Source organism: Triturus cristatus, chromosome 4_2 (assembly GCF_964204655.1).
Source record: "Triturus cristatus chromosome 4_2, aTriCri1.1, whole genome shotgun sequence".
Classification (NCBI taxonomy): Eukaryota; Metazoa; Chordata; class Amphibia; order Caudata; family Salamandridae; genus Triturus; species Triturus cristatus.
The window spans coordinates 984,154,639-984,226,727 of record NC_140586.1 but is presented as its reverse complement, the minus strand read 5'-3'; the positions used below and the strand labels follow the sequence as shown (position 1 = coordinate 984,226,727).

The window sequence follows — 72,089 nt, the reverse complement described above, 5'->3', positions numbered from 1 at the left end:
GTCAGTCTGGACTCGGAAGTGGGTGCCGAAAAGGTAGGGCCGGAGCTTTTTGAGAGCCCATACCACGGCAAAGGCCTCCCGCTCGATGGTGCTCCACCTCTGTTCTCGGGGCAGCAGTCGGCGGCTGATGAAGGCCACAGGTCTATCGAGGCCCTCGGTGTCCATCTGGGAGAGGACCGCCCCAACCCCGTACTTCGAGGCATCTGTCTGAACCACGAATTCCTTGCCGTAGTCAGGGGCCTGTAGTACAGGGGCAGCGCACATTGCCGCCTTGAGGTTTTCAAAAGCGGTCTGACAGCGGGGTGTCCAGTGCACCGTCTTGGGCTGCTTTTTGGAAGTGAGCTCCGTGAGGGGGCCCACAATACTGCCATAGTCTTTGATAAATCGCCGGTAGTAGCCTGTGAGGCCTAAGAAGGCCCGGACAGCTGTTTGGGTGGCGGGGGGCTCCCACGCCTGGATGGCATCGACCTTCAACTGGAGGGGCGCCACCTGGCCACTCCCCACCTGATGGCCCAGATAGGTCACTGATCCTTGACCGATCTGGCACTTGCTGGCCTTAATCGTTAGCCCGGCCCTTTGGAGAGCGGCCAGGACTTCTCTGAGGTGTCCTAGGTGCGCGGCCCAGTGGTTGCTGAAGACTGCAATGTCGTCTAAGTAGGCCGCGCTGAAGGCTTTTAGTCCGGCCAGGACCTTGTTCACCAGTCTCTGGAAGGTCGCTGGGGCGTTCTTCATACCGAAGGGCATCACCCGAAAGTGGTAGTGCCCATCGGGGGTGGAGAAGGCGGATCGTTCCTGGGCGCCGGGGGTGAGCCTGATCTGCCAGTACCCAGCGGTGAGATCAAAAGTGCTTAGGTAGCGGGCGGCCCTTAAGCGGTCGATCAGCTCGTCTGCCCGTGGCAGGGGGTGGGCATCGGTTTTGGTGACTGCGTTTAGGCCCCTGTAGTCCACACAAAATCTGAGTTCCGGGGGGGTGCCGGGGGCGGCGGCCTTCGGCACCAAGACCACAGGGCTGGCCCACGGGCTGTCGGATGGCTCGATGACTCCGAGGGCGAGCATCTTGGAGACCTCCGTTTGTATGCAGGCTCGGACCCGGTCGGGCACTCTGTAGGCGCGGTGTCGCACAGGGGGGCTGTCCCCGGTATCCACGTCGTGGACGCACCAGGGGGTCACCCCGGGCGTGAGAGAGAAGAGGGCAGTGAAGGGTTGCAGCAGCTGCCGGCAGTCATGGCGCTGTTCTGGGGTCAGGGTGGTGGAGAGTTTGACACCCTCCATGGAGCCGTCTTGGTCCGAGGACCCCAGGGGGTCGGGTAGAGGCTCGGAGTCGCTTTCGCCCCCATCGTCGGTAGCCAGCAGCAGGCTTAGTTCGGTTCGGGCAAAGTGGGGCTTGAGCCGGTTGGCGTGTAGGACCCGGAGGGGGTTCCTTGGGGACTCCATGTCGACCAAGTAGGTGACGGGGCTCTTCTTCTCAACCACCTTGAAGGGCCCGGTCCATTTGTCCTGAAGGGCGCAGGGGTCCACGGGCCAGCGTTTCATGTCTTCTTGGCTGGCTTCGAGTTTGGCTTCTGCCAGGGCGGTTCGGGGGTCGAGGGGCCCCACGATGTCGATCCCTACCCGTTCGAACGGGGTGTGGACGGCTGGAAATGGTTGGAGGGGGGCCTTGACTCAACCCCCAGTTTTCCCGCTGGCTCGGCATGTCTGGCAGGACCGGCAGTGGTGGTCCACGTCTCTCCGCATTCGGGGCCAATAAAAATGGGTCACCAAGCGGCTGTAGGTCTTGTCTCGCCCGAGGTGTCCGGCAAGGGGCACGTCATGCGCCAGGTTCAGGAGGAACTCTCGGAATCGGAGGGGAACCACCAACACACGGCCGGCTCCTAGTTCGGCGACTTTCTGTTCGCTATATAACAAGTCATTGTCCCAATAGATCCAGTGGTTTCCCGTGGGGTCCCCCGTGGCCTGGGCGGCCGCTTGCTGTCGGGCCCCCTCGAGGGACGGGCAGGCCTTCTGTTCTTGTTGGAACTGTTCGCGGGTGGAGCCCCCGTCGTGGCGCCACTGGGCCAGCTCGGGGATTTCGCTGAGGGAGGCGGCCTCGTCGGGGGAAAGTTCGGATGGCCCGGCCTCCTCGTCAGGCTCCTCCGTGCCGGAGGAGGGTGGCAGTTCTGGACCCGCAGGCTCGACGGGGGCCGCTGCAGCGGCTGGTTGGGCGGTCATGGACCGGGTGGTGGCGCAGGCCCATTCGGGCAGCCCTAGCATCCCCAGATGCTCTCGGCGCTCCACCTGGGCCCAGGGGGAGCTCTCCAGGTCGTTCCCCAGGAGGCAGTCCACTGGAGCGTCGTCGCGGACAGTTACTTTCAGGGTGCCTGACACTGCTCCCCACTCGAAGGGGATCCGGGCCATCCGGCACATACTTTCGGTGTTGTCCGTGGTCCGGACAGGGCATAGGACATGTGGCAGGATCTGTTCGGGGGTCACCAGGTGGCAGCGGACAGCGGTCACACTGGCCCCAGTGTCACGGAGGGCTTCGGCCCGTTGCCCATTGATGGTGACCCACTGCTGGTACTTCTGGGTGTTGCTCGGGATGGGGGCTCGGGGCACCATTTCTCGGGTGCCCAGGCATACGAGTGACATGGCAGCCGGTTCCCACTCGGGGGACCCGACGTCGCGGTTTTCCTCCTCTTCTTCTCCTTCCCCCAGGGCTGCGGCGGCTATTTGTCGGGGAGGGGGCCCAGCGGTCCCGTTTCGTCGGTTCACGGGGCAGGCCGGGTCGCTCGCATAGTGGCCTGTCTGTTGGCAGCCGAAGCAGGTCACTGTTGGTCGGGGTCCAGGCCTGGCGATGGGGGTCCCCCTACAGACCAGGGTCGGGGACGTGTAGTTGGCGGCTTGGCCTCGTGGCGGGCTTCGGGGCGGCCCGGCCGGGAATTCTCGACTGCGGTGGGACCCTCCTACCCCGCCCCGCTGGCGAGGAGGTCCCGTGGTACTCCATTGGTAGTCCCCCACGGGGTTCCGGGGGACCTGGGTGTTGACCCATCGGTCGGCTTCGGCGGCGAGCTTCCGGGGCTCGGTCAGTTTGCTGTCAAGGAGGTGTTGCCTTAGTTCGACAAAGCAGTTGTTGGCGAGGTGCTCCCAGACAATGAGGTCGAACAGTTCGTTGTACGAGGTGACCTTGCTCCCTCTTATCCACCCTTCAAAGGCTCTGCTGAAGAAGTCCACGTATTCGACCCATGTGGTACCGGGGAGCTTCTTGCAGTCCCGGAAGCACTGCCGGTACATCTCGGCTGATAGTTCGTAGCGGGTGAGTAGGGCCTCTTTCATGTGGTCGTACGAGGTCATCACCGCGTCGGGGAGTTGCAGCAGGGTATCCCGGCCCTCGCTGAGGAACCTCCCACATAGGCCGGCACCCCAATCCTTCCGGGGTACCCGATGGGAGGTCATGGCTACCTCGTATGCTCGGAACCATTGCTGGATGTCGTCGTTTTTATAGTACTCCTTGACGACATCCTTGGGGATGTGAACCTTTGGCTCGGTCAGTGGCAGAGCGTCCCGGGATCCGGGGGTGCTGGCCTCCCCCGTTTTGGATTTCAGTTTGAGTTCCTTGAGGCCCCTCTCGTGCTCGAGGGTTAGCCGTTTCTCTTCTAGTTCTCGATGCCGTTTCTTTTCTTCGATTTCCTCCTGCAGCCGTAGTTGCTCCAAGGCCAACTTTTTCTCCGCCAGCAGGAGTTCACCGTCCAGCCGGAGTCGTGCGAGTTCCAATTCGTGTGTCCGGACCCTCTCCCGTTCTCGCATTTCTTCGTGGGATAGGCCGGCTTACGGGATGCTTCGTCCCCCATCTGCCGGGGTCATGGTCGGCGGCAGGTTTTCGTCCCGGGCCGAGGTCCCTTCGCCTTGGGGTGGAGTGGCCTCGGATTCTGCCCAGGCTTTCAGGGCTTTCTGCATTTCTTCCTTGGTGCCCAATCCTGTAGTTGGGATCCCTTTGTCCTTGCAGAATTGTTTCAATTCTTTGTGGGTGTATTCTTCCAACCTTTCTTGCTGGAAGGTTGCGGCCACGGTTGTTTCTTGGCTGCTCATGGTTCTCTTTCTTTTTCCGTCTGGTTAGGCAGCGGGTGCGTTACTTGCCTGTACGATTGCGTCTGGCTCGGATCCCGTCGCTGGCCACCAAATGTTGGAGGGAGGACCACCGGGGAGTCAGGAGGACCACTCCGGGGCACCTTCCTACCGCAAAGTTATAGCCGAGCGCCGCTGAGAAGCCTCCTAGGAGAGGTCTTTCTCCTATGATCGTGCTAGGCCCAGTAACACCACCACACAGGACTCCGTATCAGTTGCTTATCTAGGTACTTTATCAATAGTAGCACATTCGAAATATTTACAGGTGGATCGAGAGATCCAGAAAGAGTCTCAATGTCTTTGTAGGGACAGGGTAGCGGGACAGTCGTAGTACCAGCCTGGTAGGGGGAAGCTCTGCGCCAGACCTTGCGTTAGGCCGAAGGTGGCTCCGGGGACCGGAGCGACAGGTGCTGGTCTCAAAGCAGCTCGGACGTGGAGAGCCGCGACGGTGTCTGCAGGGCTCGGGTGGTAGTTCCGCTTGGGTCGAGCCGCGACACAGTCAGCAGGGCTCCGGTGGTAGGTCCGCTTCGGTCGAGCCGCGACGAGGTCAGCTGGGCTCTGATGGCATGTTCAACAAGGTCGGGCCGCGACAGCGTCAGCAGGGCCCCAAAGGTTCGTGAAGGTCTTTAAGCACGGTGGAGCCGCGACGTAGTCAGCAGGGCTCAGAGCGTGGTTCCAGGATGAGTCTTTCTCCGTAGGGTCAGCCGCGATCCGATCAGCAGGGCTCTTGACTCCGGGATACAACTGCTGTCATGTTGCAGGGTCGCCCCAGATATAGGTCTGGAGCCCTTTGATGTCCGGACCCTTGCGCCCGGGGGGGCGGAGAGGCCGGGTTGGGAGCGGCCAGACGCTCAGCAGGAGTGGCGCCAGGCCCAGGAGAGCTGTGGGGCGATCGCACCTAGGTGTGGGACGACGGTTGGGGGTCCCATCGATACTGCCCTCCGCCGGGAGTGGGGAAGTGTTCACGTGGTACCCCCTGGCCAGTTGTCGGTGCCTTGATGTCGGGGCTTGCTGGGGCCGAGGCCGGGTTGAGCGGGGTCACGTAGGCTGGTGCGCAGAGTCACGTACAATCCAAAATGGAGGAGCCCCGAGGTGCAGGGGACCTCGTGCGGCTTGGCGAGGGGGAACAGGACCACGCCACGAGGCCGGCTCCAACAGACCTGGTACCTTTCATTGGGGCCATCTTCTTCAGATGTCAGGCAGGACGCAGGTGCACAAGTTGCAGAGATGTCTGTGGTCACATGTGGACGTGATGTGGTGCGCAGCAGGACTTCTGTCTGGCAGTACAACGGGTGATGATGATGACACCTCCTCCTCTGTCTTTTTGTGCACCTAAAAGTAAATGAACCAGGAGAAGAACATCAGTGAAATGTTGCATTTGTTATAGTGGTTCAATTACTACTGGCACAAACAAACAAATAAAAGATATAGTCTAGTCATTTGTGAGACTTTGTCAACAAGGGCTATGGAATACTACTGTGTACACACACTACACTCTCAGGAAGGATAGGAAAGAGAATAAGAACAACAACCAAAATACAAATGTAATGGAAGTGGAGTGGACCCTGTTTGGCATTACATTTTTCAGGGAGCTGCTGCTGGCAAAGGGGATGGATGGAAGCAGTAAGCCAATAGGAAAACTATGCAGGCCTATATGGCAAAAGCAGCACACTAATAACTCCCACCAGAATAGGCCACCAGCCACATGGACACTCACAACTCACAAGCAACAAGCAGGAGGCCTGGGAAACAATGAACTGACAAAAGGCCTATAAAAGCCAGGCAAAGGATGCATGCTAAACCACACTGCTTTGCCTTTTTAATGCAATAAAATGCAAAAACGAAAATCCACATGGCAAAACAAGGTCTGCAGGGTGCACATCAACACACCAGACACACACAACAAAGGCATTTCTTTAACACACACACAAAAACAGAAATACGCCCAAAAAACACATTTTCCAACTCAATCCAACGCCATCTATGCCCTAAATGATGTTGAAATTCAACAGACCACACAGAAACACTTGTTTAATGCACCTGTGGCTACCTGCTCTGAAACTACTGGATGAAAGCAGGCCTGTTGGCAACGCATAAACACCTGTGGTCTGCACCCAAGGATAGTGGTGGAAGGACCTTTTTGCTGCTACAAGTGTGGTTATAACTTTTACCCTTCAATGCCCACACCACCTCCTGTCGTACTTTAATATTTGGGACCGCGTAGGGGACAGGGCCCTACCCCTGTCTATCCAGGTATTAGCGAACCGCGAATGGTCAATGCGGTATGTACAAGTGCTTTGTATAACGTTCTAGCTATGAATGCACTGTGTACCCGGTATTATACATAATTGCGCGGGTTCCATCTTAGAGCGGTGGCCATCTTATGGTTGCCCTCACATAGGCTATAATGAAGCAAATACGGGCCTTACAGTACATGTGCTTTCCTTTGACTTCTCTGTGACCTGGGCAGCTGGCTCCGCTGCCCCAGGTCAGTCCGGTCTCAGGAGCTCCCCGTCCCCTGGCCACCTGTGATTAGCATCAGGGCTTGACACACCATAAAGCCCTTTCATCCCACACAAGCCTCCGGCTAATCTCTTTCACACCTGACTGTTCCTGCTTTATGACTTGTTTCTATCAACAGGAGCTGCCCGAGTTTATTGGGGCCTATCGATATCTGATGTGGGATCTGAGCCTTGCTGTGTAAATAATTGTGGGCTGGCTTAACTGGAATGTGGGATGGTCATCATGACTCTGCTCTTTCGTTTGAAATGTACACTTGTATATTGCCATATCGTAAAACAAAGAATGTGTGCCTGAAGCACAATTTTCTGTATTTAAGAAGAAGTCAGTTTCTGTGTTTTTCAGCAGTCTCCTGAGAACATACACGCTGTTGTACTTCTAGGATACCTGTAATTGGTCTGCAGCCAATAAACAAATCTTTGACTTCACCCAGAAGACTCTGTGTTTCTGTAGGGCTGAAACAGGGAGAACCCAGAAGTCATAGGGTGTGTTCCCCTGCACCGCTGGGCTTAAAATACCCAGTACTTCACTCCTGCCTCTACCAAAATCCCTCTAAAAATTCTACATTTGAATGTGCGTTCTTTAGTTAAACACTATAGGGAGATTCATGACCTTATCGAGAACGAATCTCCTGATGTGTTTTTCATTACCGAAACTTGGCTTAATGAGGACACAGTGGCCGAACCTGGCCTTGCACTTCCTATGGGGTTCTGTATCCGGACTCTTAATAGAGGGACCAGAGGTGGGGATTGGCTGTTATTTTTAAATCTCACCTCCACTGCACTTTTGCTAAGGAAGACGTCTCAGCGTGCGAATGCGCTAGTTTTACCATCTCATTTAGTGCACACTTTTCCTTTTCTGGCCTTTAAGTCTATCGCCCCCCTGGTTCCATATCAGAATTCAAAACAGCTATTATTGAGGCTGTACACTCTCTAGCACTGAGAGCTGCAAATTTCAGCCTCATTGGCGATCTAAATATCCATTTTGATCGTCCTTCTGATCCGGAAATTTGCAGCCTGATTGCGGAATTTGCTGCGTGTCAATTAAGACAGCTGGTAGTTGGTTCCACCCACACGGCTGGGCACTTACTTGACCCAGTTTTTTCCAACATCCCCTCTTTTTCGGTCAAGACTCCCAGCCCTGTGTGCTGGTCTGATCACCATCTTATAGCCATCACCCTCCCTCTTGCGGAGGGAGTGACCAGAGCTGACCCTAGGGCTACCTTTAGACGCTGCTGGCACAAACTTAAGCTGGAAGATCTCCTTGCCTATTTGGCTTCTTGCCCTCCTATTCTTGATACTAATCTGGAGCAATTGTATAAAACAATCTGCGAGCGGATACTTCAGGCATTAGACACTTTTATTCCTGCCAAATGGTACAAAGGCCACGGCTTCAGTTCCAAACCTTGGTACAATGACTCTCTAGCTGCCCTGCGTACCACATGTAAACAGCTAGAACGAGCCTGGAAAAAAGACTATGACCTCACAGATAAAAAGCGGTCCCAGGACGCAATCAAACGCTACCATAAAGCCATACATTTGGCCCGAGCTGCCTATCTCGCCAACAAGATAACATCCAGTAAAAACCCTATGAAATGCACTTTTAATATACTCAATGATTTCAAGAGGCGGAAGGATTCGCCTACCTCGACTATTACATCTGAACAGCAATGCGAGGATCTGGCCACCTATTTTGTTCAAAAGGTAGAAGCTATCTATAAATCCTTCCCTAACTGCACCCCTGACTTGGTGACCCCTTCAATACCTAAGCCTAACGCCATTTTGGCAGTAATACCCTCCATCTACCAGGAGGAGTTTCTCACCCTGAGCACTAAAGTCAAATCGGGCTCTCCTCATGATCCTATGAGGCCGGCCTAATTTAGAGACTGTCTACCCATACTTCTTATGCCTATATGGCAGACGATTAACTCCTCTTTCAGCATGGCAGTGGTCCCTTCGGCTTGGAAGCAGACAAAGGTGCTCCCCTTCTGAAAAAACCTTCACTGGACTGCATAAAGTCGGAAAATTTCCGACCTATTTCTCTTCTGCCCTGGGTCACCAAAATTGCAGAGGCCCACGCCAATAAAGTCCTTTCGGACTTCCTGAACAATAACAAGATCTTAGACCACTCCCAGAATGGTTTCCACCCCGGTCATAGTACCGAAACAGCGCACTTAGCAGTGAGTGAACACCTGCGGACCATTCTGGATGAAGGTCAAACGGCAGCGCTCATATTGCTTGATCTGAGCGCCGCGTTTGACACGGTCTCCCATCAGATCCTCCTGCGCCGTCTAGAAGAAGCAGGGGTAGGCGGCTTGGCACAGGAGTGGTCCCGGTCTTTTTTGTCCAACAGATCATTTCAGGTCTTTGCCCCTCAGTTCGCCTCTTACGTTCATTCCATCAAGCAGGGGGTCCCCCAGGGCTTGGCGTTAAGCCCGGTTCTGTTCAATCTTTATGTCCAACCCTTGGCAGAAGTTGCTCGAGACCATGGTTTGACCATGGTCTCCTATGCTGATAATACCCAGATGGTGGAAGCCCTCTCTGATGATCACTCTCGGGATGCTACTCAGTTCCGGAATGGTCTTGAGGTGGTCGCATACTGGATGACTAAGAACTGTCTCCAGCTTAAAGCCAATAAATCTGAGGTGCTGCTGGTAGGGAAGGACAAGGGGCTTTGGAGTACGCAGTGGTGGCCTTCATCCCTGAGCAGTGCTCCAACCCCTAAGTTGGTGGTAAAGAATCTAGGGTTCTGGCTTGACTTTTCCCTGGGATTTCAAGATAATACCAAAAAAACACTGGCACCTGCTTTGGACTCCTACGGGGTCTGAGGCCAATATTAGGTTTTTTTGATTCGGCCACACGTCAACTAATAGTCCAGGCGTCTATCTTATCGAGACTTGACTATGCCAATTCCCTTCTGTTAGGTACCAATAAGGCGGAAGTGAACTGCCTTCAACGAGTTCAAAACACAGCCGCACGAGTCTTGCTCAGACTTCCGAGAACGTGTTCCGTGTCGGGCGCTTTACGCCGCCTTCCCTGGCTACCCATATTCAAGAGGATAGAATTTAAGACTTTGTGTTTAGCCTTTAAAATGTTAAAAATTTCTACACCTGAGATCCTATCTAATCTGTTGGTCTCCTATGTCCCTACCCGCAAGTTACGCACTGCCGAGCAGATCCTGGCTACTGTTCCCCGAATGAAACGCACCTGGGCAGACGGCAGATCTTTCCGATTCCTGGCCGCTAAGTTGTGGAACTCCCTCCCTGTGAAGATTCCTCGTTTAGTCTGTCTGTTATCCTTCCGTAAGGCCATTTAAACCCACTTATTTCCAACAGCCTAGCCTGGCTCTCCCTGGACACTGCTGTTAGCGCCGGGACGCCCCTTCGCTGGTGCAGCTGCCCGCTCTACAAATGACTATAACATAACATAACACAATCCAATGCCATCCATGCCCTAAATGATGTTTAAATTTAACAAAACACACAGAAACACTTGTTTAATGCACCTGTGGCTACATGCTCTGAGCCTACTGGATGAAAGCAGGCCTGTTGGCAGACAAGGCCACACTAGCTTACAGGCCTAGGCTTCAAAACAAAACTCCACAGGGCAAAACAAGGTCTGCAGGGTGCACACCAACACACCAGACACACAACAAAGGTATTTCTTTAACACACACCCAAAAACAAAAATACCCCCAAAAACATATTTTCTGACTCAATCCAACAACATCCATGCCCTAAATGATGTTTAAATTCAACAGACCACACAGAAACACTTGTTTAATGCACCTGTGGCTACCTGCTCTGAGCCTACTGATGAAAGCAGGCCTGTGGGAAGACAAGGCCACACAAGCTTGCAGGCCTGGGCTTCAAAATGGCCACCAGCCACAGGGCCAGGCCCACCCAACTACAAGAAACAGAAGACAGACAATGCAGGCCTATTGCAAAAAGCACACTGCCTGCCTTCAAAATGGCCGCCAGCCTCCTCGCCAGGCCCACAAAAAGAAGCCTAGGCCACAAAGGAATACCATGCAGGCCTATATGGCAAAAGCAGCACACTAATAACTCCCACCAGAAAAGGCCACCAGCCACATGGACACTCACAAAGCACAAGCAACAAGCAGGAGGCCTGGAAAACAATGAATTGACAAAAGGCCTATAAAAGCCAGGCAAAGGATGCATGCTAAACCACACTGCTTTGCCTTTTTAATGCAATAAAATGCAAAAACGAAAATCCACATGGCAAAACAAGGTCTGCAGGGTGCACACCAACACACCAGACACACAACAAAGGTATTTCTTTAACACACACCCAAAAACAGAAATACCCCCAAACACATATTTTCTGACTCAATCCAATAACATCCATGCCCTAAATGATGTTTAAATTCAACACACGACACAGAAACACTTGTTTAATGCACCTGTGGCTACCTGCTCTGAGCCTACTGATGAAAGCAGGCCTGTGGGAAGACAAGGCCACACAAGCTTGCAGGCCTGGGCTTCAAAATGGCCACCAGCCACAGGGCCAGGCCCACCCAACTACAAGAAACAGAAGACAGACAATGCAGGCCTATTGCAAAAAGCACACTGCCTGCCTTCAAAATGGCCGCCAGCCTCCTCGCCAGGCCCACAAAAAGAAGCCTAGGCCACAAAGGAATACCATGCAGGCCTATATGGCAAAAGCAGCACACTAATAACTCCCACCAGAAAAGGCCACCAGCCACATGGACACTCACAAAGCACAAGCAACAAGCAGGAGGCCTGGGAAACAATGAATTGACAAAAGGCCTATAAAAGCCAGGCAAAGGATGCATGCTAAACCACACTGCTTTGCATTTTTAATGCAATAAAATGCAAAAACGAAAATCCAAAGGGCAAAACAAGGTCTGCAGGGTGCACACCAACACACCAAACACACACAACAAAGGCATTTCTTTAACACACACCCAAAAACAGAAATACCCCCCCAAAAACACATTTTCTGACTCAATCCAATGCCATCCATGTCCTAAATGATGTTCAAATTCAACACACGACACAGAAACACGTGTTTAATGCACCTGTGGCTACCTGCTCTGAGCCTACTGGATGAAGGCAGGCCCGTGGGCAGACAAGGCCACACAAGATTGCAGGCCTAGGCCTCAAAATGGCCACCAGCCACATGGCCAGGCCCACCCAACTACAAGAAACAGAAGACAATGCAGGCCTATTGCAAAAAGCACACTGTCTGCCTTCAAAATGGCCGCCAGCCTCCTCGCCAGGCCCACAAAAAGAAGCCTAGGCCACAAAGGAATACCATGCAGGCCTATATGGCAAAAGCAGCACACTAATAACTCCCACCAGAAAAGGCCACCAGCCACATGGACACTCACAAAGCACAAGCAACAAGCAGGAGGCCTGGAAAACAATGAATTGACAAAAGGCCTATAAAAGCCAGGCAAAGGATGCATGCTAAACCACACTGCTTTGCCTTTTTAATGCAATAAAATGCAAAAACGAAAATCCACATGGCAAAACAAGGTCTGCAGGGTGCACACCAACACACCAGACACACAACAAAGGTATTTCTTTAACACACACCCAAAAACAGAAATACCCCCAAACACATATTTTCTGACTCAATCCAATAACATCCATGCCCTAAATGATGTTTAAATTCAACACACGACACAGAAACACTTGTTTAATGCACCTGTGGCTACCTGCTCTGAGCCTACTGATGAAAGCAGGCCTGTGGGAAGACAAGGCCACACAAGCTTGCAGGCCTGGGCTTCAAAATGGCCACCAGCCACAGGGCCAGGCCCACCCAACTACAAGAAACAGAAGACAGACAATGCAGGCCTATTGCAAAAAGCACACTGCCTGCCTTCAAAATGGCCGCCAGCCTCCTCGCCAGGCCCACAAAAAGAAGCCTAGGCCACAAAGGAATACCATGCAGGCCTATATGGCAAAAGCAGCACACTAATAACTCCCACCAGAAAAGGCCACCAGCCACATGGACACTCACAAAGCACAAGCAACAAGCAGGAGGCCTGGAAAACAATGAATTGACAAAAGGCCTATAAAAGCCAGGCAAAGGATGCATGCTAAACCACACTGCTTTGCCTTTTTAATGCAATAAAATGCAAAAACGAAAATCCACATGGCAAAACAAGGTCTGCAGGGTGCACACCAACACACCAGACACACAACAAAGGTATTTCTTTAACACACACCCAAAAACAGAAATACCCCCAAACACATATTTTCTGACTCAATCCAATAACATCCATGCCCTAAATGATGTTTAAATTCAACACACGACACAGAAACACTTGTTTAATGCACCTGTGGCTACCTGCTCTGAGCCTACTGATGAAAGCAGGCCTGTGGGAAGACAAGGCCACACAAGCTTGCAGGCCTGGGCTTCAAAATGGCCACCAGCCACAGGGCCAGGCCCACCCAACTACAAGAAACAGAAGACAGACAATGCAGGCCTATTGCAAAAAGCACACTGCCTGCCTTCAAAATGGCCGCCAGCCTCCTCGCCAGGCCCACAAAAAGAAGCCTAGGCCACAAAGGAATACCATGCAGGCCTATATGGCAAAAGCAGCACACTAATAACTCCCACCAGAAAAGGCCACCAGCCACATGGACACTCACAAAGCACAAGCAACAAGCAGGAGGCCTGGGAAACAATGAATTGACAAAAGGCCTATAAAAGCCAGGCAAAGGATGCATGCTAAACCACACTGCTTTGCATTTTTAATGCAATAAAATGCAAAAACGAAAATCCAAAGGGCAAAACAAGGTCTGCAGGGTGCACACCAACACACCAAATACACACAACAAAGGCATTTCTTTAACACACACCCAAAAACAGAAATACCCCCCCAAAAACACATTTTCTGACTCAATCCAATGCCATCCATGTCCTAAATGATGTTCAAATTCAACACACGACACAGAAACACGTGTTTAATGCACCTGTGGCTACCTGCTCTGAGCCTACTGGATGAAGGCAGGCCCGTGGGCAGACAAGGCCACACAAGATTGCAGGCCTAGGCCTCAAAATGGCCACCAGCCACATGGCCAGGCCCACCCAACTACAAGAAACAGAAGACAATGCAGGCCTATTGCAAAAAGCACACTGTCTGCATTCAAAATGGCCACCAGCCTCATGGCCAGGCCCACAACAAGAAGCCTAGGCCACAAATGAATACCATGCAGGCCTATATGGCAAAAGCAGCACACTAATAACTCCCACCAGAAAAGGCCACCAGCCACATGGACACTCACAAAGCACAAGCAACAAGCAGGAGGCCTGGAAAACAATGAACTGACAAAAGGCCTATAAAAGCCAGGCAAAGGATGCATGCTAAACCACACTGCTTTGCCTTTTTAATGCAATAAAGTGCAAAAACGAAAATCCACAGGGCAAAACAAGGTCTGCAGTGTGCACACCAACACACCAGACACACAGAAGAAAGGCATTTCTTTAACACACACCCAAAAACAGAAATACCCCCCAAAAAACACATTTTCCAACTCAATCCAATGCCATCCATGTCCTAAATGATGTTTGAAATACGTTCAACATCCACCAAAGGAACAGTTGCTTCATCATGCACCCACCCATGACTAGCACTGGGCCTACTGGCTACCAACAACAATTTAAAAAAAAGAATGATAAGTACCAAAATTGTAGTTGTGGCAACTGCAATGCCCCCAATCAAACAGACACAACACCAACTTGCTGTACATATGTGTTGAGTATGTGCACATGACTTAAGGGACACTCCCGTACCCAGGCTGGTGTAACCAGAGCCTTCATTGTGTGGTAACTGATGGCTGACTGACCAAGTGTTCTGCTGACATGACTGAGACGAGCTGGAACTATGTTTGGCACAGCTGAGCTTCCACAGGAGTTGGGTCCCCTCAAGTAAGTGTGTTGTTCCGTGACATTGCCTGGGCCCATGGTGTGTGTTGTGTGAGCATGTCTGTGTGTGTTCCCATCCCTTTTTCTACACAGGCTGTGTTCCCTTAATATGTTCCTGTTGGTGATGCTTGCTGAGTTGTCCTGTGTTCACCCCACATCTTTGTCCTGGGCTTCCAGAAATGTGGGTGCATGACACACTACTGTTCATCATTAGGATTTGTCAGTTCTGAGTGGGAATGATGTGGTCAGACGCATATGGGACACACTCAGGGGTCCCCATGACACTTGTTTGTTCCCAATATCATGTAGATGTCCCTAGGTGGTACCTTTCAGTGTTTGAGACACATTTATGTGTGTGTGACTGCTCCCACTCGACAGGTTCAGAGGTGGAATGTTGGCAGGTGTCAGCATGTGTGCGTTGTGGTTCTCCTTGGCTTCTGCATTGGCCTGGGACTGTGGCAGATATTGCGAAGATTACGGGAGCTTTGACGTCATGGCCATGTACCGTATACTGTGCAGTGTGTCTGTCATTCACCGGGGATGTAGACTGTCCTTGTGTGATGAGTCTGTGCACCATAGATTCTTCCAACATCACTGTGTTTGTCATGGGTGCATGTGCGATGTCACCAGTCCATGTGGGCTTCACTGATGCACATTGGTGCAGTTCAGGGTATGTGGTGTTGAGGGTGGACAAATGTGAATGTTTGCATGGCTCGGCCCCTATCTCCCTTTTGTACCTGGATGATGTGCCATGCTGAGTGATTTGTGTTTGTGTAGGCGTGATTTACGTTTGTGGCACAGGACATATGTCTGAGTTTCACAGTTTGAACAACATCTACCTTTGTCATCACAGTGGAGGTGTCATGCATGCTTGTGTCACCCCAATGTATGGTCCCGGGGGTAGTGCTGTTGTGGGTCTGTCTCTTGCTGTCTTAGTTGCTGTTCATTTCAGCTTGTGTCACATGTGTCTGTTGTGCTCCCTCTCATCTCACAATCCCTGATTGCCCACTAAGGGGTGCCCAATTCATGGGTTACTTTTGTATGGCACTGTGTCCACATCTGTGTCATTGTAGTTCAGCGCCCCTCTTGTGTTGTGTAGTTGCCTGGGGATACTGAGACACACACACACATGTTGTGTCAGATGTGCAGTGTGAGGTTGCCTGTTTGTGTTTGTGCATCTGCACCAGTGCATTGGTATTGCTGTTGTGGGCCATTGTCTGGATGTTGTTTTTGTGATTTACTCTGCTGTCCCTGTGAGTCATATCACATCATTGTGCACATTCATCCTGGTTGTTAGGTGCCATTGCTGGCATGGAATGTGAGTTTGTGAGCTGACACCTACAGTCTACACAGGGTGTATTGATTTCTGTGTCTATTTTTGAGATGTGTGTATGCATATGATGGTCAGTTCTGCTTTTGTGTCATTGTACACTGTATGCAATGTCAGCCCCCATGGGTGGTGCTTGTCTGCACATGGCCGAGAGTATGTTAGGTTTTCACAGCACTGTTAGCCTCACCACATCTCTGTGGGTATGGGACACAACCACTACTTTGCCACAAAAGTGTTTCATGTGTTGGGACCAGGAATCATACATGCTGTTTGGCATTTGCAGCTTTTACCATGATTACACTAACCTTTTGGTCACTGTGATGATAGGGAGTTTAGACCCCACCACCACAATGCTTGAAATTTACTGCAGTTTGGAACCTCAAACTTAACTTTTGTTCTACACAGTGAGGGTGTGTTATTTTTACATTGACACAGTGCTATAGTGATGCTTGCCGTGTGTAGGCCATACTCAGTTTTTGGTCACACATGTGATGGGAGTAACATTGTATGTTCAAAGTCACATTCACCGTTGTGGGCATTTGTCACAACTACACACTGTTGTCATGATGTTAGGGGGATATATTTTGCTGACATACCTAATGCTGGTGTATGATGGATGTGTGGCGCATCATCCATCCAATGAGTGGGGGTGGCAGGGGTGATGGGCAACAGGTCCCCTATGAGTGGGGATGGCAGGGGTGATGGGCAACAGGTCCCAGATGAGTGGGGGTGGCAGGGGTGATGGGCAACAGGTCCCCTATGAGTGTGGATGGCAGGGGTGATGGGCAACAGGTCCCAGATGAGTGGGGGTGGCAGGGGTGATGGGCACTAGGTCCCCTAGGAGTGGGGGTGGCAGTAGTAATAGACATCATGCCCACTATGAGTGGGGGTGTCAGTAGTGATGGGCAACAGGTCCCCTATAATTGGGGGTGGCAGTAGTGATAGGCAACAGGTCCCCTATGAGTGGGGCTGGCAGTAGTGATGGGCAACATAAGCCCTATGAGTGGGGGTGGCAGCTGTGCTGGGCAACATAAGCCCTATGAGTGGGGATGGCAGTAGTGATGGGCAACATAAGCCTTATGAGTGGGGTGGCAGTAGTGATGGGCAACATACCCCCTATGAGTGGGGATGGCAGTAGTGATGGGCAACATACCCCCTATTAGTAGAGATGGCAGTAGTGATGGGCAACATACCCCCTATGAGTGGGGGTGTTAGTAGTGATGGGCAACATAGCCCCTATGTGTGGGGATGGCAGTAGTGATAGGCAACATAAGCCTTATGAGTTGGGGTGGTAGTAGTAATAAGCAACAAGTCCCCTATGAGTGGGGGTGGCAGTAGTGATGGGCAACATACCCCCTATGAGTGGGGGTGGTAGTAGTGACAGGCAACATACCCCATATGAGTGGGGGTGGTAGTAGTGATAAGCAACAAGTCCCCTATGATTGGGGGTGGTTGTAGTGATAAGCAACATACCCTCTAAGAGTAGGGGTGTTCATAGTGATAGTCACACAGCACCCTTTGAGTAGGGGTGGTATTAGTGATAGGCAACAAGTCCCCTATGTGTGGGGGTGGTAGTAGTGATAAGCAACATACCCCCTATGAGTGGGGGTGGTAGTAGTGATAAGCAACAAGTCCCCTATGAGTGGGGGTGGTAGTAGTGATAGGCAACATACCCCATATGAGTGGGGGTGGTTGTAGTGATAAGCAACATACCCCCTATGAGTGGGTATGGCAGTAGTGATAGGCAACATATCCCATATGAGTGGGGGTGGTAGTAGTGATTAGCAACAAGTCTCCTATGAGTGGGGGAGGTAGTAGTGATAGGCAACAGGTCCCCTATGAGTGGGGGTGGCAGTAGTGATAGCCATGCAACCCCTATAGTAGCCTGTTGCTAGTGTACAGAATATGGACCCCCTGGGTGTGTGTGACATTTGGCGGGTACGTGTCATCTGTTTGTGTGGTGGGTGTCTGACTTACCGTCTGCGCCGTCCGCGTCTGTTCCTGATCCCATCATAGATGTACAGTACTGGTATGACCTGCGCGAGGGGATTCATGATGTGTTTGTCTCGTACACGCTGCTTGTTGCTCCGTCTCGTACCCGTTGCTAGCTGGTCCGTCTCATAGCCGTGGATTGTGTTCTGACGTGAATCGTACCTGATATGCAGCTTTCCCGGATGCTGTGACGTGCTAGTGATAGGCAACAAGTCCCCTATGTGTGGGGGTGGTAGTAGTGATAAGCAACATACCCCCTATGAGTGGGGGTGGTAGTAGTGATAAGCAACAAGTCCCCTATGTGTGGGGGTGGTTGTAGTGATAAGCAACATACCCCCTATGAGTGGGTATGGCAGTAGTGATAGGCAACATATTCCATATGAGTGGGGGTGGTAGTAGTGATTAGCAACAAGTCTCCTATTAATGGGGGTTCGTATTAGTGATAGGCAACAGGTCCCCTATGAGTGGGAGTGGCAGTAGTGATAGCCATGCAACCCCTATAGTAGCCTGTTGCTAGTGTACAGAATATGGACCCCCTGGGTGTGTGTGACATTTGGCGGGTACGTGTCATCTGTTTGTGTGGTGGGTGTCTGACTTACCGTCTGCGCCGTCCGCGTCTGTTCCTGATCCCATCATAGATGTACAGTACTGGTATGACCTGCGCGAGGGGATTCATGATGTGTTTGTCTCGTACACGCTGCTTGTTGCTCCGTCTCGTACCCGTTGCTAGCTGGCCCGTCTCATAGCCGTGGATTGTGTTCTGACGTGAATCGTACCTGATATGCAGCTTTCCCGGATGCTGTGACGTGCTAGTGATAGGCAACAAGTCCCCTATGTGTGGGGGTGGTAGTAGTGATAAGCAACATACCCCCTATGAGTGGGGGTGGTAGTAGTGATAAGCAACAAGTCCCCTATGAGTGGGGGTGGTAGTAGTGATAGGCAACATACCCCATATGAGTGGGGGTGGTGGTAGTGATAAGCAACAAGTCCCCCATGTGTGGGGGTGGATGTAGTGATAAGCAACATACCCCCTATGAGTGGGTATGGCAGTAGTGATAGGCAACATATCCCATATGAGTGGGGGTGGTAGTAGTGATTAGCAACAAGTCTCCTATGAGTGTGGGTGGTAGTAGTGATAGGCAACCGGTCCCCTATGAGTGGGGGTGGCAGTAGTGATAGCTATGCAACCCCTATAGCGGCCTGTTGCTAGTGTACAGAATATGGACCCCCTGGGTGTGTGTGACATTTGGCGGGTACGTGTCATCTGTTTGTGTGGTGAGTGTCTGACTTACCGTCTGCGCCGTCCGCATCTGTTCCTGATCCCATCACAGATGTACAGTACTGGTATGACCTGCGCGAGGGGATTCATGATGTGTTTGTCTCGTACACGCTGCTTGTTGCTCCGTCTCGTACCCGTTGCTAGCTGGTCCGTCTCATAGCTGTGGATTGTGTTCTGACGTGAATCGTACCTGATATGCAGCTTTACCGGATGCTGTGACGTGCTGGACGTGGCGACCCGTTCGGCGCATAGGAAGTACACATTGTACTTGTCTGCCCCAAAAATGCAGTGAAAATGGTTCTGTGCGACCGATTGGGCGTTTGCGGGTCCGGCTCGTATGGAAATTGTGGATGGAGTCGGAGCGTACGTGTCGGTCGGGAATTTGGCACATTTCCGTATCGTACTTCTTCGCCCGGACGGTCCGGCTCCTGGAACGATTCGGTCGTAAGGTAAGGCTACGGACAGCTCTCGGTGAGCTTTCCGACCGAGATCGGAATCGACCCCTTAGTTGTAAATATTATGAAGTAAGTATATATATATTATATTTTATGTTTAATTTTTTTACATTATATGTATTACTTATAATTTTAAACATATTTTTAACTATGTTTATTTTAAATATATATATTATTTACTTAATTTTACAATATTTTATAACTTTAAAAAATATATATATTTTTAACGATATTTTTGATAACAAAATTTTTGTGTGGAAATTTTTGTACTTACCATAATGTAGATAGGTATTCTTGACATTGATATTTAGGATCCGATATTTTTGACATCGATATTCAGTCAGTGATTCGAACTGAACACCATTGTCTGACAAGAGTGTTAACTGGAAACCCACACGTTCAAATAACTCTTCTAGAAACTCAATCACTACACCAGCCTCAACGGAATCAACCACCTTGATATCAGGCCAACAGGAAAACATATCAATACACACAATCAAATAGCGATCCCGAGTCTTCAACTTCACAGGTCCCAAAATATCTATAGAAATATCTGTCCACGGACCAGTAGCCTGTTCCCTAATAACCATTGGTTGCATCCTGCACTTCAATATCGTGTCACAACACGCACATTCAGCACATTCACGCACCAACCTCTCTATATGTGCATCTATGACAGGCCACCAATATGCTTCCCTCATTATTTTCTTTGTCTTGACAATACCCATGTGCAAGGCATGAGCACTCTTTACTAGCGTATCCCTTAGTGCAAGGGGTGCAACCAACTTACTACCACGCATGAGGAGACCATCCTCCACCGCCAGATCTTCCCTAACTTGCCAAAAGCCTTCAAGGACGTCTTCACAGTCCTTCTTCTCACACCAGCCACCTGTGACCATGGTTAGGACTTTCTGCAAGTCTAAATCGTTCATCTGAGGTTTCCTCCACTCAGTCTCAGAAATCAACCCTTCACTAATCACACACACATTAATTCCTTCTTCCAGTTCTTCACCTCCAAACCACTCAACATCATCTGTCGTTTCACACTCCTCACCCCCGAGCCTTGACAGACAGTCTGCCGGGATATTATTGGAACCAGGTATGAGATGTCAAAGTCAAATTCTTGTAGAGCCACAACCCACTTCCGTATGCTATGGGAGACAAAGTCAATGCCTTTCTTGGAGAAGACCTCCCTAAGAGGTTTGTGGTCAGTAAGATTTCTGAACCTCCTCCCCCACAAAATCTTTCTCAGCTTGCGCACCGCCCAGAAAACACCCAGAGCTTCTTTCTCCACAACAGAATAGTTGCATTCAGCACCCCTCAAGGGCCTAGAGACTAAAAGAATGGCTTAATCCTCCCTATCAACCTTCTGCAAAAGAACTGCTCCTAACCCCTAGTCATGAGATAAGATACCTTTGTAGGGTCAAAACTCCCTAGACAAGATGCTTCATTCAGATGTTTGTAAATGCACTCAAACTCTTCCTCACAGCCCTTGGACCAAACAAATGTGCTTCCCTTCTGGAGGAGAGACCTCAAACAAGAGGTTTTCCCTGCAAGGTTCAGCACGAACTTGTGATAAAATTCAGCCATGGCCAGAAACTTTACAAACTCTTCTTTGTTTAAAGGGGTGTGCAAATTACAAAGGGTGCTTACCAATGACACTTTGGGTTTGATGCCTGCAGCAGACGCAAAATGCCCTATGTACTCTATTTCTTTGACATCAAATTTGCACATATCAGCCCTAAGGGTGAGGTAAGCATCTCGTAACTTCTTCAATACTGACCTCAGCCTCCCATCATGCTCCTCAAGATCCACACCAAAGATGAGCCCATCATCTGGGTACACCTTGACACCCTGCAGGCCCCCAAGAATGCCCTCCATCGCTCACTGAAAAACTGAAGCTGCAGAAATCAGTCCGAAAGGCATTCTTAGAAATCTAAAGGTACCAAAGGGTGTTACAAAGGAGGTAAGATCCTGGGAAGAGGAGTGAAGCCTGACCTGGTGAAAGGCGGAGGTCAAGCAAAAGGAAGAAAAATGCCTCGCCCCCTCAAGAGAACACAGCATTTTAGTTATGTTGGGTAAAGAGTAATGATCAATAATAACTGCTTTGTTGAGCTCCCTCGAGACGACACAGAACCTACCTCCCCATTGGCTTGTGGGCCATATCAACAGGAGAGACCCACTCTGTTGCTTCAACTTCTTGAATGATGCACTTGGCTAAAAGATTGTCTAATTCAACTTTCATGCTCTCCCTTACTAACAGAGGTGCATTCCTGACCTTAGCTGTTTTTGGAACAGCGTTACATTTGACCTTTATACGATGTACATAGTTTTTGAGACAAACTCATTTCACCAGCAAAGTCCTCAGTGAATTCCTTGATCCAGTTTCGATTAGCATTACTAACAACCATAACTGGTGGTAATTCTTTTAGGCAGACAGATCTCATTGGGATCAAGGCAGATATCAAGATCACGTTGATGGAACCAACTTCTGAGCGAGTCCCGCTTCATCGAGACATAGATTTTACCAGGGATAACTCTTCCTTTGAAGTCAATTGTGCCCCAGAAATAATCCAGCAACTCAATAGTCACTCCACCTTAACCTTGTGGTCTAATGTCTGGCTTCAACAGGGTGACTTTGCCCAGCAGATTATGCTCATTAAATGTTTTGGGGACTAGTCTTACCTTGGCCCCAGAGTCGAAGAGCATGCTCACTGGAGCATCATTGATCAAAACTAGCTCCTGATGGCCATCACTAGCATTCCCTGTGACTGGGAGAATATTGATTCCTTCCAAATCTTCTTCATAAAGATCAACTTCCCTGACTTTTTTATGCTCGTTGCCCATTCTGCAGCACTTTGAGACGTGACTTTTCCTATCACAAGTTTTGCACATGGCCTTCCAGCCTGGGCAGTCTTTAAAGTTGGCCATATGGCCAGGGTTGCCACACCTGAAACACTTCCCCTGAAAATTATTTGTGTTAAAGGGCTTTGAAGTGGTGCTCGATTTGGGTTCAACTAATCTATCCACCAGCACCTTGACATTAATGTTCTTCTTTTTATCACCTGAACTGTCTTTGCGTATAATATCAACACACGCTTTTGAATGCTCGTGACTTTTGGCTATGGTCAGCACGTCTTGAAGCGATGGCGTGTCTTTTTGCCACAGGGGGCCTCTCGTTTTGTCGAGGGCGCATCCCAACATGAACTGATCTCTTAAGCGCTGCTCTAAAGCTGCACCAAAATTGCACGTGGAAGCCAATTTGCGCACGGTAATTATGTACTGTTCGACCGACTCATCCTGCCTTTGCATCCTTCTCCCGAAGTGATATCGTTCAAGGACAGTACTCACTTTGGGAGGTAGTGCAAGTCCAACTTTTTGATGCAGATCTCGCATTCATTAAGAGTGGCAGAGCCAGTATGAGAGAGCTCAGGAAGGTGTTTAAAGAATTCTTGTCCCTCAGAGCCCAAACAATGCATTAACCATGAGGCTTTCCTCTCTGCGCTTAAGGAGGTGCCACAGACACAAGCATAATGTGTGAAAACCTTCTTCCACTTCAGCCACGAGAGAGGAGGAACTCCTGGAGATGTTAAAAAGAAGGGACGGGCAGTGACATTTTGCATGTTGTACGTGCTATGTATGTTTGACCTAGTTACTACGTAAGGGTGAACTTCAGTGATCTGCTTACAGTGCGCAATATCCACAAATCTTATAAGCTGTGCGCATCAGCGAAACTGCGTGAAGCTTCAGCAATAAAAATTTAGGCCAATGTGCGCAATCCCAGAAACTTTATTTGCTGTGCGCATCAGCGGAACCATCAGCCCGATTACTGGTGGCACATATTTATACAGGGAGGAGTCACTTTAGTCTGCTGCTCAATTACATGTGTAGATGTGAGTCTGGTGGTGCCTGATAACTGAAAGGCACACATTTGTTTAGATACAATTTCAAATATGTCTGATTTATTACTCCTATTACAGCGCCTTCGACCTTGAGAAGGCCCATCCTAGACCAGTGTGTGGGCAAAACACATGCAGACAAATCGAGGACAAATGGATTGAGACATGGTCTAGGGACACTAACAACAAATCCTACATCAAACCTCACATTTAACAGATGGAGAGTAAAGAGCGATATAAAGCGATATACTGAGAAAAAGTAACCTGGAGAATTGCTGCACATTAAAGTAAATTAAAAAAACTAACAAAGAACCACATATCCACAGCTGTGAGACCTGGGAGCCGATTATTTCTCAATATAGCCCTTGTTTGTGATTACCTTACAGTGCTCCCATTATCATCCGCGCTAGAATAGATGGGAGCCTAGGGTGTCTGGTGACAGAAGCTCATTTACATACAAGGAGGGGTGACAGCCTGTTCCCAACGCACAGCACAACTTGTTTATGTAAAATGCTTGTACACAGAACAGGGTAAAGTCTTGTGTCTCTTTTTTTTATTTTCTTTAATATATCCTGCACCTCACTCTCTTCTTCTCTTTCTCTCATTTCAATTCATCGTAAATTACTCAAATTCACGATTGCTTTATCAGCACGGCACAAGTCGGGGGTCGACACAGTTTGATGGGGTCCCCCCACTATTACCTAGAAAAGGGACTCAGTTCCACCTCGCTCCTTAGCCTGCGACTGGGAATTGTACTTTGTTATTTGCATCTGCAAACACAGGCATCAGAGTGTTTGTAACTATCCGTCCCACCAGCAGCGTCCCCTTTATTTATTTGTGTGAGCGGCGCAAGAGCGGAACAGAGAACTTGACAAAATTAGCCCTTCTGTTGCTTAATACACTGTAAATGTGAAACACTTTGGGGATTAGGGGCTGGATAAAGAACAACGTCAGGAAACAAACGCAAATTAAAATCTCATTTTATTTATTCGCTGAAAACTGTTTAAAAATGTAGTTTCCAAGTTACACATAGCACTTTAAAAATATTTACACTTTCAGTCCTTTCCAAGTTTAGTTACAAACTAATAGAAGGAAAAACACATGATGTATAAAAACTGAGACCAAAAACTTCTTTTTACATTATTTTATGTTTCTTGTGTTATATTTTTAAAACAGGCCGTCGACTTTTCACATGAAAATTATTATAAGGGCCTGATAACACTTCTTGTGACGTCACTACATGTGACGTCATTGTGATTTGCATATGATAATGGGCTCCTTTGCTATTTTCCTTACTCGTGCCCTGTTTATTCCATGACACGGGTCTATAGGTATTAAAAATAAATATATAAATTCACAGGTATTCAGCCCGTTTCTCTGGTGATGTCACATATTGACATATATTTGGCTGCTTCTTCTATTTTTAAGTGAATACAAATCACCTGCCGTTCCCCCCTTCCATTTCTCTTTCTTTTTCTCTCCTTTTCTTTGTCTCTCTCGCTCTCTTTATCTCTCCCCCTCTCTATCTCCCACACACTCCTGTTAGCTTTAGCTTCATGAATGTCACTGCCACTTCTGGTATTCATTCGACAAATCCTTCAGAACATTTGAGACCAAGGGACAATCAGTGTGGAAGACGAGTTGCTGGGAGAGCAACGGATTGTCCTGGCACATATCAGCTTTTGATGTGGGATTTTGCTGTTTCACCATATTCTTCAAACAGAGTCTGCTGCTTACAGTGGCACAATTCTGATAACAAGTAGAGTTTGGCAAGTCACTTAATTAATAGGGAGAGCCAAGTTGGAGAGGAGCCACGGGTCACACTTAGTTATAAGGCCCGAGACACGAGCTGATTCATCAACCGAAAACAGTGTGTAAAAGATGCAGTAACCGTTACTAAAAACAAGGCATATGCTCTTTTATATCTAACAATAGGTTATTCCTTGAACACCTGTGCTTCGCTTTAGTTCATTACATATACTGCAGTGGCATTTGTCAATAGTAATACATACATTTTACCAATGAAGTTTCCCATCTCCAGAGCCCTGACAACATGTTCACTCTGGGTGTGTTGGGTTTATAGGTTTTATCACTAATCCAACAAACTAGCTGAAAGTACCGTTGTTAGTTCCACTATTGTTCAGTGTTGCTTTTACAGGTAGTGTGATCAGGTGCGATTGAATGTTATTTTTTGTATATCTTCTTCACCAAATAAAAATAAAGAATGTTTCTTTTCTTTTAGTCCACATTGTGCTTGCCTCCCACTGTGTATCCTGGTGCATCATGTTGCTTTGCTATGTGTACGGAAGTGAACACTCTCTGGAAACAAACACTTTTATAATTTTGCGAATACTGTTATCTGTTTTTCTTCTTTACTGCTAGTCGGGTCTTCTATCTTCTGGTATTTCAATGTCCCACATAATTTGAATTTGATCTTTTTCCATAATTCATTCCTCTCACAATAACTGCACTGTTCTGCTCTTGTCTATGTCCTCAGATGGGTCGATATTATTTTTGATGTTCTTAAGTTCTTTCCAGATTCTATACATCTCTAGGATTATTTCCATGTGAGTTAAATTAAGGAGTGTATTCACTGAGGGCTGTGTGGGATCAAAAATTGACAAAAGCCCTTCACACTTTCAGTGCCCTTCTCTGTTTTCCCCTGTGTGTGTTCGCTGATGACTTTGTAGCTCTGATAATCGACTAAAGCTCTTCCCACATTCATTACACTTGAATGGCTTTTCCCCCTTGTGTGTTCGCTGATGTCTTTGCAGGTCTAATAATTGACGAAAGCTCTTTACACATTCATTGCACTTAAATGGTTTTTCTCCTGTGTGAGTTCGCTGATGATACCTAAATGCTGAAGAGCCGCAAAAACTACTGTTACATTCACTACAAAGATAAGGTTTTTCCCCCGTGTGTGTTCGCTGATGACTTCGAAGGCTTGATAACGCACTAAAGCACTTTGCACATTCACTGCACTTGAATGGTTTATCTGCTGTGTGTGTTCGCTGATGACTTTGTAGCTGTGATAATTGACTAAAGCACTTTGCACATTCATTGCACTTAAATGGTTTTTCTCCTGTGTGTGTTCGCTGATGATCCCTTAATACAGAAGAGTAACCAAAACTACTGTCACATTCACTACAATGATAGGGTTTTTCCCCCGTGTGTGTTCGTTTATGTCTTTGAAGGTTTGATAACTGACTAAAGCACTTTGCACATTCACTGCACTTGAATGGTTTTTCCCCTGTGTGTGTTCGCTGATGTGTTTGTAGGTTTGACAGGTGACTAAAGCTTTTTACACATTCACTGCACTTGAATAGTTTTTCCCCTGTGTGTGATCGCTGATGTCTTCGTAGGTATGATAACCTACTAAAGCTTTTTACACATTTACTGCACTTGAATGGTTTTTCCCCTGTGTGTACTCGCTGATGTGTTTTTAGGTTTGACAGGTGACTAAAGCACTTTGCACATTCACTGCACTTGAATGGTTTTTCCCCCGTGTGTGTTCGCTGATGACTTTGAAGGTGTGATAACTGACTAAAGCACTTTGCACATTCATTGCACTTGAATGGTTTTTCTCCTGTGTGAGTTTGCTGATGATACCTTAATGCTGAATAGAAGCGAAAACTACTGTCACATTCACTACAATGATAGGGCTTTTCCCCTGTGTGTGTTCGCTGATGACTTTGTAGGTCTGATAATCGACTAAAGCTCTTCACACATTCACTGCATTTAAATGGTTTGTCCCCTGTGTGTGTTCGCTGATGAGTTTGAAGGTGTGATAACTCTCTAAAGCACTTTGCACATTCAGTGCACTTGAATGGTTTTTCCCCCATGTGTGTTCGCTGATGTCTTTGTAGCTCTGATAGTCGACTAAAGCTCTTCCCACCTTCACTGCAATGGTATGGCTTTTCTCCTGTGTGTGTTCGCTGGTGTCTATGTAGGTGTGATAACTGACTAAAGCACTTTGCACATTCACTGCACTTGAATGGTTTTTCCCCCGTGTGTGTTCGCTGATGACTTTGAAGGTTTGATAACTGACTAAAGCACTTTGCACATTCACTGCACTTGAATGGCTTTTCCCCAGTGTGTGTTCGCTGATGTCTTTGTAGGTCTGATAACTGACTAAAGCTCTTTACACATTCACTGCACTTGAATGTGTCTACATCACACGACTGCATTTCCTGATGGGCCAACATGGCTGATAAAGCACTCGTGTTTTTCTCACACACTTTATATGTGTGCCCTATTTTGCACGTTTGATTTCTTCTTTAACAATAAAATGCAATAGCCACCAAACATTTGCCACACTCCTAATACGTAGAAGGTGTCTTTGTAGGCGATTGTGCCTTTAGATTGGATTATGGCTATGCACGCTTACTGGTAAAGATGTATCTTCCTTCTGGCCGGTGCAAATTGGGACAGTCTGTTGTATTGTAGATAGAAGAACTCCTCTTTCCTTTATCCGTCAATTGTCTGGCTCCGCTCTGTTGTGCTTTTCTCTGGTTACTGTGGTTTGGCCAGAAAGAGTTTACAATTCACCTAGAGCACGGAATGATGGCATGTCATCGTATTATAAAACAGAGCACTGCGGTAATCACATCATGCCGATCCCATGATCAAAGCTGGTGTTGGATACTTGTTTATACAGGAGGCGGTTTGTTATTGTTGTTGCCTTAATTGTCCTAAGGTCATTTCTTCGTCTTGTGGCGTGGAGGTGCACAGCTCAGCCTTTTACAATCACTGAACCGCCCTTGATGCTGCGCTGATGTTTTCCTGAATACTGTAGCTCATTATTTCTGCTATTATTGAAGATTTACAGCATTCGCTTCATTATCATTATTGATGGTCATTTCATAGATCCAAGGCTTGTTTTCTGTTGGATATAAAAGATATTTAAAATTACTAAATTGAAACATAATGGAATGAGAATTCACAATGTTTAAATGGTTTTAAAAGACATTTCAGGGGACATTTACCAAATCTCCACGTAATGCAGCGCAGTCCCCCCACCCCAGAGGCTGCGATGCGTTGCGCGACAGGGAGGAAGCAGGAGAGCACCATATTTTCACAGATATGGCTCTCGCCTTCCCTTTCCCTTGCGCCGGCGCCGATTACAGCGGCCCTGCGCCATGCACACACCTCAGCACCAGAGCGCTAGGGTGTGTGTGTTTGTGAGTCCAGCATCGGTTTTGTAAAGGAAGGACACCCTTCCTGTACAAAATACTGTGCCTAGACACGAGGGAAAGCTTTTCCCACTTTGTATGCATGTTGCACAGTGCAGCACGCATGCAAAATCAGAAAAGGAAGGAGAAATTAAAGCATTTCTTCTTCCTCGCATCTAGTTTAAAAGGGTGCAGTTTTCTCTAGCTAAACCCAATCTATTGTATTTGGTAAATTGGGTTTAGTGTGAGAAACCTTGGGTGGTTGGACGGGAACGCCCATGCACCACCCTTGGCAGGCCACCATGGTGTGAAGTAATGCGCAGCTGTGCTATGCGCTGATGGCGTGGCCACGGAGCCGATGGGAGAAGATGTGTGAGCCTGAAGCTCCGCGTTGACCTCGAATTTTATCCTGCTTTGGGCCCAGCACTTGATCCTCTGAGCACCCACGATGGTGCCTATTATTGAGGAGAGCACCTGCCGATGGCGATTGAAGGCTGAGAGCCCTAACTGACCGGAGATCAACGAAGGCAGAGCGATTGTCCGAGGAGCAACTAAGATGGCGCTGCCGGCGGCTCTGAAGTACTGAGTGCGGCGACAATAACGGGATCTTGGTGGTTGCGAAGGTGTGGATGACCCCGGAGAGAATAATCTACCCGCGGAGTTCCTGAGACCCCCACGTTGCACTGGTGGCCTGAGGGGGCACTGCAGCACCAGGAATGGCGGCTGCCGCACCGACGGGGAGGGGGCTAGCGGAGTGATGAGGCAGAGCTGCCCAGCATATGTGGAGACATTGGCAGTGACGACGCAGCGCAGGAGCACTCTACATGGGAATGCACACAAACGTCTGTCAGCTGTGCTCTGTGCAGATCTTCCTTCCAGGCAGGACTTCTGTCAGCTGTGCCATGTGCAGATCTTCCTTCCAGACAAGGGCTCCTTTCCTCAATGATCAGGTCAAAGGTCGGGAGAGGTAGAACTGGTCTAGGTCATCTTCTTTATTGCAGCTAAACTGGTCAAGCCAAGAACTGGAGCTCTGAGATGAAGGAGAGTCTGGATTTTCTGAGCTCTGTAGAACATTAAGACAGTTCTACCGCATCCAGCACACACTACAAGACTCCAAAAGTCAACGCTACAAGTGCTGCTCCAAGGTTTAATTCAACCACTGTATCTGAACATCCCCTGACAAATGCCAACTAGAGAATAAACATCCTGCCTGCACCAGCAGAGTGCAGAAAGCTTTTCAAGACTCTCGAGGTACATGGACTTTCTCTATCTGTCGTAACTGAAGATGATAAACCTTGGTAACATCCATCCCCTTTGGGTAAGGTCCTCCATTTTGCTATCAGAATGTAACTCATCCAGCGCAGACACAAACCCTCAAGTCCGTATTGCATGAAGGTGGGTGGTTCTCACCCAAAAGAGGGCCCTCCACAAATTGCTGACATTTTCTTACACCCCCTGGGCAGCCATGGCAACACAGAGACCAACTACACCCCCTCAGGGATCACCAGTCCACCTGCCAGGCTCAAGACTCAGATCTGTCAACCTTCTCTGTTACCATCTTTGGAACGGCCCGTCTCTGAGATTCGTGGAAGCTCCACACTCAGTGAGCTCAGAGTTGCCGTGTAAAACCATCTCATGAGAGTGGAAGAAAAGAACAATAAGTGACACGCACTGCACAGAAGTGTAAATAAATCTACCATTATCATTCCATGTACCATTGTCCTACTGCTGATGTTTCGACATGGATGTTTTGCCGTCTATCACAGCCGCTTCTTCGTTTAAAATCTTACTCAACAGTTTGTTTTCCATCATACCTACTTACCTATGCACTGTTTCTGACCCTACGACATCTCTGGCAGACATGTTGTGCTGTCTCTTGCTACATAAATAGGAAGTAGATTGCACATGCAGGGAGAGTGCAGTGTCCTTGCAGTCAGATGCACTTGATTGGGATAAAAGGTACCATGTTTGTTAGAAAAGCTGCAACCATTAGATCATTCACAAACCAAAAGCAGCGCATACAATGCAATAACACAGACCGGGTACTAGAAAAACGTGACGCAAAAAATGCAATAAAACAGGCCAGGCGTTGGGAGAATCTGACGCAAAGAATGCAATAACACAGGCCAGGCACAAGGAGAATCTTACGCAAACAATGCCATAACACAGGCCAGGCACTAGGAAAATGTGATGCAAACAATGCAATAACACTTACCAGGCACTTGGATTGAAGCAAACAATGCAATAACACAGGCCAGGCATAGAATAATTTAACGCGAACAATGCAATAGCACAGGCCAGGCGCTAGGAGAATCTGATGCAAAAAATGCAATAACACAGGCCAGGAACTAGGATTGATGCAAACAACACAATAACACAGGCCAAGTACTAGGATTGATGCAAACAATGCAATAACACAGCCCGGTACTATGAGAATCTGACACAAACAATGGAATAACACAGGCCAGGCACTAGGATTAATGCAAACAATGCAATGACACAGGCCAGGTACTAGGATTGAAGCAAACAATGCAATAACACGGGCCAGGCGCTAGGAGAATCTGATGCAAACAATGCCATAACACGGGCCAGGCACTAGGATTGATGCAAACAATGCAATAACATATGCTAGGTACTGGGTGAATCTGATGAAACAATGCAATACCACAGGCCAGGCACTAATGGGATTGCACCCAGTGGAGTTACTAACAGAAAGTGTTCAGTCTCCACCAGCAGGAAAAGTTCTATTCTGTCTCTAAGTTCTCTTGACAGATGAGCATGTAATAGCTGGCGGGATCCAGGGTACTGTGTGGACAAGAGGGTGGAAGGGCAAAGACTAGTTTCATATGGACTGAAGCATGGGCAAAATGAGCAATATTTCAAGGAAGTATTACCATATAGTAAATCATGCAGAGTCAGTTTTTTTGGACCAGGTATGGGAAATTACGTACCAAGGAGTGTCAGAGAGATTATAATCTTCCCTACAAGGGTAATCTGCTTTACAAAGAATTTCAGTACGAGGAGTGACTCTAAAAAGCAGAGCTGGGGCATGCAGTGAGAGGAGAGGATGCATATTGTCACTAACGTTATGGAACAACACACAACTTTAAAGGCTACGTAGATACAAGGGAGACACCTGAAATGGGCTCTGTACCTCACATGAATCCAGTACACGAAAGCGCCTTTACACACAGACCAAACATCCTTGGTGGGTCCGAGGGGAGACGGAGGGGCTCAGAGCACAAACATAGAAGGAAGAACTAGTAGGTGTTCAGGGACACTTTACTGGAAACTGACTACTCTAGTTAGTAGTGTCATGAACTGGTTGTGGGGGTGGTAGTTCCCTACAACAAGCAGCTTTTGCTCCACGACTAAAAGAAAAGGTCTCAACCTTCTTACATGAAAGTATTGGTGGGAAGGCACTTATAAATATGCTCAATACATCTAGCAAACGCTGTAAAAAAAAACCTTGACACAACCCTTAACGAGGTGGGCAATTCACTGGTGTGTGCGCACACCACCGCTAGACATAACATCTAATCCCGGCTTTACCACTTTACCTAAATATGCTGGAAATAAACACCAAGGTGTAGATTCCGATCCTGGAAAAAATTTCCCCGTATGAATCGTATCCGGATTTTTTTCCGTACGAATCGTACAAGCACCGTACAAACTGGCAAGTACGATTCGTATGGGAAAAAATACATACGAATCGCATTGGGAAAATTCTCCAACACGTCCTCGGGTCGGGAAAAGAGTCCGACACGTCCTCGGACGATTTTACGTATGAATCGGAAAACTGAAGTCCGAGCGCGCAAGTACGATCCGCCCCGTGCGTACGAATGTACAACCGTATGGAAAAAACACCGTACGGAGCGAACTGCAATAGCAACCATGGAGACATGTACCCGCATACGCGCTGAACCCCCCCCCAGCCCCCGTATGTACGCGCCGAACCCCCCCTGCCCCCGTATGTACGCGCCGAACCCCCCCCTGCCCCCGTATGTATGCACGAACCCCCCCAGCCCCCGTATGTACGCGCCGAGCCCCCCCAGCCCCCGTATGTACGTGCCGAACCCCCCCAGCCCCTGTATGTACGCGCCGTACCCCCAGCCCCCCCGCGGATGTACGCGCCGTACCCCCAGCCCCCCCCGCAGATGGACATGCCGTACCCCCACCCGTGTATGTACGGAGGGTACCCCCACCCCACCCGTGTATGTACGGAGCGTACCCCCACCCCACCCGTGTATATACGGAGCATACCCCCACCCCACCCGTGTATGTACGGAGCGTACCCCCACCCGTGTATGTACGGTGCGGACCCCCAGCACTACGCTGGGGGTCCGCACCGTACATACACGGGTGGGGGTACGCTCTGTACATACACGGGTGGGGTGGGGGTATGCTCCATACATACACGGGTGGGGTGGGGGTACGCTCCGTACATACACGGGTGGGGGTACACTCCGTACATACACGGGTGGGGTGGGGGTACGCTCCGTACATACATGGGTGGGGGTACGCTCCGTACATACACGGGTGGGGGTACGCTCTGTACATACACGGGTGGGGTGGGGGTACGCTCCGGACATACATGGGTGGGGTGGCGATACGCTCTGTACATACACGGGTGGGGTGGGGGTACGCTCCATACATACACGGGTGGGGGTACACTCCGTACATACACGGGTGGGGTGGGGGTACGCTCCGTACATACACAGGTGGGGGTACGCTCCGTACATACACGGGTGGGGTGGGGGTACGCTCCGTACATACACGGGTGGGGGTATGCTCCATACATACACGGGTGGGGTGGGGGTACACTCCGTAAATACACGGGTGGGGGTACGCTCCGTACATACATGGGTGGGGTGGGGGTACGCTCCGTACATACACGGGTGGGGTGGGGGTACGCTCCGTACATACACGGGTGGGGGTACGCTCCGTACATACACGGGTGGGGTGGGGGTACGCTCCGTACAGACACGGGTGGGGGTACGGCACGTCCATCCACGGGGGGGCTGGGGGTACGGCACGTACATACGGGGGCTAGGGGGGGTTCGGCACGTACATACGGGGGCTGGGGGGGTTCGGCGCGTACATACGGGGGCTGTGGGGGGACGGCGCGTACCGGGCCCCCTATTCCGCTCGCATCGCGGCGTACCTAGCTTCTCCTGCACTTTTTGGGTGCCGTAAAAAAATTGCCGTCCAGACTGCTGTCGGTACGAATCGTACTTGCTGGTACGTGAAAACGTGCCTAACTCCATCCGGACGTCACGTCCGCGGTGTCCCGATTCACATTCGTATGTGTTTTACTGTTGGTCGGTGTTTTTTCCGATTCGTACGGAAATGGTGTTCCCGTACGAATCGTACTTGCAAGTTTGTAGGGTTTTTTTCCCGGGTACGAGTCGGACCCGGTTTTTCCAGGATCGGAATCGGCACCTAAGTGTTACTTCTCGACAGGGCCACTATACAAGTCCTTATCCTGGGATTGTACTCCCTCTGCTGCTCCCGCACAATCTCCACCTTCCCACGTGTGGCTTAGAGCACTAGGAAACTGTGCAACCAGGAGGCTCTGTGTTTAACCATGACCTACCAATTTGTGAAATAGTGCGCTTCGGGAATCACTACGTAAATTTATGCCTCTCCCCCATTTATGTTCAAGATCGGGGGTATTTACAACCATCCTAAAGTTGTAAGTAAAACTGTGCTTTTAAAAATGAGCCCAGGCTGTGGTGATGCGTCTTTAACTAAAGATTCATTCCTGCGGCTCCTGGAGTGTTGTTGATGCGTTGCCAGGAGTGTTGTTGATGCGTTGCCAGGAGTGTTCTCAGCAGTTACTTTCCTAGTGCAGTGGGGTGAGTGGTGAATAAATCTTACCGTAAGCCTACCGACACGAGAGTTTGGATACCACATAGACATTGCCTCGGGGGTGGCGGGGGCTGGGGTACACAGCACCCACTCTCATGGACAATTCAGCAGAATGTAACGTGGCCAAGTAATAACCTTTGGAAAAAGTAGTTCTGCATTCATCAGACTTAAACTGTTTAGCACTAGGTGAATCCTACTCTTTCTGTGCCTCTGTCCCCTGATCTGACAATGTATTCACCTCAAAGGCGGCAGGACTGTAGAAATAAACATAAAAGGCACGTTCCCAGCACAAACCACCAACATGGATTTCATTCACTCGTTCAGAGCTGCTTAACTGCAGGTCTCCGCACTCCATATCAGCATCTCTATAGGCAAACACTGTTGAAGCAAAAGGAGGGGGAGAGCCCGTATGACCCTCTAGAGTCTAGGCCGCTCACTAGAAAACGACGACGAAGGACAGGACTCTAATAGGATAAACCGATCCAACTCAAATATGAGGTCAACGTATTATTTATCACCTTAATGGTGCAAATGACACTCTGGAATGAAATCAATACTATTCGAATAATCAATGTTTGATTTAGAATAGAGGCACTGCTGTGCTGCAATAAAAGAAATCACCGGCAACAATAGCTATTCTCACAACAAATGTACTTATTTCAAGTTTGGCTGCATATTTTACAAGGAGGGGACAAAGCGACAACTGATAGACAACATTATAAAGCTTACCAACTTGTCTTATAAAGGTTACTGGTACTTTTAGAACAACACAAAGGTTAAGGAAAAGCAGAAGTATCAAGGTAGACAGTGTATTTACAATGGAGAACAATAAATCCTTATTAATAGGGACCACATAACAACCGTCTCCAGGTAGGAAGGCCTAATTACGAAAGACCTGCTAATACGGTGAACGACTACAGCGCATCAAACTGTGACTATGACATTGATCTATCAAAACATTTGAATTCTGCATTTGTTCTTCTCGTTGTTGATCCTGGAAGATATAGTTCGATGGGTTTCGGGCTTATGCATTATGCACACTTCAGGACTTCGCGAAACGAATGTCACCCACACATCGCACCATGTTGAGGAGGCCATTGGGGTGAGAGTTGGTCGTTTAAAATGGAGCGCCACGATAAAAGAACTGTTCGAAGAAGCACTGGGGTTACCAGCTTCTCAAAAGGGCATGTCCTCTGTTTAGATAGCTGTCCAGAGGGCCAGAGACCTGGGTGGGACCATCAATGTAAGCAACGGCCTGGAGCCGCTATGGCTAATTTGTAACTACTGGGTCAGTTTGCGTGTGTGGTGGCGGCAAAGAATCGTAGCATGCTGATATGGTTTGGTTGAGTTGCGAACATGATCCACAAACTGGCATGTGGACACTCACTACAGGATCCTTGCTGCCCCGCAGCTCCTGTCACCCAGCACCAAGCAGGATTTTTATAGCTGAGATGTGTGCGCCCTGCCAGGCTGTTCCAGGCTGTTCCACTTGTGCAGGCATCACCGAGCTGCACTAGATGAGTGCGGACAATGGAGCAGACCACCCGAGGGCTTGACAAACCTGAAGAATCCCGGTGACAAAGACTAATTCTTTTTAAGATTACTGTGAGGGTGTTACCAGTACTTCTGGAATGCAGTATTTTCATGGAAACCTTAAGAAAAGGTTAACACTAGCTACAGTATGATTGCAGTTTCTAAAAATGTAACATCTGATAGCACGGTAAGCATTTACACGTACTCTTTTTGCAAATTATGCGCGACTGATCTTATACTCTCTACAGCCTATCCTATAATTTGTGTCGCGTATTTTATACCTTATGTAATTCTTTCTTTATACTATTGGCTTTGTTACTCAAAGTGCTGTCTCTCACAGGCACGAACGTCATAGCACTATAAATATACAAGTCACTATTCTGTAGTGCACCAACCAGGATTCAAATTAGCGACCCTCCAGTTTGAGACGAAGACATCAGAAATTATAACACTAAGCAATTGACCACTTCATACAGAATAGTTTAACTTGCATTTACTCTTCATTTTAGATGTGTATATTATATTAAAATTCCTCCCACTCTGACCTGATTGGCACAACCCTCATCCAGCTGAAAGTTCTGCTGCCGTATATTGTGATTTTACAGATGAAGGCTAAAATAAATAAATGTAAATATCAGGGGCCAATTGTTTTAGGGAAAGACAACAAGACTGTCTGAGCCCTGCTTGGTCACCCTATCCCTCACCTTAGCCAAAGCCCATGCACCCTTGCCTTGAGAGACAGAACTGCAAGTGACTCTGGTATCCTGACTTTATTTTGGCATCAGCAGGCAGAAGATACTGCGTGCGCACTGCATGACTAGGCCCAAAATTGACCCTAAGACCCAGAGCCTGCCTCTGGGGACGTAGACGGACACTAAAAGCACACTGTTGGTGAAGCAAAGACTACGTCTTTGTCCCTTGCCGCCTGCAGTGAGTGGTGGTGGCAGCGTGCCATGTTCTTAGAGGTCATCAGCCGAACAGGCCATTTTACCTGTCAGAGGGTTAATCACAAAACGGTTGAGGCAGACATAGGTATTCGTTATACATGTATTCACAGAGTCAAAGTAAATATGAATTCAAAAGTCCACAAACAGATCCAAGATTGGATGTATCGCCAGTGGATAGTCCCAGTTTTTATTTCTAATCGCTCGAACATGTTCCTGAATGCGTTCCTTCAAGGGGCGTATGGTGCTGCCTATATATATTTTACCGCAGCAGCATTCAATACAATACACAACATACTTAGAATTACAGGTCATGAAGTCCCGAATTTTGTATGTCTTTAAAGTGTTGTATTCAAAGGATAACAATTTGTTTTTGGCTAAGTGGCAAATGCTGCATTGTCCACATCTATGGAATCCGTTGGGCGGTGCTGGTAACCAAGTGGTGGTAGTTATTGGTTTAAGGTAGCTGTGGCAAAGCGTTTGTTTTAATGTCTTTCCCCTGCTGTGAATGATGGTAGCTTTTTGGGAAATAGTCTCTTTTATGGTACTGTCCATCTTAAGGATGTGCCAGTGCTTGTTGAGGATGCGATAACTAATACGTGAAGAAACACTTGTTTCAATAAGGTTAGTTGTGGGTGTTGACCACATGAACACTTGGTGGCCCTATGTATATATGCAATATACTTGAACCCCAATAAGATCAGGATGTTTCATTTGGTGGTGGCTCTGTACTTTTCAATGCCAAATCTTGGCATCAGGTATATAACCTTTTTAAATGAATAGGATGACACTAGCCCCTCATTACAATCGAGTGTCAAGACTGAATAAATTGATAAAATATAAGTTCATGTTGATCAGTCTTCTTAAAAAGAGATTTTTAATGTTGTTGTTGCATTTTTAATCATTAAAATAATATATAATAAGTATATGTATGTGTTTTGTAATTGGTATGTTTGTATCTATTTGTTCACAGCCTTGAAAAAGTCCGGATGGACGAAACACGTGTCGGCTGTTATGTCTATGTAATGTCATTTGGAAAATACAAGAAAGAAAAATAAATAATGAAAACCGAATTACATCCTGGATCTGTTTGTGGACTTATGAATTCATATTTACTTTGACTCTGTGAATACATGTATAACGAATACCTATGTCTGCCTCAACCGTTTTGTGATTAATGTTGTGACCTTAGTTGAATACCTTTTGGTTTTCTCGACGGGTCAATTGTTCCTCCTAAAAGCAGAGGGGGTACCTTGGTTTGAGAGCACTATAGGGTCCTTTTCCAAAGATATTGTTAATATGTGGATGTGCATGTAATTTCTAGCCTACTGCTGCTTAGGTGCATGTGAGTAAAGATACCTGTCAGAGGGTGGCCGCAATGCCTACAGGGCATTGAGTAAAGTTCCATTCACATATTGGCTCTGTTGTAAATCAAGTTGCTTTACTGCCCGATATGAAGAGCTTCTGTTTCAAGATAAGTATCACTGATAGTGACTCCCCCGTAGGCGAGGGCACATTGCCTGGTTTCTGCAAGTCTTCTGGGATGAAACTATTTCCCTGGGCAGTGACCCTGTGAGCTGCCTGTATGATACGAGGGAAGAGGAAATAGCCTTGTCCGGCAGAAGTCTGCCTGCCTTTTGAGGAGGACCAGCAGCAGAGCCCGTTGTGAGGAACAGCCCAGAAGGAACAGAGGAAATGTGGCAGAGTGCCGAGAAGTCCTGTGAAGTGCACAGGGTCCCCCAGTCTCCCTGACTGAGCAAATCTGTGTAGAGGTTGTGTCTCACTTGCCAGTGTCAACTGTTAAATAAAAAAAGCTGATTTGGTTACCGCAGAAGGAAAGATGCAGACAACCACTGCTGACTCTACCATTGTTGCACTCCTGCGATAACACCAGCACCTCAGACCCAAGAAGGAGATCCTTCCACCGCGACTACTCGACCTTCCGCCATGACTACTGGGGTAGACATCTCAATGTGTTTTTATGGAGACACTGTCACACCAGTGAGCTGCCCATGGAGAGGAAATCAAAGGGACAGCGATGGGATGTCCCTTTGCCCCAGAGCTGGCCGTGTTATTCATGGCCAAATTAGAGGAGAAGTTTATCTATGACAACAATCCATTTGCACATCATATCCAAAAATGGTTTCGGTTTATTGATGACATTTTTTGCATTTGAGATGGACAAGATCATATCTTAAATTTGTTTATTGAATGGTTGAATGTCAGATCAGTAGATATGCAATTCTGAACTGCTTCCGGGTCAGAAATCCCCCTAGTACTCAGCGCCAAGAAACCAACCGGTGTATGAGCGCTTTACAAGTCCCTTTTAACATAACATAACAAATCAAATGAGGTAAAGGTGTTTTTTGGGTGATAAGCTAAGAGAACCCCTATTCTATTTAAGCTGTTTGATATTGATGCATGAATGTTGTGTAATTTTTTGTGTTTTGTTATAGAGTGGATATCAGTTCTTTGTCCTGAGGAGAACCCCTGAAAAGTTAGTTCGAAACACGTTGACCATCATTTGTGCACCTACTTTGTTTTCAAAATAATGTTTTTCATCTGAGGGAGTAATACTGTGTACCAGGGAACAATTCAGAGTCATTTACTTCTACTTAAACTAGTAAATTGGCTTTAGAAGTTATGTTTTTCTAGAGGTGCATTGGCCATTTACAAACGAAGCAATAAGTATGCAAGTTAAACTATTGTGTTTTTGATCATCTTTGTTAATCTCTGTTTGCTCCGGTTCTGGACTTTTGAAAAATAAGAACTGGCATTGTTTATTGTATTTTTTGTAATGTTATTCTTGTTTTACATGATTTGCCAATTGTGTTTGTGATTTCCTTTTTGTATCCACTGTAGTGATTTGATTGTTTGTTGGTGGGTGCGTAAAGTAATATTACTGTGTTTGATCCAATTTTTGTATGTTTCTTTGTGTACAACATTTAAGAGGATGACTTTTTTATATCAAACAAATTGAAATTAAATGGTGACCATCTTTATTGGTTAAAAAGGCCACAAATGAATTAAAGGAGTAGTCAGTTTTGGCATAGTTGTTGTTGGATAAATGGAAGGGAAAAGGCAGCATTGCCGGTGTGCACGACAGCTCGCCGCGTGCCCCATTCACTGACAAATCAGTGCTTGGTAATGTCGTGTGCACACCACATCTGGTAATTCATATGCATGAGGGAATCTGACAGAGTGGGACAATTTATCGAACATTGCTATCCTCACATAGCAAACTAATAGTCGTTTGATACGTACTGCTATCTGGATCACAGAATCCTCGGAAGCGAGCTTGCACCTGAGCTTTAACCATGGTTACTTTAATGTTTCCATTAGTTACAGACCCCTGTAGTGCCTGTAGTGTATCCCTGTAGAGATGCTTACTCTGAGCGAGCCACATTTACTTATAATTTTCTAAAAAGACGCACATTGGGCTGCACATTACATTATAATAAACTTTCTTGAAAATATTAACATCAGACGAGCCTTTATGTCTACTCTCTACTTTTTTGCATTCTTCACATCCTTTTCAAGGTGCATTCAGCACATGCCCAAGAGCACTCTTAGATATTAACAAGATGGCTCCAGATTTTGAACATATACGAACGAGAAGACAAAAATATTGAAAATAAAACAGGCATCGATAGCGAATCTGCCCAGTAGGGTCCTTAACAGAACAGAGGAAGAGGTTTTAGGTAGAGGTTTCAGTTTTGTGCCCACCACAGGAATCAATAGATTTCAAGCGAAGAAAGATCTTAAGGCACTCTTAAGAAAAATTAGACTTAGTCAGTCTTTTGAAGGGCGGCCTAAACAGGACCTCAGAACTGATTCAGGGGTGAGACCCAAATCTACATTCACTCTCGATATTGCTCAATTAAGAAAAAATGTGGGAGTTTTCAAAACTGTGGTAAGCATAGAGGTGAACAGGATCTTAGATGAGAGATGTTTTCAGGCTAATAATCTGCCTAAAAATCAGAAAGAGGCTATGGAATCCCTCGCTAAAGATTAGAGTATCACAATAAAACCAGCCGATAACGGGGGTGCGGTGCTTGCTTTTGATAACATTGATTACAAGATGAGGACCATGAGGTTATTATCAATTTCAAAACCTTAGCAAAAGGTTCCGAATTGTAGACTGGATGGTCTGGAAAAAGAAGTGTCCAATCTTTTAGAAAAGGCGAAGGAGGAAGAGTGGATAAGCACAGAGGAGTATCAGTTTTTGAAGAACAAAATTCCAAAAATTACAACCTTTTATGGGCTCCCTAAAATTCATAAAAATATAAGGGAGCCACCGCTGAGGCCCATAGTGTCATCTACAGACTCACTATTAGAACCCTTGAGTAAATATGCGGACGTCTTTCTCAAACCGTTGGTTCAAAATCAACAATCTTATATAAGCGATTCAGCCCATATGACAACCCAAGTAGAAGGATTAGAATTTAATAATCACTCAGAATATATGATGAGCCTCGATATCGAGGCACTATATACTAACATACCTCAAAGAGACACTACTGATGTCATCAAGAAGACCTTAGAACAGTCAGACATCCAGGGAGGTATCTAGGATTTTATTGTGAGGTGTGTCTCCATGGTGCTTTTGAACAATATCTTTTTGTCTGAAGAAGATCTATATTTACAACTCAGAGGGACTACTATGGGAGCCAGGTGTGCTTCCAGTCTGGCCTGCATTCATGTGGGTGCCTTTGAGGAAAAGCACATTTATATTGACGTTTCTCCCTTCTTTGAAAACATTAGAAACTGGCATCGTTTTATCGATGACCTCTTCTTCATTTGGAAAGGATCCAGGGTGTTGTTAGATGACTTTCTGTTCTGCCTGAATATGGGAGATCAGAACTTCAAATTCCCAGCTAATGTTAGCAACGAAAGTGTAGATTTCTTGGATATCACTATAAAAACATTCTTCTATTGACCATAAGATTCGTCAAATAGTCAACTCCCAGTGGCACCTATTACATCTTGATGATCAAACACCCAGGATTCCCAAACTGCTTTTTGCATTTAGGCGAAATAAGAGCCTTAGGAATTTGCTGGTCAGGGTAAACTTCCGGAATCAAACAGCTTTGTACAAAGATCCATCACTGGAAATCAACCAGTTTGTGGGCACCACAAATGTGGGAGATACCATGCATGCCCCAATGCCATCGTGAGCGAAAGCATTAAATTCCGCAATCGGACAATTGAGTTGCGTGAAATGACAAATTGTAGAACATCTAACTGTGTCTATGTCATCTTGTGCCCCTGTGAATTTCCCTATGTTGGAGAAACTGCCAGGGAATGCAGAATCCGCATAGGGGAGCACAAGTCCAACATCAGGCAGGGGAATCTATCAGTCCCACTGGTGCCTCATTGGAAGGAGGGAAACCACAATGAAAATGATTTGCGTTGGACCATACTGGAAAAAATTTGCACTCAAAGGGGCTTGGACACCAAGAAAATCCGAAGAAAACAGGAGGGGTTTGTATTTTCCTCTTGGACTCCAAAAATAATGGCTTGAATGAATCCCGTCAATGGGAAAATGCCATAATGTAACATTTGTAGCCCCTCGGTTCCTGCTTCCCATGATACATGTTCTCTCTTCTAGAGCCTTCTTAGGCATCTAACCCCTGGAGCGGAAACCGGAGAATATTTTCTGATATCTTATTTATCTACCTGTTTCGGTTTTACCCTCTATTATTGCCTTATTTCACTGATCCCTTTCATTTGGACAGTGTCTGTTCTGTTACTTTTTCCCATTTGGTCTCTTTTTTGAACCAAATTGATAGCTATCTTTTATCTCTCCTAGGTTAATGTGTTTGTTTTCGCTCCCAGCGATTTAGGTCCCCTTTCTCTCCGGGGCTTATTCGAGCCTTGGCCACTGTTCCGATGCACTTTTCCGGTTCCGTTTTCTATCATTTTCCAATTGGGCCGCATTCCTATTTTCATTCCACTTAGATAGGATATTTTATTATATTTACATATATAGCCACATGGTTGTGCCCGTCCCTTGCTTCCTTTCACACCCGTTTGCGTATGACCCGAATTGGAGCGTTTTTGGACTCCTGTCTTTTGAAGTGTTTTCAGACCCCCCCCCAGATAGGCCTTTTATACCCCCCTCCATACCTTACACGCCTGTGGTGTTTTTCGCCGGTCTCAGCTTCCCCTGGATAGGCCTTTTATACGGATCACTGACAGAATATCGATGCTGAAAATATCGACCTGACAAAATATCGAGGTCAAAATATTGAATACAGAAATATCGAATTCCTATCTTCAAACAGGTAAGTACAAAAATATTGAATCAAAAAGATCGTTGCTAAAAATATAGTTAGTCAAAATATCGAATTTTTTTAAAATGTCTTAAAAGTAATTTAAAATTAATAAATTAATAAATATAATTAACTAAAACATACTTAAAAATACTTTAATAACCTTAAAATTAATAAATAATTAATGTAAGTATAAAAAAATAAACACACATTTTTATTTTTCAATACATATATATATATATTAACGTAACATTAAAAAAAAATCTATTTTTTCACCGTAAGATAGCGGGAGAGTGCAACAGTAGGGAAAGCGTTGGATAGCGGGAGGGTAACATTTATTATTCCCACTCCAGAGAGTGCAACAGTAGGGAAAGCGTTGGATAGCGTAGGGGTAAAAATTACTATTCCCACTCCAGTGAGTGCAACAGTAGGGAAAGCGTTGGATAGCGTAGGGGTAAAAATTACTATTCCCACTCCAGTGAGTGAAACAGTAGGGAAAGCGTTGGATAGCGTAGGGGTAAACATTACTATTCCCACTCCAGAGAGTGCAACAGTAGAGAAAGCGTTGGATAGCGGGAGGGTAAAAATTACTATTCCCACTCCAGAGAGTGCAACAGTAGGGAAAGCGTTGGATAGCGTAGGAGTAAAAATTACTATTCCCACTCCAGAGAGTGAAACAGTAGGGAAAGCGTTGGATAGGGTAGGGGTAACATTTACTATTCTCACTCCAGAGAGTGCCACAGTAGGGAAAGCGTTGGATAGCGGGAGGGTAAAAATTACTATTCCCACTCCAGTGAGTGCAACATTAGGGAAAAAAATGATTTAATATATTAATAAAAATAAATTAAATATCAATACCAATAAAATATGAATTAAAATGAATTTCCAATTACATATTATTTTATAATTAATTATAAATACAAATAAATATCAATGATTAAATATTAATTAACTATTCATAATTAACAACTAATTAATTTTCAATACCAAAAATTAATTAATAATAAATATACCAATTAATAATGAATAACAGTAAATTAACTATCAATACACAAAAATAATGTTAATATGTAATTAATTTCAATTAAATTACTTCCCACCCTATTTCCCTATAAACACTCAACCCGGTACAGAAAATAAATTAATAAAATTAACATAATTATCAATGAATCAATTAATAAAAATTATTTACAAGTTAATAAAAAATAATTGCCAATTAAAAATTAATTAACAATAAAGTAGAAATCAATTAAAAAAAATATTTACATCATTACAATTAAATTACTTCCCACCCTATTCCCCTATAAACCCACAACCCGCTACAGAACTAAAACGCATATTTAAATTAAAAATAATTAACAATTCCTAAAAATTAATATTTAATTTACTATAATTAAATTACTTCCCACCCTATTCCCCTATAAACCCACAACCCGCTACGGAATTAAATTACGCAATTATTAAATAACATAAAATTCATTACATAAAAAAAATTAAACATACATTATAAAAATAATATACACTTTTAACACATATAGTAACATAATAAACACTTTAAAAAATTCGATATTATTAAAAATTCGATGTATTTGAATGCTTATATTTTATACTTCGATATTTTGACAATCGATATTACTTACCTTCAATTCGATATTTTTAACCACTATATTATGTCCTTTCGATATTTTGTCCATTCTATATTTTTACTTCGATATTATTTTTTCGATATTATGTCTAGTTACCCTTTTATACTCCCCTCCATACCTTACACCCCTCTGGTGCTTTTCGCCGGTCTCAGCTCCCCCCCCCCTGGATAGGCCTTTTATACCCCCTCCATACCTTACACCCCTCTGGTTTCTTTCTCCGTTGGCGGATGGCCCTATCAGGGGGTGCCCCTTTGAATCTCCACGCTGCTGGCCCCCCGGTAAGCTATCTTAATTCGAGTATATCCATACGCCCAAATCTTATTTTTGAAAGCCCGCAGCTTCCTTTCATCTCCTGTCTGATCTCAGGAGCTTGGAGTTGAATCCAGACCCCGGCATCTCCATCGAACGGAGCATCCGACGAGACTGACTCCTTCTTGACGGTACCAAGTGAGGCTCGGGTTTTGCAGTATGGCCTCTATAAACATTGTCCATTTTGTTTGTAATTATTTTAACCTATTCCTTGTCTTCATTACGTTTCCCAGTATTTTCGAATTTCTACATGAAACGCGTGGTTCCAAAATAACTTCGGGAACATTGCTTTGTTCTCACAGCGACCGATGCCGTGAATCACAGGTAGCTGCCTATGCTTGTTTCTTATATCGTAGCATTATGGGGGCCCATTCAGTTTATGCTCGTTTCTTATATCGTCGCATTATGGGGCCCATTCAGTTTATGCTTGTTTCTTATATCGTAACATTATGGGGGCCCATTCAGTTTATGCTCGTTTCTTATATCGTCGCATTATGGGGCCCATTCAGTTTATGCTTGTTTCTTATATCGTAACATTATGGGGGCCCATTCAGTTCATGCTCGTTTCTTATATCATCGCATTATGGGGCCCATTCAGTTTATGTTCGTTTCTTATATCGTCGCATTATGGGGGCCCATTCAGTTTATGCTTGTTTCTTATATCGTAGCATTATGGGGCCCATTCAGTTTATGCTCGTTTCTTATATCGTAGCATTATGGGGCCCATTCAGCTTATGCTCGTTTCTTATATTGTAGCATTATGGGGGCCCATTCAGTTTAAGCTCGTTTCTTATATCGTCGCATTATGGGGGCCCATTCAGTTTATGCTCGTTTCTTATATCGTAGCATTTTGGGGGCCCATTCAGTTTATGTTCGTTTCTTATATCGTAGCATTATGGGGGCCCATTCAGTTTATGCTTGTTTCTTATATCGTAGCATTATGGGGGCCCATTCAGTTTATGCTTGTTTCTTATATCGTAGCATTATGGGGGCCATTCAGTTTAAAGTGCTTGGTTAGCAGGCCACCTATCACACGTTGAGGTTCCTTTAACTTGATTGAATCCATCTTTGGTCCTGCCCTTGAGTTTCCCATGTTCTATAGAGGGGAGCATCTGTTAACTGTGTCTTAAGATGCGCCATTAGACTCCAATGATTAGAAAAGTCCTTGTTTTTGTCTCCTTGTTTTCATCAGCATAGCTTATCAGCCTCCTTATATTTAGCACACTTCCGGGACACCTGTTGTCATGTCTTTAGCCACATACTAGCGTTTCACCTGGGGGACTGATCGCTATTCAGTGTTCCTTTACTGATTGATTTTCCTGTCTTCACTTCGGGCCTCTGACACCCTCTGGTGCTCGATGCTCCGCTTTGAAGACCGCCTGTGACTATTTGAATTCACCAACTGCGAGAGATAACATTATCCGTTTCATTCTCAGTTTTCAGGTCAATAAACTATCTGACAACTCATGTCTTTAAACTTGGAGTCCTTTGAAAGCTATGCCTCCTTCGATCCTCGAATGATTATCGATCGTTGTTTATATCGTAGACATTCTGGGTCGATTACTTCAGGTTCTTCCGACCACGCGGACATATCCATCTTCGCTGCTTTTCCAACTTCTATCAGGCAAGTAAATAAGGGAGTGACGGCTTAGATCATGTCTCGTCCTTGAAGGATTTACGACTGGCATTTTGCCCCAACCGAAAACGTATTTCAGTTGTTTAGGCCGTACCTATTAATGTTGCCCTGATTTTTCTTTCTCTTTTCTTATTCTTTCTTTCATATTGTGTTATTTAGTTTTTTATTCGTTATTTGTTGTTGTCTTTATCTGATGTTACTGCTCAGGTATTACATGGGTGCAGAACTTATCGTTTAGGCAGCTCATCATGGTTCATTTTTGATTTCCTCAGGCTCCACCATCTTTGCTCTGTAATCAGATGGATGAGAACAACTGTGTTGTATATTACAGGATGTTATACATTTAAAGTTGCCTTACAAAATGAGTCATTCCACATTTTATGTTTTCCTATTATCCAACAGGCCCCTTGGACTCCTGAAACGAATGCCCTGAAGAAGGTGACACCCCGGATAGGGGGTGATAACACCGAAACGCGCGTCGGCGTGTCTCTTTCTCTTTGTAAAACCCATTTGTGCTGACTCAGCCTATGTTCATTAATCAGTTTCATCAAGATATATTAAAATTGCTTTGACACTCAATCCATCTAATCGTGGTCTGGATATGATTAATTAGATTACAGCCATTAGAGAGTTTAGTTCTGTCCTTGCACATGTTTTGGGACTTTTTTTGACCCAGACAGAAATACTAGTGATGAATGCGTAGTGTGGGTTCACGGTATGAATGGGAATTTTTGAATGTTCACTTGTACGTATGTGGTATGTCAGGTTGTCCATGGAAATTGTAATTTCTAAGGGCCAGTGTCAATTTCGTATATATTTTTATATGCAACAAAAATTGATTTTGGTACTGATTTGTTGTCTTTGAATATCAGACAAATAAATATAAAATGTTGTCGCAATAATTGAGTCATTCATCCTCTTGTGTTGGTACACAGTCTAGCCTGTGTGATTTATTCATTCTATGACTTAATAGTGTTAATATAAATAGATAGGTAGAGCAGCCTGTTAGAATTTCTGCACCACATACAGCATCAGAAGTTTGACTCCGAACGCTGCAGAGGGGCTCTGCTCATGCATGGGCACCCTCTCACATAAAAACCAAGCACTCTGCCTTCAGGAATGATAAGGCCTGCCATAGGAGTGACTTATAGGTTTATATGTGTGTGTATATGTAGTGATACAGGTAACCTATATCACAGTAAGGGGTGCATGCACCACCTTACCCAGGCTGCAGTAGCAGACCTGTGGTGTCATTTTGGAAGGCTTCCCAGGGGTGGCACAATACATGCTGCAGCCCCTGGTAGGCCTCTGGGGTACCTATGCCCTGGGTACATAGTATACCATATACTAGGGACTTATAAGAGCTCTCCGTTGTTGCCTACTCCTCTCAGCATAAGCAACGAACTGTTTTGTCAGAGTGCCAGGATACCCGTAGGGTGACAGCGCGCTATGCAAATATCAATACAATACAATACAATACAATCTGAGATGTACCTAATGTACATGTAATCCATTTTAGAGAGGAAGCAGCTAGGCTGGGGTCCTGATTAGCAGGGCCACAGCCAGACTAAAGTAAAAAAAAGAGTGAAACATCAACAAAAAGTGGGGGTACCCATGTTGAAAACTAAAACAGCGATATGATTAAGCATTCACTAAAGACATGAATTCTCTCTAGTTAAAGCATGTTTCTTGTCTTATGTTGACTAATGTCCGGACTCCATTTTGTATTGTCATGTCTCCACGTGCTTTGCACGAGAAGAGTCCTACCTTTTCGCTAGTTGCTCTTGTAATCTTCTTAGTAACAGTCTATAAATAGCTCCTTTGTCCGTCTGGCGCATGTCCAGACTTCACCACATCTGTTATCAGTTAGTCCTTGTTTGACCATGTTTTCGCGGGCTCAGGAAATTGTTAACTCCACCCACATATTGATCCTGTATCGAAAATGTCCATAAAGGGTAATGAATTTTGCTCTATGTTGTATCCACCCACTTATGAGCCCCTCTGTTGTGTATAAAAGGGGACCGCGTGCGCAAGTTCTTTGTGCTACTCTATGCAATACTGAAGAGTGTTGTGTAGGTTGTAGGACCACCCTTAAGGGTTAATAAACTCTGTCTTTGTATTTGCAGTTTCCGTGCCAACTTTCTTCTAGCTTTCGTTACAGGAGAGCGAACCCTAGTATTTTGCGGGCCTAGCTGGGGCCTGTACTCATCAATTGGCGCCTGTCACGTGGGGCTCATCGGCGACTCGGATGCTCGAAGGACTGGTCGTGACGAAGGTGAGGAATTTGGCCGGGGATGTGATCACTGCCAGTGGCGTCTTTTAGTCCTGGCATCCCGAGGTTTCTTCCTTCCCTTCCGAGCTGACCATCTGGGTGGCGCCGGTCCTCGACTGAGACCTCTTTTGTCGGTTTGCCGTGTGATAGCCGTTTGGGCGAATTTTGGAACTTGGCAGTTGGAATCTGGACACTCTTGATTGGTAAGAACCGTTGTACGGTACTCGCTCCGAGTTTTGAAGCCTGGGTTGGCTATTTGCGTTTGATTTGTGATGACCGGTCATATTTTGTATTGATTACTGTGAGAATATATGCGTTGCAACACATATAGGCAGGTAATGTGGAGGTATTTCTCCGGAGTTGTTTAAATTTGAACGGCGCAAAGTTTAAGTGCCATTTTTGATAATACTGCATATTTTGCATTATTTTTGAAGCATGCCTGCTTTTAGCGCACTCCGTAAGTGGTGCTGCTGCTTTGGAAACCGGTTAAATCTCGAGGAATCTGCTCCAGCCCCCCCAGAGGGGACTCCTAATAGGGATATGTATGTGAAGCATGGTCTTTCCTCTATAATGTACAGCACAGAGTGGAGGAAATACACCAAAAAGGATCCTGAGTTACGATGGCCTTTGTATGGATCGTTTGATATGCGTAAGATTGAGTATGTGGAACAGTGTATGTGTAAACGGCGTGCTCGGCAAGACATGTTTGAATGTGTTCGGTTATGGGTGAAGGAAGTGCGTGAGCGAGAGAAACGTGAGAAAGCGTTGATTGATAAAGAGCAACGGAAAAATGATCATGTGAGAACACAGGAAGCGAAGCGTCGGGAGGAAAGAGAACTGGCGGAGAGGCAAGAGAAAGAGCGGAGGTTGCAAGTCTCGGGTCAATATGCTGTCCGCCAGCCACTTTATCCTGTCCTTACTAATCTCGAAGATGATTTTCATTTATTAGATCGCTCTCCGCCTCCTTATGTTGGCGCGTCTGCCCCGAGGTCACAGGACTCTGGATCGGTTTCGGATAAGGTAGACACGCGGTCCATGTTATCAACTGATCGTATGGGTGAGCTTCGGAAAATTTATTTTCGTGCGCTTAAAGGCAAGCTATCTCTTACTGAATTGTTGGAATTTTTGGGAAGTTGGCAGGATAGAGAGAAGTTGTATTTTGTTGAAACTTTTTCTGAAGAAGTGGTTGCTGCCTTTCGGAAATATTCTGATGTTTTTGAGCCTGAAGATGTAGTATCAGATTCTAAAGCATTACGTAACGGTGTCTTTTCTCCCTCCAAGGTACCCGATGCGGTTCGACGGCTGTTTACATTGCGAGACGCGATGCTTGAACTTAAAGAGAGAGCGCGCCAAAAGACAGGGGAGAAGGAGAAATCGGATTTACACGTCGGCGGAAAACAATCATCTATCTCCCATTCAGATAAGAGTGAACTAGTGCATGCTAAACCGATGCGAGAGGCGGCACCTTTGTATGTTCCTCCTAAAGGAACAGGAACTAGTCCAGACATGTCTTCCCCCGATGCTAGGGGATATTTTGTGTATAATTGGGTTTATACTCCCTGGCATAGGACTGATGTTATGGCATTAAAGAATGCATTGCCTGACCCCCGCAAGAATCCAGCGGCCTTTTACGAAGAGGTCGAAGGGGCCTTGAATTCTTGTACCATGACTTTAGCGGATATCGATTTGTTCTTTGGGCTTATTTTACCACCGGATATGTGGCGATCTGTACGGAAGGTGAATGATCAAGCCGTTTTTAAGGCCAAATGGTCTGAGATTGAGGATGAGGGTAGGGAGAGAAAGCCCGCGCAAAAACCGCCCCAGCTTATTTTAGATCTTCCTGCTGCTATCTTGACTAAGTTGAAAACGATTATCCCCCCTAAAAAGATTGACTGGAATATGTTAACCTCATGTAAACAGAAGGTTGATGAATCAGTTTCAGACTTCTTTACGCGCTTTGAGGAAACATTTCATGATTTCAGTGGTCAGTCGCTTACGGATGATACGGGTCGACATCTTTTTGTTGATAAATATGAGGCGAATTTATTACCGGGAATAGCAGCTCGACTGAAGGCGAGTGAAAGTTCTTGGTCCACCTCGTCTCCGGCATCCCTCCTGACTATGGCTCAGTATTATGAGCGTCAGGAACAAGAAGCGAAGGGGAATGAGGAGAAGAAATCGAAAGATTTGAAAACTAAGGTGATGTTAGCACAAGTGTATGGTCCGCCTCGTCGGGGTATTGAGAGAGGTAGAGGAGGATTCTATGGTCCCCCTTCGGGTCGGTCAGATGTTAATAGAAATCAATGTGCGTATTGTAAACAGTTGGGTCATTGGGCCAGGGATTGTCCGGTACTATATGCACCCCGTCAGGGACGTGGTCAGGGACCGCCGAGAGGTAGAGGGGGTTTTTCGACTTTCATAGGGAATTCCAATGATCGTGCTCGATTTGAGCCTAACGTGCAGCAACGAGATAGACCTAATGTATTTGATCGGCAAAATCAGTATCAAATGTCTGGGAATGACCGTTCTGGGTACCATGATTCGCAGCATGCGTAGGATTGCGTTGGATGGGGGTTGGAATCAGTTGAAGTGCCGGTTGATCAGAGGGGTCCTTATGTTTCAGCAAATGTTCTGGGTTCTACTGATCGGTTCCTAGTTGATACAGGAGCTACTCGCAGTGCGCTGTCCAAACAATTGGTTCCGAGGGCTCCCCCATCTGGCTTAATGGTTACATCGGTAGGGTTTGATGGTACACTCTCTCGAAGCCCTCTATCCCAACCCCTTGCATTTCATGTTGACCAACTTTCTGCACCTTGTCCGTTTCTGCTTGCCCCGAACACGTCTGACAACATTATGGGTCTGGATATGCTTAAGCACTTCAGAGCTACGATCCGCTGCTCACCTACTGGAGTACGTGTGATATTAAATGATAATCACCCTATGACAGAACGGATGTGTGTGGTTGCAGAGGATACTGTATTAGCTTCTCTCCCTCGTACTTTGTGGGCCACTTCGGATACTGATGTGGGACAGATGGTGATTCCGCCTGTCCACATTAGTGTCCAGGAGGGTGCGGTGTTACCACGCCTCCCTCAGTATCGTATTTCCCAGGAGGGGGAGGAGGCACTCATACGGATTGTGCAGGATTTGATTAAGGTGGGAGTAGTGGAGGAAGTTCCCTACAATGTCTGCAACAGTCCTATTTTACCCATTTTGAAGAAAGATACCGATACTAGGGTTTATCGTTTTATTATTGACTTAAGGGAAGTGAATAAGATAGTGATACCTCAGTATCCAGTGGTTTCTGATATCACGACGTTACTTACTCTGGTCCCACCAACGGCGACCACATTTTCAGTTATCGATTTGAAAAATGCTTTCTTTTCGATTCCTATTCATCCCGATAGCCGGTACCTCTTCGGCTTTACTTTGAATAATAGGTCTTATAGATTTTGTAGAGTCCCTCAGGGTTAAACAGAGAGTCCTAGTATTTACAGTCAAGCATTGAAAAGACAATTGGATTCCTTTGTTCTGCCTGATGGTGTAGCCCTTATACAATATGTCGATGACATCTTGTTGGCGGCCGACACTCCTGAGTTGTGTGAGGAGTGTACGTTATCCTTGCTTTCCTTTTTGGCATCCCACAATCACAAAGTGTCGAGGAAGAAATTGCAATTCTGTAGACCAAAGGTGACTTATTTGGGTCACCTTTTGTCTAAGGAGGGGCGTGCACTCACACCAGATCGTATTCAAGCAATTTTGGACACGCCAGTACCTTCCACACAGAAGGATGTGCGTGCATTTTTGGGTCTTGCCTCTTTCTGTAGGCAATGGATATTGGGGTTCTCACACATAGTTAAGCCATTGTTAGCACTTTTGACAAAAGATACCCCAATTCCTCTTCCGTGGTCGAATGAGTGTGAACTTGCCTTTCAGCAATTGCGACAAGCCCTTTGCTCAGCACCAGTGTTAGGGACCCCTGATTATACGAAGCCTTTTACACTGTATGTGCATGAGAAAGATGGATGTGCATTATCAGTTTTAGTGCAGATGCACGGCGACAAGCAGCGCCCTTGTGCATATTTTTCGGCTCTACTTGATCCTGTTGCCCGAGCATTGCCTGGTTGTTTTCGCTCGGTTGCGGCGACAGCTGTGTCAATACGCCAAAGCGAGGGAATTGTATTATCTCATAAGCTGTTGGTATTAGTTCCCCATGCTGTTGATGCTCTGCTTAATCAGACAAAGACGCAGCATTTGACCAGTGCTCGTTTAACGGGATATGAGTTGACACTTTTGGCTCCTCATATTACGTTAAAGAGGTGTGCAACGTTAAATCCAGCCACATTGTTGCCGTTTCCGGAAACTCAGTCTGAAGCACGAAAAGCACATGACTGTATTCTTGTGACTGAGGAACAGACAAAGGGTCGTATTGATCTCCAGGATACGCCCTTTACAGATGTAGATGGAGAACTGTGGGTGGACGGATCATGCCTGAAGCTACCAGATGGTACGACTTCAGCAGCGTATGCAATTACCACATTACAAACAATAGTGGAGACAGCACGCATACCGCAGAAATCAGCTCAAGCAGCGGAACTGATAGCATTAATACGAGCATGTGAGCTCAGTGCAGGATTGTGTGTGAATGTTTATACAGATAGCCGCTATGCCTTCGGAGTAGAGCACGATTTTGGCCTACTCTGGAAGGAGAGAGGGTTCCTAACGTCACATGGAGCACAGATAATGTACGGGGAGTTAGTTCATAACCTTTTGACTGCATTAACATATCCAAAGAAGATTGCTATAGTTAAATGTAGTGCCCATAAAAAGGTGGTTGATAAAGTTGGAGAAGGATATGCTTTTGTAGACCGGGTGGCACGAGAGACGGCGATGCAGCCTGGCTCTACTGCAATGTATGTTGTAAAGTCACAGGCAGAAAGATGGCACGATGCTAGGAGAGAAGTGCTGGAGATACAGAGGACCGCTTCCGATAAGGAACGGGAGCAGTGGTCCAATGATGGAGAATTAGATGACGAAGGGTGTTGGAGAAGTAAGCAGATGGATAAATGGAAGTTACCCACAGCTTTTGTACAACCTATAGTTCAGATGGCACATGGACTAGCGCATGTCGGAGCTTACGCAATTGTAAAATTACTCACACGAGTTTGGGAGCATCCGGAGATCGCTAGTACGGCAAAGAGGGTAGTACAGACCTGCATGATTTGCCTGAGGTACAACCCAGGAAAGGGTACGCGAACTCCAGCAGGAGGATTTGCAACACCCACTGCACCCTTTGAGGTTTTGCAGATGGACTACATTCAGCTTGAGCGCTGTAACAATCTGAAGTATGTTCTAGTAGTGGTTTGTGCCTTCAGTAAGTGGGTTGAGGCATACCCTACGAAAGACAATACTGCAATGACTACAGCCAAGATGCTATTGAAGGAGTTCTTCCCTCGACATGGTGTTTGTAGATTGTTGTGGAGTGATAACGGACCTCATTTTATAGCAGACGTTATCAAGTATGTCCTGAAAGGACTGGGAATTACCCAGAAATTCATGCAGTGTTTCACCCTCAGTCTGCGGGATTGGTTGAGAAATATAACGGTACTTTGAAGCTTAAGATCGCTGAGATCCAAGCTTCGACTTCTTTGACTTGGCCAGACGCTTTACCGCTGGCATTATTGTCAATTAGATCGATAACGCATTCTCGGACCGGTCTCACACCCTACGAGATCGTGTTTGGACGCCCAATGAATATTTGGGGTCCACCGAAACCGAAGTCAGTGTATGATGTACCTTGTGTAATGATGAATGATTATCTGGCACAGTTAACGGATAATTTGGTTTCTATTCATCAACAGGTTCGAGAAGCGCTCCCTGATCGGTCCACAGGTGAAGGATATAACCTCCGGCCTGGAGACCATGTTATGATTAAGGTGTTTGAAAGAACGAACAGTCTGGAGCCGAGATGGGTTGGTCCAGAGCAAGTCTTGCTCGCAACAAGGACAGCTGTGCGAGTCTCCAATCGGAAGAACTGGATCCACTCCTTGCACTGTCGTAAAGTGCCACCTGGATTAGTGGAGCCTGCTGTATTGACCGACCATCAAGAAATCCTGACTGCACGGAAAGGCCGTGCTGTGGAACCAAACGACACTGAGGAGCTCTTCCCGGACCAAGCGATTCCTGGAGGCAGAAGATATCATCTCACACCAAGGAAGTGATTTCTTTCTGTATCAGGACACGTTGTCAGAACGGCCCTTAGGTTAGTGAAACGGAGAGCCAATGAGGCAAGGGGGGGGGATCAGCCCTGCATTAGTGTAGTGACACCCATCTTGGCCCGCTGGTGAAGAAATCAACGGCTGCCTAAGGGGAAGAGTTCTGACAACCTTTTAGTTTCAGGATGATATTGACTTTTACTATAACATGGAGAAGAAGAAGATTTTTTGTGCGACAAGTTTTATTATCATTGTAGCCATTGTTGGTATAACCACGTGGTTTGTTGAGGATGTGACTCCTGCCCGTGAGTTACTTGTTTTGACTACTCCAGTGCCTGAGGAGCACTACTTTTACACCCTTCCGTATCAAGAATTGAAGCATCGTCAGTCTTATTTGAATAACACTTTTATCCAGATGTTGCATCATACCCATGTTGCCACAAATGCTACGAACTGTTGGATATGTGGTATGATGCCAGCTCATCAGAAAAAAGGAGGAACGCCGTTCATACCTCTTCCTTTCTCTCATAACGGCTCTTGTAGAGCATGGTACACTTTGCTTTTTGCCACACGGAAACCTACAGTGGGACGACTACTTTTTAGACTTAACAGGGAATGTCATCAAGATAAAGAAGGCTATCCACAAGCGAATGGGACAATATGGGAGTGGGAAGAATATCGACCAGACAATGAATCAATTCCCTATATCTTCACGAACACCAGAGACACTGCTGGAAACGAACAATTTGTGATTCAAGTGGCACAAGCTCAAGCGGACCTGTGTGTTCAGAGTGTGGGTCATATTCCTGTTGGTGTTAGTGACTGTATTATTGTGTTGAATATAGATGGATTAAATAATAGTACTTTCTTAGCTTCCCATAATGCATATTTCGTATGTGGGAATAAGGGTTATTATCGCTTACCAGCCGGCTGGTCCGGAGTATGTTATGTAGCGTTTTTATTGCCCCCTGTATTCTTAGCGCCTGCATCCTATCATAAAGATTTGAAGTTATTGAACAATGTAACTGTAAATAGGTATAAACGTACTTTATCTATTGATGATGTTGACCAAACCGACACTAGCTTACAGCAGTATGTTGATTTTAACTTAGGATTGTTTTTCTTTGTTGAAGCTGCCCTAAATAGTAGGAAGGTTCGAAGATTAACAAGAGTTGTAGAGGCTGTAACGAATCAAGCTGCTGCTGCTCTTGGGAATCTTACGGAAGAATTACAAATCACTAGAATTGTTGCGTTACAGAATCGTATGGTATTAGACGTTATGTTAGCAGACAGAGGTGGAGCATGTAGGATTATCGGAAGTAGCTGTTGTGTATTCATTCCTGACCACATGCCATCAGTCTATAACGCCATTAATAAATTGCATAAAATCGCAGCTGAGATCCATACAGAAAATGGCACTTGGACCTTTTCTGGATGGTTTTGGGCATTGATTACTACATGGGGATGGAAAGTTTTAACTGGCCTCTGTATTATTGTAGCAGTTCTGTTTTCCTGTTGCATCTGTGTTCAGTGTGGTCCTTTACTCTGTTCATTATGTGTGTCATTCTGTATTCCTGATAAGAAAGCTATTGCCAATGTCACCTATCAGAAACATTTAAACAAAGAGGTGGAAGAGATGATGAAAATTGACATATATGATGATTATCCTAACAAGCCGAATGTCTTCAGTAAATGCTGAAAGGGTCGTCTGTTGAAAACTAAAACAGCGATATGATTAAGCATTCACTAAAGACATGAATTCTCTCTAGTTAAAGCATGTTTCTTGTCTTATGTTGACTAATGTCCGGACTCCATTTTGTATTGTCATGTCTCCACGTGCTTTGCACGAGAAGAGTCCTACCTTTTCGCTAGTTGCTCTTGTAATCTGCCTAGTAACAGTCTATAAATAGCTCCTTTGTCCGTCTGGCGCATGTCCAGACTTCACCACATCTGTTATCAGTTAGTCCTTGTTTGACCATGTTTTCGCGGGCTCAGGAAATTGTTAACTCCACCCACATATTGATCCTGTATCGAAAATGTCCATAAATGGTAATGAATTTTGCTCTATGTTGTATCCACCCACTTATGAGCCTCTCTGTTGTGTATAAAAGGGGACCGCGTGCGCAAGTTCTTTGTGCTACTCTATGCAATACTGAAGAGTGTTGTGTAGGTTGTAGGACCACCCTTAAGGGTTAATAAACTCTGTCTATTTATTTGTAGTTTCCGTGCCAACTTTCTTCTAGCTTTCGTTACAGGAGAGCGAACCCTAGTATTTTGCGGGCCTAGCTGGGGCCTGTACTCATCACCCATAAGAAGCAAATCCTACTCTCCTACAGTGAATCACTATAAGGAGTACAGCCATGGACCGATGCACCTGAAATGGTTCCTCTTAGAGAAAACCCGAGGCAAGAGGAGAGGGGGTAATATGGAAACAAGGAATAAGATGAGAGATTAGTCGTATATCACTAACTTTGATACAATAAGACGTGGCCTTAATAGCAGTGAAGATTGGGATTGGATTATTGTGGGGCTTTAAGGGTTTGTCCTCCTGTCCCATTATCCTTATATTTCAATAAATACCCGCGCATCGCTAATTTAAGGGAATATTAGAGGGTGAATGAGAGCGAGAGAATCATTACTGCAGATAATACTGTGCTTTCTGATATACAGTGACTGAAGGAGGAGCATAGACAACTGGCGATGTGATCCCATAATGGAGGGATGTGCCCAAATCTGGGGGCGTCTTGTTAATATCTAAGAGTGGACACGGCATGTGGTGAATGCTCCTTGAGAAGGTATGTGCTGAATGCCACCAAGTAGAGATGAGACATAAAGGCACATCTGATGTTAATGTTTTTAAGAAAGTTTTGTATCTTTGTTTTTTCTGTTATCCTAAAAATTTCATTATTAAAAATGTGTTTACCATCTTTTTAGATACTTCATGAACTTGCCAATTTGATTGCGCAAGATAAATACCAAATTAGTACTGTTCTGAAGAAGGTGGGGAATATGGATTAGAATCTACTGAAATGCGTCGACTCTGGGATTTGACTGTATCCAATTACGAAGAGAAACTGTGATGAACTAATTAATTTTCACCAGGGCTAAGGCTTGATGTTAATTCTTGGATCAGTATATGTAACAGAAATGTAAATTTTTATCCAAAGTGTTTTAGTGCGCCAAATTGTATTTTGTACTAGAGGTATTAATATTACAACTGTTTATATGGAGTCACATATATAATTTCCTTTTTACGTACAAAGGAACTCACATGAGTTGAATTTTTTTATATTAATGCTAAATTGTGTAATTTATTAAGTTGGAGACAGGTAAGATGGCGGCTGCGTGAACGCTGCCGAAGCCACTCATCACTGCTCCATGGCTCTAATATGATTTAAGGATTTAAACCCAAAAATTTACGAGTGATTATCCCCCTGAATACAGACGGTGGTGGGCGCGTGCACAGAAAGAGGCCGACGGCCGAAACAAGGAGTTCTACTCATCTGCCAGTGCTGCTCTAAGCCGCGCTGAAATCACTGTTCCGTTGGTGGAGCTGGTGGCTGCCAGCGCGTTCTTCACGGAGCGGGATGCCTCCTAAGCCACTGAAAAATCCGCTGGACCGAGCGGAGAATGGCTTTGCGGAAGACTCCGGTCGGGAGAAAGGCTGGGAATGCTACTCCCCTAGCTGGCAGCAAGGAGGTGGAAGCAGGCAAAATCCCAAAAAAAGAACAGCGACCGGGGGAAGAGGCGGAACCCGTGAGACAGCACAGGGTAATTCCTGGGATATTCGCTGGCCAAGGGAAATCAAAGGAGAAAGCGACTATTGTGGAGAAAGGAGAGACGTTTGTTTTGAATGGTGGGACTCTGACAGCACTGACTGAGGAGAACACTGATCTCCCAGTGGACATTGTGAGTACCAGTTTAGCTGTATGGGGGGTTTATGATCCTGTGCAGGAGGGTAGTAGGGCACTTGAAGCGACAACTCCTATAACAGTGGACAATCAACACAGCGGGGAGCTAATGATGGTTGGCAGCTCAATAAAAATAAAAGACCCCAAGTTTACTGGTATTCTGGGGAAGGCTGGGGGGACCCCCGAATGCGGAGAAAAATTCTTCTCCCTAAATGAGGATTTTGAACTATCCAATCCCAGTGAAGGGGAGACCTCAGAATTGGATAATACAGGCACGGAGTCGGATAGTGCCCTCTCTAATCCTAGCACTAAAAAACACCTGCCCTTACTAACCAAGAGAAGAGGGAGAACTCATAGCGGGGAAAAACGGGAAGCCGGGCAATCAGGTTCAGATAATAGTCGCTCCAGCCAGCTAAAATGGGAACTCTCGACTACTCAGTTTTTAACTGATGATGCAGATCTTGCAAAAGGCCCCAAAACCCAATCTGACAACCCTTCAACAGAGGTAGCATCTTCCCCTTCGATGAGCTTGATATATTTAACTCTAAAACAGATGCAGGGGGAAGCAAGACAAAAACATAAACGGGCTCTCCTTGCTAGAAAGAAGCTCCAAGGGGCCATTAGAAAAGTAAATAAATCATGCACCGAGATCGCTGAGAGAACTACGGCTCTTGAAGAACGGGTGGTTGCTCTAGAGGCTGAAACAGAAAACTCAGTCCAACAAACCACGTCAAATGAAACACGGATGTTGGACGTGATGTGGAAGTTAGAAGATTTTGAAAACCGCCAGAGCCGTAACAATTTGAGACTTCTTGGCATCCCGAAAAATGCGGAGGGTGAGGACATTTGAGGTTTTGTTCTGCGCCTGTTGATTGAAGGGTGGTTTTCCCGAACTCTCACATTGGGATTGGGAGGCTGAGGAGCAGCGCATACATCGTTTTCCACTTATACTCATGAAAAGGCAGGGGCAGAATGGGGTGATGGAAAAACCCAGAGCTATACTGATTTTTTGGGGAAATTTCCTCCTTCGACAGGCAGTGTTTGACAAAGCCCGACCTGAATCAAGACGCACGGCGGAAGGCCACACCTTCATTGCTAGGCCAGATTTCTGCCATATTAGAGTAGAGAGAAGGTGGAGGCTTCACCAGTTAATTTAACCATTTCAAAAGAAAGGATGTGAAGCCCATTTACTCATCCCAGCATGACTCAAAATCATTTGGAAGGGAACTACCAGAGTATTTTCTTCAGAGATACAGGCTCAAGGCTTTTTGCTGGAAATCTCTGAAAATTAAGGGTGTAAACGGACTTGTGGGATAACCAGGGATAGTAGTGGGAGGAATCTGGTTAAAACTATTTTTGATTTACTTGTTTGCTTTAGTTTGCTTGCTTGGTTTTAATTATCACTTGGGGGTTGTTTTCCTTTCTTTTATAGGGTAGAGCGAGGTGAGTGGTGGTGGGAGGCAGCTTTATGCAGGAGGCATCACAAGGGTCGATGGATAGGGGCGGGTTGAGAGAGGGTGGAGGGTGGGGGGGGTGGATCCAGCCAACTAAATTTGTTGATTTAGTATTTGTAGGTAGCAGGAATTGGAACAGTCAGGACTTGCTGTGGTCAATGAATGTCACTGTGTAAATTGCGGATAGCCTCAGTTAATATATGGCCTGAATAATCCCTCAAAAAAACGGAGGATTAATGAAGATATGAAATACCTAAAAGCAGATATAGTTTGTCTCCAAGAGACTCATCTTGAAGCCGGTAGACAAAAGATTGCTGAGCTAGAGGGGTACCAGCTGATCTCTGCTACGTCCCAGGGATCACGCACAATTGGGGTTGCGATTATGGCTCGCAAAAAAGGTTTAAGGTTCCCACGCTCAAAATCAGACACGTATGGTAGATGGGTTATCACTCACTGTTGTTTGGATAATTATTCCTTCACACTGTGTTCTGTCTATGGACCAGTGTTGGATGACCCGGCTTTATTTGACTGGTTGAATGTTGAGTTGGTTGGTTGGCCGCTGCCTATAATCATGTGTGGGGATTAGAGTGTAAATCTAAATAATGAGAATATGAAATTAGGTGTGCACTCATACCAGGGCCGCAAACCTAACGTTTTTAATGCTTTGATTAATATTTGTAATACACATGGACTTTTTGATGCGTGGGCTACACTAAAACCTCAAGATGTGGGATACACATTTTTCTCTGCTCCCCACCAAACTCATGCTAGGCTAGTTTATTTTTTTGTGTCTCAGGAGGTGTTAACGAGATCCAACATCATTAAATTCCCTCGGGTAATGTCGGATCACAATCCCCTTGTATTAGAGATCTCACTCCATACATCAAAATCTGCTATGTCTCATTGGACCTTCAATAGAGCACTTCTATATGAGGAAGATTATGTCCAACATATGATGGAATGGATTCCTAGATTCATTGAGAAGAATAAAGGCAGTGCACCGATAGGGATAATTTGGGACACACTCAAAGTGGGGATAAGAGGGGAAACATTGAGGTATGGTTGGGCCTTGCAGGCAAAAGCGAAAAGGCATCTCCAAGAACAATACCTGGCACTGAGCGAAGCAGAAACAAAATGAATCCAGGCTATTACAAATAATGTAGAGGTTGAGCAGGCACAAATTAAGGTGGCTTTAGTTAAATCTACAAATATGGATATATCGGCCAATAAGGCGGCAGGTAAATACTGCGCGTGGCGATCTAAAATAGCCGAATGTAATGAGAGAGTGGGTCACCTTTTGGCGGTTCAGACTAGACAACGAATAACACAGGGGGGGATATTAGAAATAGATGATCCCGGGCTCGGGTTAGTCAATCAGCCTCTAGAAATTCGAGCTGCTTTTCAGCGGTTTTATCAGAAGCTTTATATGGAGGATCTTCCCAGTGGGGAGGAAGCCATACAGAGGTATTTAACAGGGATTTCGTATGAGAGACTGTCAATAGAAGAGAGAGATGCACTCGAAGTACCTATAACGGTGGACGAAATTCAGGAAGCTATTAGATCATTAGTAAATGGCAAGGCGGTGGGTACGGATGCCATACCCGGCGAATTCTACAAAATCTTCGCTTCCCCGCTACAGGGGCTAATGAAAGGGGTGTTTCTGAAAGCTCAGGCGGGGAGAGGAGCTCCTGGATCTTGGGGGTCAGCTAATATTGTTATTTTCCCTAAAAAAAGGTAAACCGGTGAAAGAGATGGGGTCTTATCATCCCATCACTTTAATAAATAGCGACGTCAAAGTATACGCTAAAATACTGGCTAAGCGACTGACAACAATTATTAAGAAATTGGTTTCCCCAACCCAGCATGGGTTTGTACCCGGACGGAGTACAATAGATCATATCCAGAGGGTTATCGCTCTTTTTGATGAAGCAGGAATTACCGAGGACCCTATCGGGCTCATCCAGCTTGATGCGGAGAAAGCCTTGGATAGGGTCTCTTGGACGTTTTTATGGGCAACCTTAAAGAGCAGAGGGTTTGGGGAGGGCTTTATCACCGCCATTGAAATAATATATAGAGACCCTGTGGCAAGAATATCAATAATGGGAGGGACGTCGGACCCGGTTTTGATCAGCAGGTGGACTCGTCAGGGATGCCCGTGCTCCCCCTTATTGTTCGCACTATATATAGATCCGTTGGTTAGGAAGATCGAATACAACAATCGGATTCTAGGAGTGCAGAGCAGAGGGGGGAGCACCAAGATACGGGCATATGCCGATGATCTTGCAATTATTACTTTGAATCCCATGACGGCATTGATGGAGATTGAAAAAGAAGCTGATATTTCCAGGAAAATCTCCGGCTACCGCCTGAATTCAACTAAAACCCAGGTTGTGGTTGGCAAAGGTCTACAGATGAACGACTCTCGTGTGGTACAGAGTGCAATTTACTTAGGTGTAGAAATTTTGGCAGACGTTGCGAAGATTACAGGAAATAATTTGAATCCGCTGCTTTTTAAATTTAAAACAGAATTCAATAGATTAGAAAAACTCAAACTTACGATGGTAGAGACATGCAACGTTATTAAAATGCTTTTTTACCCAAGATTTTGGAGAGCGCTAAAATTTCTAACATTACCAAGAGAAAGAGGGGGATGGGCAGTACCCAATCTTCAGCTTTATCACTGGGCCTCTGTGCTGCATAAGGCAGGGATATTACTTAATAAAAAGGCGGAGGCTACACAGATTGGGCCGCCAGCATCTGTTTATGAGCTGTTACTGGGTGATGAAGCTCGGGCTGTCTCTTACGACATATAGAATTGAATTATTACAAAAAGGTCAAATTTAAAACTTTATTCTGTGCTTAAAAGGTTTGGACCGCAGTCCGGAAAAAGCTTGGCCTCTGGCGTATAAATGCCTATACCCTTATATTTAAGAATAGTTTTCTCCCAAACATTTTTAATGATAGGTACATGAGGTATTGGTATGATCAAGGAGTGAGGGTGGTGGGCGATGTTTCAATAGGAGCCTTGGGGCGCTATGCACAGGCCCCGAAGAGAGACACTGCTCCCCTGGACAGTCCTCACCTCCTCTGCACCCCTGGACAGGCCTCTCCTCCTCTGCACCCCTGGACAGGCCTCACCTCCTCTGTACCCGTGGACAGGGCTCACCTCCTCTGTACCCCTGGATAGGCCTCACCTCCTCCGCACCCCTGGACAGGCCTCACCTCACCTGCACCCTTGGACAGGCCTCTCCTCCTCTGCACCCCTGTACAGGCTTCACCTCCTCTGCTCCCCTGGACAGGCCTCTCCTCCTCTGCACCCCTGGACAGGCCTCTCCTCTTCTCCACCCCTGGACAGGCCTCACCTCCTCTTTAACCCTGGACAAGCCTCGCCTCCTCTTCACCCCTGGACAGGCCTCACCTCCTCTGCGCCCGTGGACAGACCTCACCTCCTCTGCATCCCTGGACAGGCCTCACCTCCTCTGCATCCCTGGACAGGCCTCACCTCTTCTGCTCACCCCCTGGACAGGCCTCACCTCCTTTGCACCCCATGGACAGGCCTCACCTCCTCTACACCCCTGGACAGGCCTCACCTCCTCTGCACCCCTGGACAGGCCTCTCGGTGCTTCTCTCAGGAGCTCTCCGTGAAGGATTCTCATTAAGGCGAGAGGAGCCCAGAGTTCATTTCACCCCATACAGCGCCTCTGACTCCGCCCTGAGCCTCGGGGCGCTATGCACAGGCCCCGAAGAGAGACACTGCTCCCCTGGGCCTGCCCATAGGCGCCGGGGGCAGGACTGTGGCTCGGACCGTGGCGCTTTAATACCACACAACAGACACGAGGCGCTACACACGAGGCACGTGTTCATCTCTCAGAATAAGGGAAACGACGAAAATGTCCTGATCCATTTCGCATCTTTCAGCCCCGGTACCTGGTTCCGGTGATGCTGCTGCCCCCCCTCAACGATCCGTCCCCAAAAAGCGACCTTTAACCCGGAAGTGTCCTCTCTGGGAGGGGGCAGATCTCCTGGGCTATTTCTGACTTGTGGTGATGATCGTGTCTTGTGCAGCTGACACTGCACCCCACTGTACCCCACTACTGATGTCTGTCCCTCTAGGGGTGTTATACTGTGTGTATCTCTTCTTGTGCACAACTTGTGATAATAAATATTTAGTACGAGGCGCCTTACCCTCCGGCCTCATTCACGCTTTATAAACATCCTAAAAAAAATACAGAATGTATTCCATGTGGGGGGGCCCCATTGCTTGTCCTTGTGGGAGGGTCCCCGGTCTTTCTCCTTGTGGGAGGGGCCCCCTGCTTCATGTGGGAGGGGCCCTCTGCTTCTATCTATGGGAGGGGGCCCCCTGTGTGCTTCTCCTTGTGGGAGGGCCCCTCTGCTTCTGATCGGGGGGCCCTCTGCATCTCCATGTGGGAGGGGCCTCTCTGCTTCTGATTAGGGGGAGCCCTCTCTTTCTCCATGTGGAGGGGCCCCCGCTTCTCCATGTGGGAGGGGCCCCGGTCTTTCTCCTTGTGGGAGGGGCCCCCTGCGTCTCCTTGTGGGGTGGGGGGTGCTGCTTCTCCTTCTGGGAGGGGCCCCTCTGCTTCTCTTGGGTTGGGGGTGAGGCGTTAGATGTATGGATGGAAAGAGAGGAAGGGGGAGGCTGGGGCATTTTAAGGATTGTGGGGGCCCTGGACCGAACATTTTGGGGCCCCTGCTCAGAAGCGTTGTGAATTCATGATCCAATCAGACTGCTCCAGACTATAAAGTGTGTCCAATGACTCAGCAGCAGCTCACTGACGTCACTGCGCACAATCCCTGCCACCCACCTGTAATAATAATATATGAAAACAAAACTGTGTTTAAAAACCATTCAAGGTCATCAGGGCAGGGCTGTGTGGAGAACAGAGCCAGGTCTATCAGGGGCCCCTGAAAGGCTGGGGCCCGGGGCCAGAGCCCACTTTGCCAAGGCCTTAAAACGACTCTAGGAGGAGGGAGAGGGGGGAAAAGAGGGAGGAGAGGTGGTGAGAAAGCGATCAGAGAGAGAGGAAAGATGTGGAGATGGATGGATGGATGGATGCATAGATGGGTGGGTAGGTGGACGGATGGATGGATGGATGGATGTGTGGGTGGATGGGTGGGATGGATCTGTGGGTGGATGGATGGACGGATGGATGGATGGGTGGGATGGGTGGATGGATGTGTGGATGGACGGATGGATGGATAGGTGGGATGGATGGATGTGTGGGTTGTTGGATGGATGGATGTGTGGGTGGATGGATGGACAGACAGATGGATGTGTCTATGGGTGGATGGATGGATAGATGGATAGATGGATAGATGGATGGATGGATGGATGTGTGGGTGGATGGATTGACGGATGGGTGATGGATGGATCTGTGGGTGGATGGCTGGACAGATGGGTGAGTGGAATTTGGATGGATGGACAGATGGATGGATTGATGGTTGGGTGGGTGGGTGGATGGATGGATGGGTGGATTGATGGATGGATGGATGGACGGATGGGTGGGTGGGTGTATGTGTGGGTGGATGGATATATGGATGGATAGGTAGATGGATGGGTAGATGGATGGGTAGATGGATGGATGGGCAGATGGATGTTTTGGGTGGATGGATAGATGAATGGATGGATGTTGATGGATGGGTGGGTGGATAGATGGGTGGGTGGATGGATGGATAGATGGATGGGTGGGTGGATGGATAAATGAATGGATGGTGGATGGATGGGTGGGTGAAGGGATGGATGTGTCAATGGATGGTTAGATGGATGGATGGGTGGGTGAATGGGTGGGTGAGTGTGTGGGTTGATTCATGGGTAGATGGATGGATGGGTGGATTGATGGATGGATGGATGGATGGGTGGGTGTATGTGTGGGTGGATGGATAGATGATGGATGGGTAGATGGATGGTAGATGGATGGATGGGTACATGGACGTGTGGGTGGATGGATAGATGAATGGATCAATGGTGGATGGGTGGATGGATGGATAGGTGGGTGGATGACTAGGTGAGTGTATGGAAGTGTGGGTGGATGGATGTGTGAGTGGATGGATGGGTAGATGGATGGGTGGGTGGATGAATGGATGGGTGGGTGGATGGATGGTTAGATGGATGGATGGATGTGTGGGTTGATTTATGGGTAGATTGATGGATGGGTGGATGGGTAGATGGATGGATGGATGTGTTGGTGGGTGGATGGATGGGTGGATTGATGGATGGATGTGTGGGTGTATGTGTGAGTGGATGGATAGATGGATGGATGGGCAGATGGATGTTTTGGGTGGATGGATGGATGGATGGTGGATGGATGGGTGGGTGGGTGGATGGATGTGTGGGTGGATGGATGGGTAGATGGATGGGTGGGTGGATGGATAGATGAATGGATGGGTGGGTGGGTGGGTGGATATGTGTGTGGATGAATGGATGGGTGGGTGGATGGATGTGTGGGTAGATGGATGGGTGGATGGATGGTTGGATAGATGGATGGGTGGGTGGATGTGTGTGTGGATTTATGGGTAGAGGGATGGATGGATGGGTGGATGAGTAGATTGATGGATGGGTGGGATGGGTGGATGGATGGATGAAAAGTGAGAGAGAGAGATTGCACAAGAAGCTGAAGAGTGCATTTTTGCCAGGGTCGCTGCTGGTTTCCAGTCCTGCCCAGGTAGCAAGGACCACGCGGAGGCAGGAGCCGCTGGCACCACAGAGTCCTATATCACTACCACTGGAGTGGGGAGTCACTTCTTCTCATTCAAATAATCCCCCTCCTTTCTGTTCCCTCCCCCCTCAGCAGAAGTAATGTCCAGGTGTCTGGGGAGGGACAACTCTCTGTTACTGCAGGGTCCTGCTGCCCTGCGCTGTACACTACTACAACCGGTGCTTAATTAGTAAAAGATTGAGAGCCGGACCCAAAGTTGTGCTCAGAAGCCCACAGCCGGCACTATTGAATGTCGGGTGCTGAATACCAAGGCTGCGCAGTCTTGATTCCACTTCATGGCTATTTAATCCACCCCCAGACACTCTCTGCTCCTTTATCTCACTCCTGTAGGTCACTGCTTTCTCCCTTTGTCACTTTTTTCATCTTTCTCTGCCTCTTTCTTCCCCCTCGTGTGTTTTCACTCCCTCGTTATGGGTCAACGTCTGATGAGGATAAATAAGTGCTGTCCCCCAAAAAGAGAGTGCTGATGGGCCCCACCTGCGATCACCGGCTGAAATTAAGCTCTAATCAACATCTTACCCCTTGGTTGACAAATGAAAGAATTTAGGGCCATCGGGCGAGGTGGGGGGAAGAAGAAAAACAGACAGGAGAAGAATGAAAGAAAGAAAACACGAAAAAGAGAATTCTAGAGGAAGATAATAAGCGTGAGTCACTCCATGACCGTAGCTCGTCGAACCATCACTGTGGACTTCTGATACAGCAAATGTCTGCGTTTTAGCAGTTGCTTCTTGCTCAAACGCAATGGTGGTCTCATGATCCTACGAGTGGGGGGAATCTAGTCTGGCTCATGGTGGTCTCATGATCCAACAGGAGGGGGGGTAATCTGCTCCGGCTCATGGTGGTCTCATGATCCTACGGCAGGGGGTAATCTGGTCTGGCTCATGGTGGTCTCATGATCCTTCGGGTGGGGGGGTAATCTGGTCTGGCTCATGGTGGTCTCATGATCCTACGGTTGGGGGGTAATCTGGTCCGGCTCATGGTGGTCTCATGATCCTACGGATGGGGGGTAATCTGGTGTGGTCTCATGATCCTACGGGAGGGCGGGTAATCTGGTCTGGCTCAGGTGATCTCATGATCCTACGGGTGGGGGGGTAATCTGGTGTGGTCTCATGATCCTACGGGAGGGGGGTAACCTGGTCTGGCTAATGGTGGTCTCATGATCCTATGGGTGGGGGGTAATCTGGTCTGGCTCACAGTGGTCTCATGATCCTACGGGAGGGGTGTAATATGGTCTGGCTCACGGTGGTCCCATGATCCTATGGGGTTAATCTGGTCCAGCTCACGGTGGTATCATGATCCTACGGGAGGGGGGGTAATCTGGTCTGGCTCACGGTGGTCTCATGATCCTACGAGTGGGGTAATCTGGTCTTGTTCATGGTGGTATCATGAGCCACGGGTGGGGTAATCTGTTCTGGCTCATAGTGGTCTCTTGACCCTATGAGTGGGGGGGTAATCTGGTCTGGCTCATGGTGGTCTCATGGTCCTACGGTCGGGTAATCTGGTCTGGCTCATGGTGGTCTCATGATCCTTCAGGTGGGTGGTAATTTGGTCTGGCTCATGGTGGTCTCAAGATCCTACAAGTGGGGTAATCTGGTCTGGCTCATGGTGGTCTCATGATCCTATGGGTGGGGGGGTAATCTGGTCTGGCTCATGGTGGTCTCATGATTCTATGAGTGGGGTAATCTGGTCTGGCTCATGGTGGTCTCATGATCCTTCGGGTGGGGTGGTAATTTGGTCTGGCTCATGGTGGTCTCATGATTTTATGGGTGGGGTAATCTGGTCTGTCTCATGGTGGTCTAATGATCCTACGGGTGGGGTAATCTGATCTGGCTCATGGTGGTCTCATGGTCCTACTGGTGGTGGGTAATGTGGTCTGGCTCATGGTGGTCTTATGATTCTACGGGAGGTCTGGCTCTTTCTTCCAAACATCTTGTGTCGGGGTAGATGTGGCCAAAGAATGTGGTCTCATCTTTTTCTTGTTCACGCTTGACTGGATTCAGTCAATCCAAAGCCTTCCTGCTGGAGGTCTCTCCTCCTCAGTCAGGAAGCCCAGACTCTGGGCCTCATTTATGAGGTTTTGGGTCGGGCAGCACCACAAGGAATCTTGCTGCACTGCTCTACGTCAGAACAAAAGGGCAGGAACGCAACGTATCTATGTGATACAGCGCATTCCTGTCCTTTTCCCCAGCGCAGGCGCACAATGGGCTGCCATGCGCCAATACAGGCACCCTTTCGCCATGGTGCAATGCAAGGGTGCCTGCGTTGCAGGGGGATTGATTTTGTTCAGGAAGGGAGACCTTCCTGCAGAAAGTCAATAACAAGAGGCGATTTCCTATTTCTATGTGTGCTGCAGAATGGAAAGGAAAGCACAAGGAGAAATAAAACAAAATTCTCCTTGTTGTGCCTCCCTAACGCTACCCCTGGGGTGGCGTTAGATTCGGACGTATTCCCAGGTTCACAATTTCTCATAAATCTGGGAATGGGTCAGGTTCCATGAGTGTTGTGTGGGAACACCCACAGTAACACCCATGGAACGCCACTTTCATGCAGTGCTCTGCGTGAAAGGGGCACATATTTATAAGGCCATGAAAAGCCATGTAAAGTGACTTTACGTGGCCTTATAAATTGCGCCACTGGAACATCAAAAAAGTGAAGTTCCGGCGGCGCAAAAGGGCCAGTCTCTGGGTTCTACTTGCTCCATTCTGGTCACCGACACCGCAGTAACCTGCAGACTTCGTGGGATACACTGAATCCAGCTCCTGGTCGTTGTCGACACCTCCTGGACCTCGTGGCTGAAGAGTCAAGACACCGGTGGATCACCTGAAATCACCCGACGACTGTGAGCATCCATCTTCCTTGCCCCGGTTCACTGCCAAGTGACTTTGAACACTGTCCCCTCTGCTTTCAGGTCTTCCTTCTTCTGAATCCAGCCTTGGATTCCACCGGACATTTCTCCTGTCTTCACAAGCAGCAAGTCTTCATTGGCTCCCATTGAAAATGACGCCGCGACCCGACACCAAAAGACACCTATGCACCCGGCTTCCCTGGGTGAGGTAACTCCAGCACTACGGTGCTCCTGTGGGTGTTGGCTCTAGAACTACTTACCCTGTAAGTGACTTGCTTCTAGACTCTCCCGAATTATCCTAAAACTTAATTTCCAATCGCGACTTGCTCTATTAAACTCAATAGGGATTCGCGGCTGTGTTCTCACACTGCATGCGTCTCCCGTGGGTCCTTTACTTATCTGCCTTGGGTGGTTTCATGAGGCCCCAGCGCTTCTGAAGGCCCTAGGCCTTGTCTCCTTGCAAGTCGTTATCTCTAAGTCTCTTTTTTAGTATTTGGTCTGGTACGCCCCTAGGGCCCCAGCCATATTTGTGCTTAACTTATTGTGAAATGTTGATTTGTGCATATGTTCCTGACTTCTAATCTCATAAAGAGATTAGTAGAGTGTGTCTAGTAATAAATACATATATATTTTATATATATACCTGTGTGGTGTCCTTTCATTTGGTAATTCAAGAGATTATAAGGTAAAACAAGCTGCTTTACATTCCTCTGAGACGTAGCCTGAAGGCTGCTCTCCACAGCTACCACTAGGATAGCTTTCTTTAAAAGGTTGTCTTAAACCTATCTACCATAAGAGTCGAATTGGACTGGTGCAAGGTGTCCACTTTAACTAGTGAACAGCATATGCCAGGCCAACTTCTCACAATTAGGGAACAGGCTACTGGTCCGTGGACGGACATTTCTATAGATATTTTTGGACCTGTGAAGTTGAAGACTCGGGATCGCTCTTTGATCGTGTGTATTGATATGTTTTCCCGTTGGCCTGATGTGAAGGTGGTTAAATCCGTTGAGTCTGGTGTAGTGATTGAGTTTCTAGAAGAGTTATTTGAACGTGAGGGTTTCCCGTTAACACTCTTGTCAGACAATGGTGTTCAGTTCACGTCCCCAGTCATGGAAGAGTTTCTGAGTTCCAGGGGGATCAAGCATAAGAAGGCCTCCCTGTACCATCCACAAAGCAATGGTGTGGTCGAAAGGTTTGTCAAGGTTCTTAAAGAGTCTCTGCAACAAGCTGTTGCCTGTGGTGAAAGTTGGGAGTTGGCCATTAGGAAGAAGGTTTGCGAGTATAGGTTCACTTCTTGTTCGTCCACTGGTGAAACTCCCTTTCGTTTATTTAAAGGAAGAGTCCCCAACATGGAGGTCAATCCGTTGTGGGTAACGACCAAAAGAACCTTAGTGGATGAAAAGGTGGGCAGTATGAAAGACTGGAAAGAGAGAAAGAGTTGATGAAAGAAAGAAAGATCTTGTATGATAAAAGGAGGGCTGTGAAGAGAACAGTGGTCGACGTGGGAGAATGGGTCAAGATTAAGTCTCTCAGGAAAGGCGGACGCAGATCTAAATTCAGTCTTCCGTTTAAGGTTATCGAGGTTTTCAAAAATGCAATAAATACCAGTGACCATAGAATTTGGAATTTAAGTCGAGTGGCGAAATGCCAGGCTAGTGCTAGTTTTGATACTAGCACCGTAACTGGTGGGCCGGATTCGGGCTCTGAGGTGGAAGAGCCTGTTGCATGAGAAAGGGGCTCTGGGCCACTTCGCTTGAAATGTATTCCCCGATGTTTGC

General features: G+C 46.8%; 1 protein-coding gene across 2 annotated transcripts; it reads right to left on the bottom strand.

The window, feature by feature from the left end:
* Positions 1-24,456: 24,456 nt before the first annotated feature.
* On the bottom strand, positions 24,457-64,455 carry LOC146839214 (uncharacterized). Of its 2 annotated transcripts, none has more exons than XM_085603222.1 (2): positions 64,320-64,455; positions 24,457-28,374 (listed from the first exon to the last, which is right to left on the bottom strand). In XM_085603222.1, exon 2 carries the CDS (start codon positions 27,695-27,697, stop codon positions 26,132-26,134), a length of 1,566 nt encoding a protein of 521 aa, XP_085459348.1. In that variant the 5' UTR covers positions 27,698-28,374; positions 64,320-64,455; the 3' UTR covers positions 24,457-26,131. The 2 variants fall into 2 exon arrangements, with proteins under 2 accessions (XP_085459348.1, XP_085459349.1); XM_085603223.1 differs by lacking the exon at positions 64,320-64,455 and adding an exon at positions 63,812-63,839.
* Positions 64,456-72,089: the final 7,634 nt, after the last annotated feature.

Coding starts and splice junctions, on each gene's coding strand:
- LOC146839214 (XM_085603222.1), bottom strand. CDS start 27,697: ATGTTGGCCCATCAGGAAATGCAGTCGTGTGATGTAGACACATTCAAG.